General features: G+C 33.3%; 4 protein-coding genes and 1 long non-coding RNA gene across 5 annotated transcripts; 1 reads left to right on the forward strand and 4 right to left on the reverse strand.

Annotated features, from left to right (window-relative positions):
- Positions 1 to 6,734: 6,734 nt before the first annotated feature.
- Positions 6,735 to 8,953, reverse strand: LOC132634710 (uncharacterized). Its single transcript, XR_009580320.1, has 2 exons — positions 8,716 to 8,953; positions 6,735 to 8,511 (listed from the first exon to the last, which is right to left on the reverse strand). It is a non-coding gene; the product is annotated as an uncharacterized LOC132634710 (long non-coding RNA).
- A 13,065-nt stretch (positions 8,954 to 22,018) lies between these two features.
- Positions 22,019 to 23,633, forward strand: LOC132634711 (homeobox-leucine zipper protein ATHB-12-like). The gene is made up of 2 exons (XM_060350733.1): positions 22,019 to 22,714; positions 23,198 to 23,633. The coding sequence occupies exons 1-2, from the start codon at positions 22,364 to 22,366 to the stop codon at positions 23,492 to 23,494; spliced, it is 648 nt and encodes a 215-aa protein (XP_060206716.1). The 5' UTR covers positions 22,019 to 22,363; the 3' UTR covers positions 23,495 to 23,633.
- Positions 23,634 to 25,674: 2,041 nt separating this feature from the next.
- On the reverse strand, positions 25,675 to 28,167 carry LOC132634712 (ubiquitin-ribosomal protein eL40 fusion protein). The gene is made up of 5 exons (XM_060350734.1): positions 28,008 to 28,167; positions 27,833 to 27,919; positions 27,538 to 27,640; positions 25,943 to 26,009; positions 25,675 to 25,855 (listed from the first exon to the last, which is right to left on the reverse strand). Exons 1-5 carry the CDS (start codon positions 28,108 to 28,110, stop codon positions 25,829 to 25,831), a joined length of 387 nt encoding a protein of 128 aa, XP_060206717.1. The 5' UTR covers positions 28,111 to 28,167; the 3' UTR covers positions 25,675 to 25,828.
- A 5,480-nt stretch (positions 28,168 to 33,647) lies between these two features.
- On the reverse strand, positions 33,648 to 38,004 carry LOC132634713 (methionine gamma-lyase-like). Its single transcript, XM_060350735.1, has 3 exons — positions 37,486 to 38,004; positions 36,474 to 36,830; positions 33,648 to 34,571 (listed from the first exon to the last, which is right to left on the reverse strand). Exons 1-3 carry the CDS (start codon positions 37,922 to 37,924, stop codon positions 34,003 to 34,005), a joined length of 1,365 nt encoding a protein of 454 aa, XP_060206718.1. The 5' UTR covers positions 37,925 to 38,004; the 3' UTR covers positions 33,648 to 34,002.
- Positions 38,005 to 47,810: 9,806 nt separating this feature from the next.
- Positions 47,811 to 52,823, reverse strand: LOC132634714 (methionine gamma-lyase-like). Its single transcript, XM_060350737.1, has 3 exons — positions 52,322 to 52,823; positions 51,623 to 51,979; positions 47,811 to 48,648 (listed from the first exon to the last, which is right to left on the reverse strand). Exons 1-3 carry the CDS (start codon positions 52,734 to 52,736, stop codon positions 48,080 to 48,082), a joined length of 1,341 nt encoding a protein of 446 aa, XP_060206720.1. The 5' UTR covers positions 52,737 to 52,823; the 3' UTR covers positions 47,811 to 48,079.
- Positions 52,824 to 72,089: the final 19,266 nt, after the last annotated feature.

Below are 72,089 nucleotides of genomic sequence, written 5' to 3' on the forward strand. Positions count from 1 at the left end.
AGATACCTCTGAGTCCACCTTTCCTTGCATATGCTAAATGGAGGGGTCAAAACGTCAAAATGAGTTGGGTTATTGACTTGCTCAAAAGTTATTTAGGCTGAAATGAGCTAACAAACGGGTCTATAGCTTAACCCGCGCAATTCTTACTTAATTTTACTAATTTTTTTGTTTGTTGTAATTTGTTTAAGTATCTAATAAATTTTGGTTTCTTTATTATGACTATATATAATACATCAAACAAAAAAATATTTTGACAAAAAAATTCTCAAGGATCAATTTATCAACTCAATTTTTAAAGGAATAATTACTTGGCATAACTATCCCTAAGAGGTAATTATTGATAGTAAATACCTTTTAATTTATTTATATTTAATAGCTACAATGATTTTGTAAATTATCATTCATAGCTATACCAAATTCATTAGGCTTATATTTTGTATTTCTCCCTCACCCCTTTCTCCTCCAAAATTAGAAAAATCATATCACCTTAAAGAGATGGAAAATCATAAAGGACGGTAGCACTACCGGCGGCGCCGCCGTTGGTGGCGTTGAGTGGTTGTTCGTTTTGGAGTTCAGACTCGGCAACGGTGCATGGAGATTCACGCACGTCAGTGAAATTAGAATCCATGAGAATTAATATCTAAGTGTATTCGTCATTTTTTTTTGTGTATTTTTTTGTATTTGACTGGAGATTGGACCGGAATCCACAACTTCTTCTCCTCCTTATATGTCAGATTTGAGTATATTAGTCATTTTTTAAGTGTATTTTTTTGTATTTGACTGAAGATTTGACTGGTATTCATGGCTTCTTCTCCTTCTTGTATCTTCGAATCTGAGTTTGTTTGACCGTATTTTCATCATTTTTTGAGTGTAAAATAAGTTTAATTGTTAGCCTTAATTGTATTTTTGGGGAAACTAGGTGTATTTGACTGTATGTGTTGTTTGAATATATACAACCAAAATAAAAGGATACATCAATATATAAATACAATAAAATACACAATTCCGTCGTGTATTTAAATGTACTAGAATACAATCATTTTGAATACACGTGTATTCAGAGAAATTATATTGATGAATAACTTGTATTTATGGGAAAACTAGGTGTATTTGACTGTATAGGTTGTTTGAATGATTTATATACAATCAAATACAACCAAAACAAAAGGATACATCAATATATAAATATAATAAAATACACAGCCCCGTCGTGTATTTAAATGCACTTAAATACATCATTTTAAATAAACATGTATTCAGAAAAAATAAGGTTGCATGTATCCAAATACAGCCAAATACATGTGACATAAGATAAGGTTGGATACAACTAAATAGTGTATTCAAATACACCTTAATACATCAAATACAGTGAAAATGCCTAAATGTAGCTACGAATTGTAAATAGCAAAAAGATAGCTACAGATTGAAAGCAAACATTAAAGGGTAGTTATTTATGTAAGTTGCCCATTTTTGGTTGCGCCAAATTTAGGGGGTCAGATTTCATGGGCTAATTCGCTCCTATTTCCAAGTTCAGTGAGCCCAAAACAAATGATATTGCAGTGACTCTCATAGTCCACGGGCTTTAATTGGGCCTAAGGATTTTGAGCCCAGCCTGATGGATTCTATATGGGCCAACTTGCTTGAAGAAATTGCACGGGTTTATCCTTCAAATGGGCTGGTCTTTAATTTTTGCCGCTCAAATGGAAATAGCACGAAAAGTGCAAATTACCCAACTTGCTTTAGATGTTTAATTTATACACGCACAAACTCGAAAATAGTTTGGACTTGATCGAGATATTTAGATCTTTGGTATCATAATATTGTTGCCTTCTTCCACAGGCCACAATGTCTCTTTGGTCCAGGACGAATCCACTTATATTTTCATTTGTTTGAAAAATGTGTCGTTCTTCCAGTTTTAGTGAATTAATAATTGTGTCACGATGTATTTCACGATATAATCACAAGAAGCAAGTTAAGTACCACAAGTTTGTTACCTTTACATTTTGGTAAGCAAAACTCAAAAGATATAAAGCGAGTGAGTTTGGGCGTGCTAGCTGTAAACTAACTAGTGAATCAATTTGCTACGTACATAGGAAATCTTTATTTCAACTATTGAGCGGATAGTAACCAATGTCCAATTGTCCATTACCGAGCCTCTTTATGTTTGTTGTTGTGCTTCGCAAGTGACCCAGTTGTGCCCAACATATTTACTTTCGTAGCGTTTACATAGATATATTAGCATGTGTGGCTAAGCTTATAAAATCTGTTTATTTTGTAATATATTTTTAAAAAATATTAAGTTAATACACTCCAGTTTAGCTTTAACGATTAGTTAAATTGACTATCGTAAAGCAAAACATGACAAATATTTTGGGACGTAGGGGTAGTTTTTTTGTCTCAATTTATGTGGTGGTAATTGATTGGATACGAAATTTAAGACATGTCGGGGTTTGCCTGATATCATATGACTTTGTCTATTGATTTTTTTTTTCTTTATCGGAGTTTTTTTTTTTTTTTTTCCTTTGATGGAGTTCCCATAACTTGTACTCTCCGTGTGTACTTGTATAACATTATATTCTTTCAATTGAATAACGATCATTGGTGTCGGCTCAATCCGATAGGAATTACATGGAGCTTTGCAGAATTATTGTAAGCTATCTAACTAGACATTAATCCCTATTATGAGTTTAACTAGGCAGTGAATTTTTGTCTTGATTCAGGGCGAAAAATAAGGGGCTACTCTAGGGAAGGGGAAAAAAAGCAAGGCACAGACATGCAGGACTGAAGCTGACATATGTAGGTACTAGAAAGTTGGCAGTGATTTTTGAAAACAATGAGAAGAATTATTAAATTAGACAGAAATATCATTGTCTAATTAAGTAGAGTCAGAAAACTCAGGGGGTAAAGTGAAAATCCATCCATATAGAGTAAATTAATACTACTGCTTCAAATTCATAGATGCTATGGCTGAATATTGATGTTGACTCTACTAGAATAGGAATTGCGTGATGAAAGTGAAGGGCCTGATGCCTGACGAGTAAAGGCATTAAATGTTGCATTATATATATTTATGTACTCCCTCCGTTCACTTTTACTTATTTACTTTTAACTTTGCACATCTCTTAAGAATTAATAAATGAAGTATGTATTTTACAATAATATCCACATTAATTGATGTATACATTAACTTGAAGAATGATTTAGAATTGAGTAATTAATGTTAAAGGTAAAACAAAAAAAAAATTGTCTTTCGTTGATATGCTAAAGTGGACATGTAAAAGTGAAAATCTATTTTTAGTACAGTGGACAACAGTGGCGGATCCAGGATTTTCATTTAGGGGTTAAAAAAAAAAACTAAATATAAAAAATAGTGTTGTCCCTGGAAATCGAACCTAGGATGCTAAAACCAATTATGAATATCCTGGACCACTTAAGCTAACATTTTGCATTTGTTCAGGGTATTCAAAAGTTAATATATGTAGATAAACACAAAAAATCTACCTTATATATGTACACTGTAAATTTTTGCTGAGAGTGTTCGGGTGAACACCTTCGGCACCCTCTAAATCTGTCCTTGGTGGATAAGTAAAAGTGAATGGAGAGAGTATATGTGATGCCTCCTTTGGGAAAAATTGATGACACAATGAGAGAAGGCTTCACTATTTTCCAGGTTTGTCAGCCTTTTTATCGAGGGATATGACTTTCCCTGTAATTTTAAAACCAAATTTATCTCTTGCAACTTCTACCGGGAATTCTTCATTCTTTTTCCACTTTCTTTTAACGTCTTGCTTTGACAATTCAATCCAAAGAGTTAATTAAGGTCATCATAATTAATAAGTTGCATAGTAAAGTTGATGTAAATCAATAGAATCACTGATATGTTTATGAAGAAAAGTAGCAGGAGGTGTTAATTCAGCCTTGTGGTTCTTATGTATGGCCTTTTCTTCGTAGGCGTGTATGCTCATTTAATTTAGTTTTGTATGGGCATTTAGTTTTAGTGTTTATATTTATTGGACGTGGTTATTAACTAAAGCTTATTGAAAAATCCATCTTTAGGGATATCATGCTAGTGCTACTCAGCCAAAAGCCTTGAGCATTGTACAAATATGCGTTGCAACACTAACACCTTGCCTTTTGGGTGAAATTGCGCATTCTTCTAATTATCAAGAGAATTACTATGTAAAACAATGGGTAAAAGGATTTGAAAAGTACTATTATAACATTATGATTTTCGAGGTTTAGTGAAGGCTTAGCTCTCAAGACACCCTACTTCTTGTATTTGGTTTTGATATTGCTAACGCACATGATTTTGGACCTACTGAATCAGTCTTTGGAGCTCATAATAAATTAGAGAGTCCGCGACTTTTGTAGTACAAAAAAGAAAAAGTTGAACCAAAATAGCATTAAAAAAAAAAAAAAAAGCAAAAGTAGGTTTCACGCACGAATTTTATGCGTGAAAGGACCAAACTGTAAAGTTAAAACTTTGGTCCTTTCTGTGCGTGTAAGAGGCTACCTTTTTTTTCTTTTTTTCTTTTTTTAAGCTATCAAAATCACGTTTTTTTCATACTTTGGACAAAGATTAGTCATGTTTCAAAACCCCGAAATATCAATATTTTATATAAAATTTAATATTTTTTTTTGCGTACAATAACGTCGGCTCATTACATCAAGTATACCTAAACGTTTGAATCGTCATTTTAGGTGTTGTATAGTGCCCCGAAGTAAGTTTTGTTTGTTTGGAAACTTGCCATCTTTAGATGTAAGTGTCATATTTTATAGGGTTTTGATTTAAGTGTTTTATTATTTAGTCAAGTCGAATGTATAAATAAAAATATCATATTAAAAAATAATTCATTGCATTAAGTAATACATCATTTTTTACAATAACAAAATATTCAAAATAAAACTTCAAGACGAGAGGCTCTTTTACTCCAAGATGTTCTGCCACCACGAGACATACTTGCGCGTACCACCATGGTCTTGTTGCCCGCACGAGATGCCAAAAAATGAGAGGCCAAAAAACGTGTTGCCCATACATATGAGGTATATACATCTAAAATTATCCACATAGAGGGAGACAAATTTGCATTTTTATGATTGCTAATGGAAATAAACGTTGAATTGTGTTTACAATGGGACAAAAAAAATTGAGATATTCCCATGTTAAATGTTAAATTTGAGTAGCTCCAAACCCTTAACGTTGTGGCATGACCTTAATTAATTTATGTATCATAGAAGATTTGAAGTAATTAAAAAATAAGGACAGGAGCATAGGTAGAAAACTAGTTGTAAATTGTTAAAACTTTAAATGGTCATAACTTTGCGCTCGAATGTCTGATTTACGCGATTTTTTTTTTTTGACTCAGGGTATTTTTTTCGAGATCTACCCGGGTTGCCGCAAGGCGGTTTGGCCGAGCCGATTTTCCAAAAAACGCCCATTATCCCATTCAATTTGAATTTTCCCCCAAATTAGTGCACAATTTTCATTCTTGCTTGGTGAAAATCTGATGATAAAAAGTAGATTTCAAGATGGAAATCTCGTGGTGATGATGTTTTGAATGTCAGTTTCGAGGTTCGAAATTCAATTTATAAAAACGAGTTAGATAGCATTAGTCAAAATTATAAAAAATAAAAATTGTCTACTTTGTTGCTTTCACCAATTTGGCTTGGTGGTTTAGCCTCTCTTTTTTACTTGCTTCTTTTTTATGCCAACAACATGGGATCAAACCTTGGTGGGAGCATTGAATGAGATATATTATACCTTGGTTGAACCTTTCGTATTGAATGAATTATTTTTTAATATAATATTTTTATTTGTACATTCGACTTAACTAAATAATAAAACACTTAAATCAAAACCCTATAAAATATGACACATAGATCTAAAGATGACAAGTTTCTAAACAAACAAAACTTACTTCGGTGCACTTTACAACCCCTAAAATGACGATCCAAACGTTTAGGTATACTTGTTGTAATGAGCCGACGTTATTGTACGCAAAAAAAGATATTAAGTTCTATATAAAATGTTGATATTTTGGGGTTTTGAAACATGACTAATCTTTGCCTAAAGTATGGAAAAAACGTGATTTTGATAGCTTAAAAAAAAAAAAAAAAAAAAAAAAAAAAAAAAAAAAAAAGGTAGCCTCTTTCACGCACAGATTCTGTGCGTGAAACAACCAAAGTTTTAACTTTACAATTTGGTCCTTTCACGCACAAAATTCGTGCGTGAAACCTACTTTTTTTTTTTTTTTTTTAAAGGTGCTATTTTGGTTCAACATTTTTTTTTTTGGTACTACAAAAGTCGCGAACTCGCCAATAGTGAGAGCAGCTTCTAATTTAGGCCCAAAAAACCTAGCATTATACGAGAACTGTAAAAGTAACCAATTATGTTCTGGGTGAAATTGCCACAAAATGAGAATTCTTTTTAACAAGAGAATTACTGAGAAGAATATATAACGGCTAGGATGATTTGAATAGTATTATAGCATTATGATTTTCAAGGTCTAGCAAAGGCTCAACTTAGGCCTTAGGACCCCGCTACTCCTTGTATTTGGTTCGATGTTGTTACCGCACATGATTTTGAGAGTCTGTGATAAAATTACTGAGAAACATCTTTATTAGAATATTTTACTTGTCACTTCAATTAATTAGCAATAATATTTTTGTGAATTTTCAAGTTTTCAAGAATAATTTAAATACTTGAAAATATAGGATATAGAAAGTAGATGCTATGGACGATGCAAAAATTTGTGTGCTTGATATATATAATATGAAATCCATATATAAAAAAACCAAGCATTGAGAAGTCATCCTTTTTGCATCATGTGATACATAAACCCTAATGTTTTTTCCAACGTAACAATGATAAAGTACAAGCAGATTCATTGCTGAAGTGAAAGAAAAGGAACTCTCTAGAGGCCCTTTAACATCAAAGCAATATACATAGGTGCAGCAGTGGAATGGCTTCCAGCGAATTCATTCGGCACATCTATGTTTTTCAATAGTTACATGCATAGAAGTTATAAAGTCATTCTACACACCACAATATCTCAAAAAGAATTTAAGATGGCTGTTTTAATTGTTTGTAAACTCATTTTTCTGATTTGTTTAAAAAGGTGTTGTAATTGAACTGTTTTTGCAAAAGTTATTTCATTTCGCGAGCATTTCAAAACTCAAATTTTCAAATCTTTCAACAAAAAAAAAGAAGAAAGTTTTCCTTTTCTTTTTTTATACTGAATGTTTGAACATAGTACAAAGACATCCCATCAAACAATAGGAGCAGATCACAAGAATGTAATAGAGCCAAAGCGACGACAGGATTCAGCTTCAATTTCCAAAGTGCATATGCATTGTTGCATCCATGCCAGTTCATCCCCAGATCCATTATGTAATTTCTACCATCACAGCTCATTAGTTTCTTTGTTGATATTGACAGTACAATATTATTGACACCATTTTTAGAAAATCACTCTATTTGATGAACTTCACGGTTTGTAATGTATATGGTAAACAATGATTCCCTAACAAGTTGATTGAGAAATTATTAAGTTATATACATCGTAAGTTAAAAAGAACGTACTCTATCATTTCACCTTGACATGTTATAGTAACTTGTCATATTTTCAAGATTATCAATTTCACATTTTAGAGAATTTACTAATAGCAATTATCGTTTGAGTAACCTGATAGTGTTACAAAATTCTTTAGAATGAGGGTATACATAACTTAAACAATATGGTAAACAACAAGTGCTGCAAGTGAGTTGCTTCAAAATCAAACGTACTCCGTGGTCAAGAGTATAGATCTTTGAAAAATTAATCTCTGATCATTCTTCAGCAGAAAAGAAATTTTAAGCCAGCTTTACCAAAGCTTAGAATGAAAATATTCCTGCACACTTTCTATAGTTTTAACCCAAAAAGTGAAACAGAAATGAGGAATGACTTCTTCTTCATGTGAAGAAATTTTATTAGCATAGATCTATGTATGATGATCTCACAAGACCTTGTCCACAATATAAGTTACGATATTTTAGATTTAAAGATTATTAATTCCCATGCCTGATGCCTGTCACCAAGAAAAAAGCAGATATATAAGAGAGAAAAGGAAACAACAAATCACATGATGAGCCAAATATAGAAGTGTGATAAATCTCATTTGATAAACTGAAATGAATGTGTAAGCTTACATCACATGTGGGTAGGAGGAAGTAAAACCCTAAACTAAGAAATGATGAGTAATGATGATACTTACAAAGTCATTCAAAAAGAAGATGAGGAAACGGACAGAAGAGATTCAAGAAGTCATCATGAGTAAAATGAGGCTAATGATATAACACTAACTCAAAGCAGAGAGAAACTGACACAAGCATAAATTAAATGACAAAGTTAAAATAAAAGCAGCATCAGATTTTTACCGTGGCAGAAAAGTGGAAGGAGTCAAAAAACTTCATCATTACACCAATCTGCTCTTGTCCATCAACATTACCTTATAATGACCAAATCCCACAACCTACAAAAACTGCTCTCATATATATCAAGATCTCACATAAAAGATAAGCTTACCTTTTTCAAAATCTGTACATATAGCGAAGGCAAAATTTTCAACAAGAAGGTTCATTATTTACGGTATATACATAAATAAAAGAATGGTAGCCTTATCTATCTATATATAAGTACAATTCAAATAAATCTCTTTCGCTCCTCTAACTTCAACCTTGGAGGAAGCAACAATTGGGGGGAATGAAGCCTGGTCCGACAACACTAACACATGATCCATAACCCCTTTTTCATATTAAAATCAACTAATCTTTTTGAAAGGCATAAAATGGATGGGTCATGGATCTAGTTGGTGACCTCGAGCCAGACAACATTCCCCTCAACTGAGAGGACTTCCTCATATGAATATTGAGGATGGAGAAGAATTAAGAGAGGAGAAGGGAGGGGGTTTGTTATTGTTGTTGTTGAGAATGAATGAAGGAGTGGGGGGGATAGATGTGATAATAAATAAAGGATGGAGAAAGAAAGAGGGGTTGTGTATTGTATAGGTAAGGACAAACAAAGTCATAAAAGCAGAGCAACAGACACCATGGGCCTTGACCCTACACAACTGGTTAATTGGCTCCAGAAATGACCACGACCCACCCCTAATCCCCCCACCCAACCCCCAAGATAGGGGCGGAGCTAGAGTGTAGACTATGGGTTCGTCTGAATTCAACAACTTTGATTTGAATTCTGTATTTTGTCTTAAAAATTCATTAAATATATACAAATTATAAATTTAGTTCCTAATAATTTAAAAAAAAAAATTATAATCCAAAACTCATAAGTTTCAAATTTTGGCCTTACTTCATGTGTCACCGTCTCCTCTTGACTAATTTAGCCATCAATTGTATATGCTTCCCCTTGCAGTTTAGATGAATTTAGTTAATTAGACACAAAATTAAAGACAAAAAATAATTTTAAGTCTTGGTTTCAATTTGTAAATATGTTATAAGATTTATATGGTAATAGTTAGACTTATGAGGCTTGTGGCCAATCCTAAACATGTTACTTGTAACATTTTTAGGTTGTAAAGGCATCTCATAAAGGAAAAATGTAAAATCTTTAGTTTAATTATTTTCAAACACATAAAGGGTCGATCATTTTTTAACCACCAAAAGGATATAGGGTCACTTAAAATGTAACTGAGAGAGCACGCCTTTACTGATGTGTGTACTAAGGCCATTCAATTTATAGAGCGAATTAATGACATTATATAGAAGTACATTACCGTTAAAGAATTAGAGCATCTAACAAATTAAAATTTTCAACCCATTAGGTGAAGTAGTTTAGATCTTTTATTAATCTTGTTGAACATGTAACTTAAAATCTTAACCAATGGGTATAGTAGGTCGAGGCAATAGTATAATCCTCTTTGGATACTTTTATATATTACCATGTTCAAGACATATTTACTACTAACACCCTTGTGCGCAATTAAATCTAGCTACTTTTAGGATAATAAATTAATGGAGTAGTTCAAGATCTTTATAAACTCATTCGGAGCCCTTCGTACACTCAACATGGTAAAAGATGCATTTACATGCGAGAGAAGTTACAAAGTTTTGGTACCATACAAAAGAATCTGAGCATCTAGTTTAAGATTTGAGATTAACGGATCGGATGGAATTCCCTAGTATATTTACTTAATGTCAAATATTGTAGAACTTTAGCACCTATCAAAGCTTAACATATACTGTAAAGTTGACCATACAACAGTTGAATCACAGTTTCTTTTAGTATAATTGAAAGTTTCAAGTCAATTATTATGAATGCTTGTACCTAACATGTTATTTGACATTATTGGTTTAATCGATCTATCTAATAAGCGCTAATGAAAACTTACTTTTGGTAAAGGAGGGAGTAAAATAATGTTGATTTTGGTGCGTCGTAAACTTTTTGTGTGTAATATTGTCAAATAGAAAGGTAAGGGTGTGGGGTTTTTGGGGTTGGGCGGGGGGGGGGGGGGGGGGGGGGGAGGATAGGAAAAGAAAAGAAAAAGGGAGACAATTATTATCAATAGATGACCTAATATGCGCATCAAACTTTTCTCAAAATCATAACCAGAAAGTCAGTCAAAAAAGGGAAAAAGATGAAAAATAAAAAGAAAATGATCTGCACCAACAATAATAAATCATCTAACTCCAGGAACTAGGATAAGAAAATACTATCAGAAGAAGAGAATTAATGACAAAAATAATAAGCAAACGTATATCACGAGATGTAAGATATAGTAGTATATAATAACATGAATAGGGTAAGCTTGACGATGAAATAACATAACAGTATTTTGATTTCAGCAACAACAAAACTTGACAATCAGTAGGGGGGCCAATTGGGCGTCACACCAAAGGATTTTGTTCAAGTAAACTAGAAAAGGAATCTTTTACACGTAGTGCGACAAATAAGCATATATGTAGGTTACATGTTCTTGTTATAATGTACTATAGTCTATAAGAGTATACTAAATTAAACTACTCCACAATTTTAATCAGTTGAAATCGATGCTAATTTTTTGCATCAATTTTGTTGCTTCCTTCATTTTTTTATACATATGATTGATGTTTCTTTGGATTAAGGAGTTAAAAAATAATTGTTGGCACATACCAACAGTAATATTAGAACTTGTGACATAAACTATGACATGGCATTTATAGAGCCAGTCGTTAAGAACAAAATAAAAGATTTAAAAGTTAAAAAAAATCAAATTAAAAAAAGATAAAAAATAAAAAGAGATAAATAAAATAAAACAGAGAGAATAATACTTAAAAAATAATCTTTCTCTATTATTCGCGCACATTCATTCAGTTTAATACGTTTACAAAGTAACAGTACATACTTAAAGACATAATTTTAGTTATATGAACTAATAACAATGTAATAAATGTTTACATTGTAGCAACCTTCTAGGAAGGGTGCCACTTAACAAAACTACTCAAACTTACTAAGTTAAATATATTTATCCCGAAACTATTTTTATAAAATAGTTCTAATAACTAAATTCAGGAGTAAAACTAATTGATAATATTTTCACGAGTAGAAAAAAAAAGTAAATAAATAAAGAGTTCAAGTATACCCAAAAGTTTGTAAGAAACTAATTTAAAACATAGTATTTATAATTCATTAGCGGAAATAGGCTCATATGAATAAGGTTCAAAATACAACATCTCGACATAGTAGAATCTCATAAAAAAAACTTAAAATGTAAATATTCAATTATAACAAAAATGGGAAGCACCTATTTTGCCTTCCTTCAATACTGTGGAATTCATTAAACACTTGGTAAAGGAATATTTTTCATGCTACAACCTTCAAGACACATACCAAGCATGAAATTCAACTCTCAATCTCAAAAAAAAATTAGTTAAGTTCTCCAACTTCAATGCAAGCACTAAATTTAAAATATTACTCCCTCCGTTCACTTTTACTTGTCCACTTTTGACTTTGCACGCTATTTAAGAATTAAAAAATCAAGTATGTATTTTACTATAATACTCATATTAATTGGTGTATAATTGTATTGGAGTTGAAAAAATGATTTGGAGTGAGTAATAAATGTTAAAAGTAAAACAGAGAGAACAAATTATTTTTCTCTTGATATACGAAAATGGACAAGTAAAAATGAAAATCTATTTTTGAAATAATGGATAAGTAAAAGTGATGGAGGGAGTACAAGACTTGGGCTTCGACACTACCAAAATAGTCAAATCTTTGATCAAAATCAAGTTACAAAGTATTAGCGTCATGACCCAAATTTCATTCAAAAGTGTATATCTAAGTGTATCTCATGGATCATGTACAAGTCTCCAAAAGTGCACAAAATAAACATGCTTATGCAAATGTGATCTTCATCTAGAATTCCAATGAGTCTACTTCAAATGGTCATCCTCAAGTCTCTCTCTGGTACATCACCTACGATAGTAACATACATCATTAATTCAATTTAATTTGTTATAACGGGTTAATAACCTTTTATTATAGCCTTGTAGGCACCAATGAATGCTTATCAAATGGAGTTGATGTGTACATAACTTTTAACTCTTTTACATATTTAGTTATCTATATTGATAGTGTAGATACTTTTTTACACAATTTATGTAATTTAACTTCATATAATAGACTACTTACCATGTTCTTTATATAACTAATTTTATTTTGTATCAGCAATCATGAATTGACAGTTAAAGTTTTATTTACACTTTTTTTCTCATAAAACGATTTTTCGATTTTATTAAGTTCTATTTACACTGATGTACTAAGCTCTTTAGAGAAACAAAAACAATAAATGGGTTAACATGAAAAAGGGGACCCTCGTTCAGAGTGTAACTTCATTTTCTAAGCTTGTGGAGGGATAGTATCGAACACATCAATTTAAGACATGAGGACAGAGATAGCACAGACTTGGTCAGCCTTTTCCCTTCTGTTTTGTAAAAGACACTATTACCCTTCTTTATTTTACTGTTGCCACTTCTCTACACCAAATATACCCAACTAGGGTTTTCTAATAAAACAATCCAATTAGCCTTGATATATTTTAATAGCATTCGATTTCACCTTGTTATATCACGTAATCATAGTAAATTGATATAATTTGATGTATTTATTAGATGCAGTTAAATGTCTACCGTTAGTCTCTGTTGCTGTGTGTTGATATATATCTGTTACTATACTTGTTTTGTACATATGTTATTTTGTTGTCCCCTGTTCTTTCTTACATGTCCGTATTGGTTATATTTCTTTTGAGCCGAGAGTCTATCGGAAACAACTTCTCTTTCTCATAAAGGTAGAAGTAAACACTATAAGAAAGTATAGATATCGCAACAAAAAGTTTTATATTTGGCAATAACTTAGTTTTATTGTTGGCAAATGATTTTTTTGTTGCCAAAGAATTTAATTTTGTTGTCATAGTATTGATTATTGTTGCAAAAAGTGTTTTTGGCAATAAAAAAAAAAGGTTGTTGCACGTTGTTGCAATAACAGCCGTTGGGAAAAGTTCATGCAATAAAATATATTTTTTTTTATTTTCAAAAGTATTTTTTGCAACGATAATCAATTTATGACAAAAAAAAATGTTGTCACATACATTTTTTCTTGTAGTGAAGGTTTTCGTCCATCTTACCTTCCCCAGACTCCACTCGTGTGATTACACTGGGTATGTTGTCTCTGTTGCTAGATTTCATGTTTCCTCTCTCCTAATTATTTTATCCTTCTTTTGAGAAAACAAGGTCACAAAGCACTTGTAAACAAACGTAAATTACTTTTCGTTGTGCTAGCAAGGAACACTATAAATTGTAGTAGAAGTTTGTATCTCAAAAAAGAACTCATAACTTAAAAATAAATCTTAATCAAGTAAGTCTTAGCCATCTCGAAGAGCTGAGATTAGTGATAATCATTGAGCCGTTGGAATAGTGTTAATCTATTCATATGGTAGTGGGACATATGTAACTTTTCAAAAGAGTCAACTTGAAAAGTTAAAAAGGGGCAAAATCAATTAACTTTGAGAAAAATATAGTACAACATCTAGTGGTAGCCTTTTTCATGTTTCTGGTTTTAAACTGTTTCTGCTCCCTTGTTGAATTTTTTCTTTCTTTCTTTTGTTTGCGTGAAATAGAGTTATGAAGGAGACTTTTATTGTTCTAAAGCTTTCATAATGCAGAAATTAAACTCCTTTGGCTTTTTATTGACTTATGCGCCTTTTGCTTTTTTGTTCTCTGCATCTGTTCATGCTTTAGTACTACTAAATTCAAATTTACCACATTGGTAGTTCAACAAGATTGCCAGGTTTTCATTTTCCTAAAAAAATCAAATTGGTTCATGTTTAAAGTTTCATGTTTCATGTCCAAACAACTACCTATATATATATTATTGATTTCTTTCGTTCTATTTTGGCTGGTTATAATTTTCACAAACAAATAAAGACATTAAATCAATCAAATTAACCAACTATGCCTTAATACTTGAACTGTTAGGGGATTTTTTTTTTACATATTCATTAGTGATATAATCTCACTATAATGATATTATTATCAATTTGTTAGCAGGAAAACATTTTGGGTTCTGAAAAACAAAGTACTAATGTGAAAAACCAACACAATATAGAAAAAGTGACAAGTAATACTATATTTTTTGGGAAAAAAAACATTCTAGTGAAAAAGAAAGCTCGAAGGATTTTTTTTTTTTTTAAATTTAATACGCTAATAGGCGTGGAGCCTATAGGCTGATTTTATTAATAATCTCCAAAACATCAAATATGAAAGCTCAAAGGATTTACTTAAGAGATCTTACGGAAAATTAATCCAAATAAAATGCTATGTGAGGTGGAGAAAAAGTCACGTTGCATATAGTAAAATGTGCAAAAACATTTCTTTAAAAATAGAACAAATACTTGCAAAGCAGTTACTACGTACTATACTTAATTTTACAATTTCGAAAAGTGAAAAAATGTGTTTGACATTAATTAATAAAAATTATTCCGTCGTACATATGACTTGACTTGATACTGAAAATTTTCAAAGAAGCTGAAGAACTGATCAAGATAAGAGAGTCGCCATGACACAATTATTTTTTCAAAAAAGTAGGGTTTGTCCCTAGTAAAAGAAAAAAGCATGAATTTGCTTTTTCTTTTTTCACGGTTTGAATAGAATTTGTGTTTTTTTTGCCATTGACTCGAGGTGCTGCACTGATTTTCACTACTCTGTTGCAATTGATACTTGAATTTATTTTAGCAGTACTGGTAGTATATTAATTACTTATTGAGTTACTACTACCTGGAAATCATGAATTGCCAATGCTACTTTTTGACTTCTCCTTTATTTTTATTTCATTTCCTCATTGTGACATACCAACTCCTCTTATAATTTTATATGTCTAAAAGAGAACCATATTTGGAATATTTCAAATGCAAAGTAGCTATTGTTATGGGAAAAACGTAAATTAAGTTACAAAAGACATACTCATTCCATTTCATTTTATGTGATAGAGTTTTGACTCGAACAAAGTTTAAGAAAAAAATGGTAACTTTTGACACTTGTGGAGTTGTAGTCTTAGAAAAATAAAATCATTTTGAAATTTATGTTCTTAAACATGCAATTGTATGGCTAGAAAAGCTTTTTATTAGGAGTAAAATGAGAAGTTCAGTTTATTTATTTTCAAATTTAAAAATGTATCAATCTTTATTTTCGATGAATTAATAAGGAAATATTATTACATAAGAGTATAATAGTTTTATTGAACTAGAAAGATTTACGATATTAGATTAACTAAGATATTTTTTTTCATCACTTTTACTCAAGCAATTTTTTATGAAGGGAGGACCATATGTAACGGATACCTCGTGCATGTATGATATATCATCTAAAATATTATGTGAGTACATATATATTTGACAATATTGTAATTTTTTTTTCTCATCGAATAATTGAAGAGTTGTTTGAAGAAGTTCTCTAATAGTGGCTGGATTTCCCAGTTCTATTTGATGAGTGAGAAAGTTGTGTTAGTTAAAAATACGAAAATCAACATTTGAGTCATTTGTTTGGACGCTTTTAATCATTCAGGGAATAACCTAAGGAAAAAGGTGCATGGGAGTAGTTGGGAAAGTAGAGAAAAAGGTGGAGCCCTTTTTGGTGCATGCTTTTTCACTACCCGATATTTCACTTAAATTAATATAACAATTAAATTATTACAAAATGGGGGAGAGAAAGAGAAAAGATTCTTTTTCATTATGTAACAAAGGAGAAAAATCTAACATCAAAAGTTAAGTCCCAACGTTAGATGTCTTTGATTTGGTAAACACAACTCTACCACAACACATTGATTTGTGTTTTTCGTCCTTATATTAAACAAAATATTATGAAGTGGTATACAAAACAAAAGATCCTAGTAAAAGATAATGAATATATGTTTGGAATGTGATTCTTTTCCAAGAAGATACAAGAGTCAATTCCTTCCAACTCTTCAACCAAAAATGGACTAACAGTGTCACCCTTTCACTTGCATTAGCTTTTGGCTTCACTAGCATTTTCGTACTGATAAGATAATTCTGCATCCAGAGATAGTGATTCTCCTCGTTGGAAGACAATGACTTAAGGTGTGTTAGGTACGAAGGGAAAATGTTTTTCAATTTTCTCATGTTCGTTTGGACAAAATTTTTGGAAAACAAGTTCCTCAAAAATGAGAAAAATGACTTTCCTAATCAAAGCAGGAAAAACAAGTCAACAATTGGCATTTCATCAACCACCCTACCAAAAAAAATTTATTTTTAAAGAAAAAGTTTTTTCTTTTTAAATTTTGGTTTTATACTATCCCCCCGCCCCACCACCCCCTCCAATTTTTTTAAAGTTCTGGATTTTTTTTTTTATTCTGGTGGTTTTCTACTACCCCCCCCCCCCCCCCCCCCTTCCCCAAAAAAATAATTTATTTCAAAAAAGTTTTGAAAAAAAAGTCTTTTTTTTGTTTTCTACACTCACTCACCGACCCACCCCTTACCCCCTCCCAAATTTTCTACTTCATATTTAATTTTACCCTTATAAAAAATTTATAAAAATGAAAACTTTGCGTGGTTAAATTTAGTGTGGGGTGGATAAGAATTTTTTTTTCATTTTTTATAAAAGTTAAATAAAATATATGAAATAGAAAATTTGGGAGGGTTGGACAGAGCGGTGGTATGGGGTGAGTGGTGGTGTGGGCGAAAATGAAGTGGTTGAAGGGTGGTGGTTGGGTGGGTGGGATTTTGTTGGTGGGGGAGGGTGCGTGGTGGGGGTGGGGTGCGTGTGGGGGTTGGTGTAGTGTGAGGTGGTGGGGCATGGGTGGTATTTTCTGAAAAATATTTTCTACCAACCAACCGAACATCGGAAAATAAGTATGAAATTCACTTATTTTCCACTACCCAACCGAACACGAGAAAATAAGTAGAAATACACTTATTTTCCAAGAACACATTTTCCAGGAAAACATCTTCCTACATACCAAACACACCCTTAATTAGTTTTCTTTTTGTTTTATATATTTAATCTAGCTTTTGACAAAATGATATACTAATGAGACAATATTAATTCCAGGTTTGAGCGGGCTGTGTTGGCCATATTTCCATAGAGGGTCAATTTGGGTGCAATTGAAGTCAGTCTATTTAAAAGTTAGGGTAATTTGGAGCAAGTATGCATGTATTCTAAGATGACCAATACAGAAAAAAAAAAATACTCGGCTGGAGTTGGAAGGATTGGACTATGATTCATAATTTAACTCATCCTGATCAAGCTCATCTAAGACCAGTTAAATTTTGGACAAAATAATGAACTGTTTATTTATTTATTCAAATCATTTTAACCCGTTCAAATTCTATCCAATCCGTTTATTTGATACCTTTAAGTACTAAAAAGGACTAAAACCATTGATTGGTTGAATATGATTACCTTTTAACTCTAATACTTGACTAAGCCTTCCAATGATGATATGTCACAACTCAAGTTATACTTCTTTAGCAAGGTAATTATGGGCTGAAAGACGGAATATGACGACAAGAGGAAAATCCAAGTTGCAACTCTAGTAGGATCAGTTTAGTTAATCCAAAAAATTGCGCGGATTCCCTTCACATGGACTGGTCTTTAATTTTTGTCCCTCAAATCGGAGTCTTGAATTTTTGTCCCTATTTCTCATTTAATGGAAATTTATGGGCCAAAGTATCCTTATTCGCTGGTTTATGAAATCAGAGATTCGGGTTCGAACCCAGCAGAGGCCAAAAATAATAATTGCAATACAGAATTTCGTATCAAATTATGTCTATTCGGACAAAAGTTATGCCTTAAGGCCTAACTTCTGTAGAATTCTACAAAACTATGCCGGAGAAGGGATAAAGTTAACTTTTATATAGAAACTATGCCTTAAGGCATAAATTTACCCCGAATAGGCAAAGTTTGATAGGAAGCCTTGTCTTACGATTTTTTTTATTCTGCTGGGTTTCCATGAAGTTATGCCACCTCTACCCGAATAGGCATAATTTGGTACGAAATTTTTCCCTGTGATTTTTGTTTTTAATGCTCTGCTGGGGTTCGAACCCCGAATCTCAGTGGTATTTTCAGCCATTTAAAGTGCCAAAGGAAAAAAAAATTAAAGACCAGCAATTTGAGGGGGGAAAATCAAAGACCACCCCGAAATAGGGCATTTGTGCGAATGGGGCAATTTGCACGATTGCCATTATTCAGGGGTGGTCTTTAATTTTTGTTCCTTAAATTGCTAGTCTTTAATTTTTGCCCTTCGCCTAAAAATTCATGGGTTCTGGGTTCGAATCCTCGCTCAGTCAAAAATAAAAAAATAAAAAAAATTGCAAGGCGAATTTTGGATTTCGCAAGGCAGAATTTGCCTGCAAAACTCTACCTTAAGACAGAGTTTGCCTTCAGGCATAAGGCAAACTCTACCTTAAGATTTTTTTTTAAAAAAAATTAACTGAGCGATATTCAAACCCGGAATTCATGAATTTTTAAGCGAAAGGCAAAAATTAAAGATCAATGCCTTTGAAGAACAATCCGCGCAAAAAAATGGTGCGAAGTTAATCTCCCACAGAGACCCCGACACGACCAACCCAGCCCAGTAATATAGCATGCAGTTGGCCCAGAATGATACTTGATGGGCTTTACCCAATCTTACGTACTTTGATACAAATCGTCCACTTGGTCTTGGATGCGCCATGTTCAATTTCGTTTTTTAATCAATCACCTGCTCCCCACTCCCAAACAAGTTCAGTCCAATTATTTAAGTATTATGTATAATCACTATACAGTATGTTGAGAATATTTTGTAGTTAAAATAATTTTATTGGCGGACAAAATTATTCGTACATGTGTTAGTAAGAATTCATAAATGCCCGATATAATAATCTAGATGCGTTAAAACTAACCCAAACCTCATGTATCGTATTGATTGTCATCCTATTATAATCTTTCTCCTTTATCTATTATAACAAAGCTGAATTAAAATTTGGTCCCTAATTTGTAGGTGTGTGGTTACACATGAAAAGCACGTGATATTTTTGGAAATGAGAGGGGAAGACGGAGAGAGAGAAAATAGGAGAGGAATGGTAAAACGAACAACAAAAATATGGAAAAACAATGACCTTAAACTTCAGAAATGTGGTTCTTCATATGCCCATTAGCCAAGTGAAGGGAATTAGATCATCGTTCATTACTGAAGAATTCTTTAAAACAACATCAAAGAGTGGGGACTAAATAAAAAATGTTATGTAGAAAGAGGACAAAACTTCAACATATTTGGCAACTTCCCCTCCAAAAAAATCTGTCTAATTATGCAAGCTGCACCATTCCCGCTGAAAAGAAAAAAAAATGTCCGAATCTTACTTGATTTATTTATTTTGAGCCGAGGATCTTTCGGAAATAGTCTCCTACCTTCTAAGGTGGGGATAAGTTCTGCGTACACTTAACCCTCCCCATACCCCACACTGTGGGATTCAACTGGGTATGTTGTTGTTGTTGTTGTTGTCGTCGTCTCATGAAGTGAAGCCCAATGTTGGCAAATACTCCCTCCGGATAAAAAAAAATGTCCACTTATCCAATCAAGAAAGAATTAATCTTGTTTTTTCAGATTTGCCCCTATTAAGTGTTGGGTGTACAAATAGCTAAGTGAACTCTTTTTTTTATGCGGAGGGAGTACTAAATTTTGAGCTCACAATTGTGAAGATGTAATTATGGATGGTAAATACGTACATAAATGTTAAACTCATTAAATTTAAAATAGTAATTTACCCCTAGATTTTCGGTCAATTGTATGTGTCTCAACGCATTTCAGAAAGAACCAACTAGCTCTGAATTTGAGTGTCATCACAACTCACCTATTAATTTTTCAACAAAGAAAATTCGGAAAAACCTCTTGCCTCCCTAACTTGAGTACCCGTGTTCAAAGGTCTGTGTCACTAAAATACTCTCTCATTCACTTTTACTTGTCCAGTATTCTAAAAATAAATTTTCACTTTTATTTGTCACTTTTAGCATATCAAGATTAGATAATTTCTTTTTTCCCGTTTCACCCATAATATTAATTACTCACTTCAAATCATTTTTTAAATCCAATAAAAATATGCATCAATTAATATGGGTAAATTGATAAATTATGCACTTTATTTATTATTTCTTAAGGAGCGTGTAAAGTCAAAAGTGAACAAGTAAAAGTGAACGGATGGAGTAATTTAAAAACGAGTAGAGCACTAACATCCAATCCATGTCATCCAACAAAACGAGTATTCTCGACGGAACAACAAATGCCACCACGAAGTAATAACAGTGTAGAAAACAACAAATTGTCCATTCTAATGTGAACATCTGTCTCTTCCTCAATTGACAACTGATGTCCAAACACAAATTATATCATACTAATAACTAAAGCAACACTCTCCCTCAAACCCCACACCAAAGGGATTCACACTAGAGTCTCTAATTAGATCTATCTGAAAGATCAGTTCACCACATTCCCCCAAAGAAAATGGAGATTATGAAAAGCAGAATTGGAATATTAAAACAAAGGATAAGACCACGTAAGTAGGTTTACGTGGTGATACAATCGGAAAGTGGCTTTACGCCATTGGTTATTGTCTCCTGTGGGACAGAATATCTTTGCTTACGTTCCACGCAATTATCTACAGCTCTTCCATTTTCCAATCACTTTATACAAAGTGTCAAATATGGTCATTCCCCTAGTCTTTCCATGTTGAAGAAGAAGTAGACTACTCGTGGAAGCCTTTATTTTTTTTTTTCCCCTTAACTATAGTATTCGGACCATTTTACGCGTATTTTATCCACCAAAAATTGGACAAATAAGATGAATTCATTAAGTGTTTTTATTTTTACGAATTTGAACCTTAGACCTCATGATTCTCAACCTACCGCTATGCCACACTAGTGAATTTGACTCCTCTTTGAAAATCATGTATGATTCATCCGATTAGAAGTGCGAACAAAGTCTCACATTAAAAATTGATAGGAAGGAAAAGCTAGACATAAGATGTAGTTATATACTTAATATGGTATGAAGTTTTTCCGAGAATATCTGCAGACGTGATCCAAAGCGGATAGTGTGGCATCATATTAAGTGTATCATTGGATTGACTTAGTCTAATAACAACAGGGAGATGACTCAGTTCCTATTATCCCTAGTACTAGTACAGTGATATTCCAAAAAAAAAAACACTAGGACTAGTCACTATACTCCCACACGAAAAATATGTTGTTCAAACTGTTTAAAACTAGAAAAACTGTGAAAAAGTTAAAAGCGATGTGGTATCTTAAAAGGGTTGAAATTACCATCTTTGTTTAACTTGCGATTCATAGTATGGCCTTATCCGTTCTATAAATATCCATACCAGATGTTTATATCTTATAATGTCAACATATAATCAAAAGAGAGTCAAATATTGGTCAAGCTACTAAAAAAAATCATGATGATACACTGAATCTCTCCAAAACTGAACTTGTACACCCTGGAGATTCAGTTTACCTTATAAATCCTATTAAAGGAATTACAGACTCACTCTGCAAAAGAACAAAAAATCCATATCCCTTTCTCTTTTTATTCTCCGTGTCAGTATGTTAAGAGGATAAAAGAAAGAGATCAACAACAAGTGTACCATATAGGCAATAGCGGGCCAGTAAGATACTACGGAGTACAATATTAACACACCAGAGCTGGACACCTAGTCTTTATTTTGGCATTACTAGAAAACACTTAACGGCCCACCAAATAGAGACAATCGTGTATATATTTTAGTAGACGTCTTAATATGAATCGTGCAACCTTGAAAACCACAATAGAAAACAGAGGAAAACATGTCTATGAGAGAAATGCCTCCAACAAACTCAGACATTTGTGCTCAATCTATGTCAAGCAGTCTTAAGAAGTGCAAGGACAACATGCGAAGAAGGTTCAATGATGAGCAAATTAAGTCATTGGAAAACATGTTTGAGACAGAATCAAGGCCTGAACTGAGAACAAAACAGCAATTGGCGAAAAGACTAGACCTGCAGCCACGACAAGTTGCTATATGGTTTCAGAACAAGAGAGCTAGATCAAAATCCAAGCAACTTGAATTGGAGTATAGAATGCTTCAAATCAGTTATGAAAAATTAGGTTCCAAGTATGAATTACTGAAGAAAGAGCATGAATCCCTGCTCACCCAGGTAACTTTTATTACTTTTTTCTCCGTTTTTGGGTATGTGTTGTGGGCCAAGAAGTTCAATTGAATTTCCTTCCTGGAAGAATTATACTGTGCAGATAAAGCAAAAATGAACTTCTGGACATGAGGGAAGATTCTGTTTAATTAAATTCTCAACAAACACAACTCAAAGATACTTTTAACACGGTGTGATATTGTCCGTTTTAAACCAAATTTGTATAGTTTTTCCCAAAAGCCTCGTACCATTAAGAGTATCACTATACCTTATATGTAGTTTCTTTTTCTTTTCAACTATCATTGTAAATTTTATTCGCACGCCCTACAGATAGTGGCAAAAGGGATTCAAAAGTTGTTTTATTACTAGTTTAAATCTTATGTGTAACATTCTAATATTTTTTCGAATCTCTTTGTATGAATAACCGGCTCCGCCACTATTAATGGTAAAAGAGCTAGAAAAGCTAACAGAATTGTCTCATTATCTTTACAGTTGCAGAGACTTAGAAAGTTAACTGAAGAGGGTGGCAATGAAGAGATTCAGAATGAAGGCAACAAATTAGAAACCGAGGTGAAGCCAGAACAGTTTGTACCAGAAACTTGTAGCCCTGAATTTGGCTTACCTTTGTGTGAAGACAGCAGGGGAATTGACTATTTGGGACCAGAATCTGATACTTTAAACATGGCACAAATAGCTGATGGTTTATCAGAGATCGAAAACGAATGCAGATTCGAGTCAAGAACGTTTCTTGATGATTCTGCTTGTAGATCACCATTGTGGGAATTTTAGTGTTACAATTTTCCTGCTGTTACAGAACCATTTTGTCAGTAGAACTAAATGACTCTAAACAAATGAGTGGTGGAATAATGAATCAGTAAACAATCATATAGTAAGTAAATGCTTCTAGTTTTCACTGTTTAAAGGATAAGCTTCTTGAAGCAAACTATTTCTTCAGTCTTAATGACAAAACTAAGAAAAAACAGAGGGGTTGCAACTCTGAGTTAATTCCAGCTGCACTCAAAGGTAGGGCATTCCCATTTTTATAGAAACTTCTGTACTCAGTTTTATCTCAGAATCAAGTGACGATACAAATTGATATTCAAAATGCACAGAGGCCATAACATATTCTATAAGGTAAAACAGAGAGGTGAAAGAAGCTCTGCATTAAAAAAGAAGCTGTTTAATGAGATCAATACTTCCAACTAACTTTTGCCAATTTGGGAAAATTTTCCGCAACACGATGACCTTAACTATGTTTTCGCGTCATTTCATTACATATTATCTCATCAACCAAATCTATACCTTTGTTTCCCTTTAGTTTTCATATCATCTCATCAACCAACATTATCACATTACTCAAATCCATGGAAGCAAAGCTCAAGATAGGTTTATATCACAAGTAACGCGTGCTCGAAGATGGGTTATTACATTATCCAAACTTTAAAATTTTGGTCCTAGGATTTATAATCACATATATGTAAAAGCTTAGACAAGTATGAATACTTATTTGCAATTTTCCAAGTTGCTTCCACACTCAAGAGTGATTCCTATGTACGATACTGGTTCATAGGACAGAGAGGAAGCTAGTCGGTCAATTCTGCCCATGATGATTTGTAGAATGATGACAGTGTTAAAATTGACGAGCTTGTAAATTGCCAAACTTCTTAGGTAAAGAGGTACAGAAATAAAACATCCCAAATTGAAGAGAGGAAACATCAAATATAACATCCCACCCTAGAGTGAACCTCTCACAAAAAAGTGAACTTACTCTTGGATCCACAAGTTTAGCCTCACACTTCCTTGTGCGAGTCGCAGAAAAAAAAATCCAATTTTCATATTTTGATTTTGATAGTGACTACGGTTAGGATGTAAATAGAATATATATTGCATGTTTCAACATAAAGTTGAGCTGTTTAACTGGAGTAGATCTTGGCACAATATTATACTATTATATAAGTGCCAAAGTAATGATTTTGTGGTCCTTAGTCACATTCCAACCATCTGGTTGTGAAGTTTGCTAACCAAAGTGATTTGTTTTTCCACATATGCCCTTACATTTGCTATTTCTTACTTTGCAGACCAAAGTGTCTTTCCAGTAAATTGAAATGCTTCCAAACCCTTTTTACATAGCCCTTTAGATCAACTTTTTGCAGGTTAAGTAGGACTATACTTTTTTATATGTTTTATTTTTATCCCTATTTTATTTCTTTATTACTTAAAGTTGTCACATTTAATTTGGTAATATAGTAAACTTTGAGCCTCTTTAAAATGCTTCAAAAGTTATGAATAGTGATGATGCCATATAACATAAACACCAATGCACAAAGATAATAAAAATTACTATTATATATAAGAGCAAATGTGGGACCAATTTTTTTGTTTTTTATTTTTAAGGTCTACTTTTCAAAAGCTATCGAACCTGGAGACTTTTATAGTCCTCACAATAATTTTTAAATTTTTTTAATTAATTACTTTTAAGTCCTAATCTTATTTATTTAAGTCAATTTTTTTATTTTTTGTTTTTAAGATCTATTTTTGAAAAGCTATCTAACCTCCTACCTCATTTTTCATGTTCTTTGATTTTCTGATTGGTGCTCGATGTCCGTATTTGAGCCCAACTAATCCAGATAATTCGCACTGTATCGCGCTTATTCGAAGGGAGCGCTTCCTCCAAAGATTTTTTCCATATCCATGTTCGAACCCCTAATCCCTAATTAAGAGAGAAACAGCTTTATCCACTGCACAAGTTAAATTATGTATTTGTCTTAAAAGTTCATTAACTATGTATAGATTATTATATTTCATTAGTTAAAATATCTACTTTTATATCTTGAGCTTGGACCCGGACTTAGCACGGGCCTCACAAAACTAGTAGAAAAGAAAACAGAGGAAAAGAATAGCCAAAATGGCTTGAATAAAAGCATATATAAAACTATGTGACCAACAACAAAATCTAGCGCATTAAGGAATATGAAAAGTAGCTCAAAAACTTTGATATAGCGCAAACACAAATCCATCAATGTTTAGGGTAATTTGAACGGGCAACACAATAATATATCTAATCAGTTTCACAAGGATCTCAAAATTAGCAACTAAAAGTTGACAGGAATTCAAAATCACCATCTACTTGATCTTCTTCTTAGGCCTCAACTGCAAAGCAAATAAATGATAGATGTTAAGTCTGCAGCCACTGATCAGAGTAACATAATGTGTCTCAAAGAGTTTTATGAAATGCACCTGGTTACTGTGCCCACACTTCTTCTTGCGGCAGTTAACAGCGCGTGGATGCAAACGAGCATAGCACCTATAAAAAAATAAAGGAAAACAATATATCAAACAAGAGTTGTTAGTAAAAATACAAAACTTTGGTTGTCCAGCTTTATCCTACGATCCTTTAAAATAAAGTAAAAGTAAAATGGCTAAGATATTTCATAGTTATTAGCGACCACACTAGGGCAGAGCACAATGCTTCAATGTTTGATCACCGTCAGCTAGGATCCCATAACAAAAACTCATAAACAAACCAAAACCTAAATATTATGATACAAGAGTAAACCACATATATAAATATCCAGCAAGTTTACAGGGTCTACGTGTTATTTTATTTGAAGAGGCTTTTATATACGTTCAAACCACCTTCAGCATGAAACTTTACCAAATGTACGAAATTTGACTAAAGTGAAGGGGTTATGAACCAAAGCTAAAGGGCGAACACAGAAGTTACTGGAAGTTACAAGAGCAGCCAAGTGCTAAGGGAAGATGACTAAGGCCTGCCTTTAACACTATAATTACAATGTGGCTTACAGAATTTACATGTTGCTTCATTGAGGTGTTATTGATAGCACAAATTTTGAGTTTTTTTAAGGAGGACCATGGTCGGTGGAGACCATTATGATCTATTATTAAACTACTAGGTAACATTCTGGAGATTCAACTAAGTCACTACTCCTGCTGCTTATGACCATCATGGCGGGAGATTCAACTGAGTCACTACTCCTGCTGATTATGAAAGCAGGATCAAATGATTAACAAGGAGTTCCCTCACTAATGACTGCTTAGTGCTAAATAACATATACGATCTGGGGACTGAAGAGGTCAACTTTCAGGCCAGCTCTAAATCATTTTTTGGCTACTCCACTCAAAGATTTATGTAGGGTAAAGCATGCAGGTTTAGAGAGTGGATGATAGAGAAATTAAACGGGAGAGGAGGTATGGCAGTAAATCATGTGACATGGAGCCCAGTGGAACACTGGTAAATGAGATTAATAACCATCCCCATTGTACCTCAACCATGGGGAGAAACCAGGGAGAGAGTGCCACTTGTATTCGTGCTAGGTATTTTTTCCTCCTCAACTAATTAATCTATCAAACTGATAATTTCACTTCATATTCATGTGTTGAATTGAATCATTATTTCTTTTCAAAGGACACATTTTGTTAAATCCCATAGATGAAAAGTTAGTGGACACTGATCAACCTTGCTAAAGAGTAAATATTCATTTATCAAGATAAATTTATCCTAGCCAACAGAGAAAAAAATTTCTGTTTGACGGAGAAATTTCTATTTGACAGAGAAAACCATAACAGCAGGAGAGACTCAACAACGTTTCTTTCGATTCTCCAGAGCAAGAAATTTAAACTTTACATGAAGTTCCGGACGCATTGGAATTGCGAGCAACTCTAATCTGATAACGTTTCATTTCAGAACAAAATAAAACTCTAATCGAGCTTAACTAGGTAGTGCACTATTATTGGAAAAACAAGTGCTACTATAATCAATACATCACCGAAAGAGGAGACTATATATAAAGGGATCCATCAGAAAGACTTACTTGCGGCAAATCATCTTGTCCTGATTGTACTTCCTAGCCAAAGCCATCAAAGAAGGCTCAATGATTCCACCACGAAGCCTCAGCACCAAATGCAGAGTAGACTCTGTAGCAATAAAGCATACTTCTCAATAGAAATACTGGCGATAGCCCATAAAAAGGCATCAACTTTCAGCTAAATTAGCAAGCAAACTATGAACCAAGAGAAAGACCGAACATTTTAACAATGGAGCCACTGCAACCACATAAAGACTAATAAGCTCACAAAATTTAAGAAAGAAAGAGTTGGGGTTGATACCTTTCTGGATGTTGTAATCAGCAAGAGTGCGGCCATCTTCAAGCTGCTTACCAGCAAAAATCAACCTTTGCTGGTCAGGTGGAATTCCTATATCACAATACACAAAATCATAATAAGCTTATATATTCACTTATGATAGAAAAAAGACAAGTCCAGTAGAGAGTAGAAAACAAACCTTCCTTGTCTTGAATCTTAGCCTTGACATTGTCAATAGTATCACTGGATTCAACCTCAAGGGTTATCGTTTTACCAGTCAGAGTTTTCACGAAGATCTGCATTTTCGACGCCCCTTACTTCCTTCACGCTGCACTTCTTTCTTATATGTAGGGTTTATAGTCGGATGAAAGCAAACCCGTTGGGCTTGGCCCATTTGTGACTATGCAAATGGAAACCCTATCTTGTGCTCGTCTTTCATTTTTTTTTTTCCCTTCAATGTAAAGCGCAAACAACTTTTTCTACTCAACCTAAATTTATATTTTCACATTATAATATAAGACAACTACGTATATATATATATTTTAAGGAGAAATACTTACGAAACGTGATGATAGTTTTATATTTACAAAGCATAACATTACAAACCCTATAAAAAAATGCTTTTTAAAAAAAAAAATACTATATATTTTTTTCGCTCAAAAATTTATGTATGAAATGTGTATATCTCGCTCAAGGCATAAAAAGTTCGCTCAAATTTTAGTGTATGAAAACAGTATGAAATGTGTATATCTCGTTCAAGGCTTACAAAATCCGCTCAAAATTGTGTGTGTGAAAACAATATGAAATTTGTATCACGTTCAAGTCTTAAAATTTTGCTCCCATTTCCGTACATAAAGTTCATGTTAGATTTCTGTAAAATCAATACAACTATAATAACATTGTATACAATTTTAATACAATATTCAAGACTTAAAATAATCGTTCAAATTTTTTGGTATGAAATGTGTATATTTTGCTTAAGGCTTAAAAAGTTCACTCAAATTTTATGTATGAAATGTGTATATCTCGATCAAGACTTAAACATTACGCTCAAAATTTTATGTATGAGAATGGTATGAAATGTGTATATCTCGCTCAAGAATTAGAATTTCATTCACATTTTTCGTATATAAAATTCATATTAGGTTTCTGAAAAATTAATACAACTACAGCAACATTGTAACAACTTTCATACAATATTCAACGCTTAAAGTTTTCACTCACAATTTTGTGTATGAAAATTATATTAAAAATTTCTCTCACACATACACATTTCATACAGCTTTCACACACAAAAAATTGAGGTAATTTTTTAAGGCTTTGAACCAAAACAAAAATTTAAAATATATATATAATTTATTTTTAAAAAAATTAATGTTTTTTTTATTTTTTTTAAATATATATTTTATGGGAAAAAATAAAAAAATGAAAAATATATGAAAATCCATCATATTTCTTAATATATCGTTATGTTTTGTAGATAAGGAAAACTATTTATATATTTTATAATAAAAAGTCTTAAGTAGGTACCCTATGTAATTTTCCCTTATAATACTCCACAAGTTATGTCCAGCGCTTTTAAACAACTTATGCGTTGCTAGATATAAGCTTAATTTTGAAGGGAAAAAATTAAATAACAGCCCATTTGAAGGGCAAAAATTAAAGACCGGCTCATTTGCAGGTCAAACCGTGTAATTTATTCAAAAAAAAAAAAGTAAATTATTTTCTCTTCTCTAGAAACAGAACATTTATCTACTTTTGATTTTATGCTTAAATGGTTCTCGCTTTTATGCAAGAAAAAAAAGGATTTAAATGAATTTGAGTTCGAGTGAAAGTCCAACTTTTAACCACCTATATATGCTTCCTCAACAACACACTTTTTTTAGGGTTATTTCCTTTCTCTCTTTTTGTTGTTGATTATTAGTTTCAGTTATCCAGTTTTAGACGGAAGAGTTATTATTATCAGTGGTGAAAGGGGATTTTTTTTTTATATGGCTCTATTCACTATCTTAAGAGCACTTATCAAATGAAACCTTATTTCTTTTTATGTCTAACTCTGTTTGTTCTTATCTTCTCCATGATACTAACATATATATATATATATACTATTGTTGAAATGTTGGTCTTCAATTGGTTCATGAATGCTCAAGTTCAAGTATATGTATGAAAGGCAATGGCAGAGGAAATGCACATCAAAGAGGTGATGAATCAACAAACTTCAAGTTGAAAACGTCTCTCTTCTATTCCTTTTTATTTGAAATGGCTTTGGAATATCATGGAAATGCCAAAATATCCCCCCCCCCCCCCCCATCCATGTATTGTTTGTGTCCTAGTACTTACAAGGTGTAGAACTTTTTATTTTTTTTAATCATAATTGAGCTTGGATTTTTGGTGGTGTTTTCAAATGAAAAAAGTAATCTTTTTTTATTTGTGGTTAGTTATTATTTTTTTTAACTAACCGTGATAATTTCCTAAGCTTATACATTCTTCAATGTTAAAAGTAAGTTGAATGGTTACTTTTCTTTTCTTATAGCTTGAAAACTTGTACTAAATTATGATCGAGTGTGCAAAAAAAAAAAAATGCGGATAGATAATGAAGTAATTTTTTTAGTCATAAGAGGTGCGTGTTTCAAAGCTACTCGAAAATATTGCAGCTATATAATGAATAAATGTGCATTGCTTCTTATAATGCATTAAGAAGACATTTTAGCAATACAAAATTCCATTGTTGGCAATTGTTTTTGACCTAATAGAAAATTATGTGACATGATTACCCAATTCAAATCGGAATTCTTCATTCACATTTTTTTTAATCACCAAGGAGCCTGCAAGGTGAGGTGTTCTTTTCTTACTCTATTATCTTAATTTATTAGTAATTTTTAAAGTTTGCTTTATACTCATATAGTTACTGCTTATCCTTTTTATTTTTAACCAAACTTCTTTATTTTTTAGCTCCTGTTTTTTTTTTTTTTTTTATACTTTTTAGATTTTCAAGAATCTATTGGATAAAAATAGTTTAGAAAATGTTCTCGGTATCTAATTACTTGAGGTCGATCCTTAGAGTTTAAGCATTGATCTTTTATCATATTTATCGCTCTTCGCAAGTTTAGCACTAAAATCACCTTCTTAAGAAGAAAGAAGAAGACAATAAAGAAGAGTTTGAAGAATAATTAAATTCTAGGTTTTATCAAGTATTGGGACAAGAAATAACAACAATTTAATGATGAATACGTATAATATTGTATCCATTATCTTTTTTCTCATTGGGGGTTCATGGTTCATCTTTGATTTTTGTCTAAGGAAATGGACCATCATTATTTGAACTCCAAAAAAAAAAGGTAATGATAGAGCAAGTTTGTTATTTTGGTGAATATATATGATAATGGACTTCAACATAATTTATGTCTCACAATCACATAAATAAATTTACAAAACTGAATTAGTTTATCTTATCTAAGTAATTTTTTTTTTTTTTTTTGTTTAAAGGGTTAGAAAGAATGTAGGTTCATTTATCTCTAATTACAACCTCTAATCAATTAACTTAAAGATACTTCTTTTCTATTTATGGAATATAGTTTTTTTTTCTACTTTTCTATGTCAAGAAATATATGATAAACATATTGACTAACTATAAGGAAATCTAATAATGCATACATATAACGTAAAATGATATTTCGCTAAGCGATTAATTATTAAAAATTACATGACAAGTTTTGGACGATATTAATGAACACTAAAATAACATGAGTGTAGTTAATTTTTGAATTGATTTTTTTCAATAACTGGAATTTAATTTGAAATATAAACTTTCTAAACTGTATGTAGTTTGTATTTTTCTTTAAATGAAAGATAAAAACGATTATTTTTACTATAAAGAGGAATTAAGTTAGGAGTAATTGGAAAGCCTTAACTATTAGTATAGATTCTTTTCAGAGAATATGAATATGGATTGGAACGGGTAAAAATTAAATTCAAAGTAGCTATAAAAGTTAGATTTCAAACTTCTTTTTCTACCTAAAAGTTTGTTAAAGAATCACTTTAACAACCTTTAATTATCCTTTACATGCAAGAGGAATATTACTTGACCAGAAAAATAAAGGAGGACCATTAAAAATTAACTAGATAAAATAATGGTCTCCACAAAAATATCAGTCTAAATATTGAAGGAAGCACATACATATTCTAAATAAGATTTGAGTAATAATTTATGATTAATTCCATTTGACATTGACCGCGCATCGCGCGGATATGAATACTAGTGATACTAAAAAATTGATGTGAATTGAAGCACGTTTATTTTGCTAATAAATAAATCAAATCGTATTCATTTTTTATAAGAATTATTACAATTATATTTATTAAAATCATGCACCTTACTTTAAGGATGTTTTGACATATTATCTGCACTCTCGTCCAAGTATTAATTACATATTAACCTCTTGCGTATCACCAAAACTTTTCCTTTAAATGATGAATACGTATAATATTGTATCCATTATCTTTTTTTCTCACGACAGGTTCTTGGTTCATCTTTGATTTTTCTCTAAGGAAATGGACCATCATTATTTGAACTCCAAAAAAAAAAAAAAAGTAATGATAGAGCAAGTTTGTTATTTTGGTGAATATATATGATAATGGACTTCAACATAATTTATGTCTTACAACCACATAAATAAATTTACAAAACTCAATTAGTTTATCTTATCTAAGTAATTTGTTTTTTATTTTTTGTTTAAGGGTTAGAAAGAATGTAGGTTCATTTCTCTCTAATTACAACCTCTAATCAATTAGCTTAAAGATACTTCTCTTCTATTAATGGAATATAGTTTTTTTTTTCTACTTTTCTATGTCAAGAAATATATGATAAACATTTTGACTAACTATAAGGAAATCTAATAAGGTATACATATACTGTACAGTGATATTTCGCTATGCAGTGAATTATTAAAAATTACATGACAAGTTTTGGACGATATTAATGAACACTAAAATAACATGAGTGTAGTTAATTTTTTAATTGATTTTTTTAATACCTGGAATTTAATTTGAAATATAAACTTTCTAAATCGTATGTAGTTTGTATTTTTCTTTAAATGAAAGATAAAAACGATTATTTTTACTATAAAGAGGAATTAAGTTAGGAGCAATTGGAAAGCCTTAACTATTAGTATAGATTCTTTTCAGAGAATATGAATATGGATTGGAACGGGTAAAAATTAAATTCAATAGTTGTGAAAGAAAGTAGCTATAAAAGTTAGATTTCAAACTTCTTTTTCTACCCTAAAAGTTTGTTAAAGAATCACTTTAACAACCTTTAATTATCCTTTACATGCAAGAGGAATATTAATTGACCAGAAATATAAAGGAGGAGTATTAAAAATTGACTAAATAAAATAATGGTCTCCACAAAAATGTCAATCTAAATATTGAAGGAAGTACAAACATATTGTAAATAAGATTTGAGTAATAATTCTCGATTAATTCCATTTGACATTGACCGTGCATCGCACGCGTACGAATACTAATGATATTTTTACCATTCATATTCATTTTTATAAGAATTATTACCATTATATTTATTAAAATCACGCACCTTACTTTAAGGATGTTTTGGTTATATTATCTGCACTCTCATCCAAGTATTAACTACATATTAACCTCTTGCGTATCACCAAAAATTTTCCTTTTCGTTTTTTGGCAAAGGAGGTGTATCAACACATCTGCTCTCACACATTTCTGCTCAACTTATACAAGTACTCTTTACTTAACAGAAGTTCTATGAGACTATGACTAGACTAAACTAAAACTATTACAAGTTATGCCAAGTATGCTAGTCACATTTTTATACAAGATAACAAACTTTATATTAATAATTCATAATTGTATATTGGAGTACTTTTTTCATAAATACAAACCAAAAGATCCCTATATACAAATTCGTTTATGGATCACACTTTTTCTATTCCTGCCTCATATGTTAACCACGTTACTGAAAGCCCATTGGTAGTAATGCAGAAGTGCATTTTGAAATAGATTGGGCTTCAAACTAGTTTTACTGCAAGCACCACACTTGTAACACAAATATGGGCCGAAGGCGCATAGTACATAAGAAGTAGGATCCATCCCTTCAGAAAGCAAAAATAAACACCTTTAAGTACTTAACAACTTAAACAAGCTCAAATTTTGTTCAGATTCTAAAAGGCCATTTTCTCTTGCATTTTGGATAATGCCTTCTCGAGTTGGCTCCATTTTTGTTCCAACGATCCGTTGTAGCCGATCGACATTCGCACTAATCCCGGTGAAATCCCGGCCAACTCCTTCTCTTCGTTGTTTAGTTCGCTACTCGTGCTAGAGCCCGAGCACGACATGAGTGTCTCGTAATAACCCAAACTTACAGCCATGAACCCGAATTGTGTATAGTTTTGCAAGACATTCATCAAACGGTTAGCGCGTTCCTCGGTTTGCATGTCCACACAGAGAATTCCTCCATAACCATAGTCTTTATTAGCCATGGACTTGAGAAGGGCATGATCTGGATGGGCTTCAAGGCCCGGATAGATAACTTTGAGCCCAAGTTTGGTCATTCTTGTAGCATATTCCAAGGCCCGTTTACAGTGTTCTTTCATTCTCAGGCCCAAGTGAGGAAGTCTTTCTGCAAGTTCAAAGGCCACCTTGGGGTTCATAGTTGGGCCCAATAGCATAAGAGACCCTTGATGAAGATCCATCATAGAGTTCACTAGACTTGCTGGCCCACAGACAGCACCTGTGTAATTTTACCAAATTAAACATGATCCTCATGACCTTATCTAACCAATTCTTTAATCAATTTACTTTACTCCAAATAGAAATCCTATTGTAGATTGTCAGCAAAATATTAGGATCCATGTAATCACAGAACAAGATCAGATCTGTCGTGTAAAAATGTTTATCCTCGTTCTGATAACCGATTGTTATGTTAAAAGAGATTATGCAGACAAAATTGCCCCAAAAAATCTTGAACAAACAAAAAGAATGTTATGCTCCATCTTTCTTAATTGTGTCTTTCGTAATTCGTATGGTTTAGTCGGTAATCTATATAATAATGGTCTTTTCAGTTCAATGTTTGTAGAAGATGCCAGACAATGTTTCAAGATAGCTACACAATCAATAAAAATAAAATAAGACCTCTATTGAAATAATTTGAAGATGTGGTAGGATTATAGTATAACAATTTTAATTCCGCATTACCAAACTTAAAAGTATTAGGTTCAGATCACATCAAAGGCTCTATTCCTACTTATTTCTCTTTCTCGTTATTTAACCAAAGAAAACAAACATATTTTTTGGTAATTTGAATATGAACTACTCCATACATAATTAAAAAGAAAATGCATAGTATAACGTACTATCAAGATCAACTGAATCTAAGATGTCTTATATATTGCTCTATAGATACGAAGGAATATTCCTGTGCGGATAGAGCTAAAATATAACAAGACAAAGCTAAAACAGTTAGGAAGACTCCATTTCTGGAGAGTTCACTTCGCTATATGCAGAAGCCACGAGTTTGTTATTTAAAGTACATTTTTTTGCGCGGATTGTCCTTCATTTGGGGTGGTCTTTAATTTTTGCCCTTCAAATTAAGGTTGTAGGTTCGAACTCTAGCTCAATTAAAAAATAATAAAAAATCGCAAGACAGATGTTTAGATTCGCAAGGCAGAACTCTGCAAAATTTTGCCTTAAGGCAGAGTTTTGAAGGCAAGACTCTACCTTGCGAATCCAAACTCTACCTTGTAATTTTTAATTTTTGACCAAGCGGAATTTCGAACCAAAAGCTAAAGAATTTTTAGCGAAGGGCAAAAGTTAAAGACCACTAATTTGAGGGGCAAATATTAAAGACCACCCCAGCGAGGGGCAATCCTGCAAATTGCCCTTTAAAGTAACCAAGCCAAAAGGATGACAAATACTTATACTGATAAGCAGGGCAGGATCTAGACATCTGATTGCGGATTCACGTGTACTCAATAACTTTTACTTAGACATGATAGTTATTAAAAAATTTATTAAATATTTATAAATATTTGATTGTAGACTTATTTATAATATTATTGTATTAACTTGAAGTCGTCGTAAAATTCATGAACTTAGTTTAATAAACCTGATAAGGACATTTAACAATAAATAATTTCGAACACATGTGATCACCTTCAACTTCAAGTAGGTACATGTCAATTATATCACATGTACATGCACTACTATAGAGCTTTAAATTTTGGTTTTAGTTATTAAATTTGTAATTAAATTTCTATGTATATATAATAATTTTTTTTCTAAAATCTAAGTAAAAGCTACAAGCTTGAACCGTCTCAATTAATATAGAGCTTGTGTGGATGGGTTTATAAGCATAATCCTAATTTATGGCTTTAATCACAAATGTTTAAAAATACTTTTTTACCTTACTCAAATAATACAAAATAGTAGTTAAAAGCTATTCTGGCAGCCCTAAATAAGCCAATCCAAACAGGCTCATAGTTATGGGCTTATGGCCTAAGTTAAATGTTTGTCACATATAAATTGAATAAATAAATAAAGGAAGTGGAGTATTAATGACTTCAGTGAAAACCACACGTGTGATGTCACTAAACACTAAGGGCGACAAAAACTATAAAAAATAAATAAATCAAACCTGCAATGATGTCAGCTCCACCGCTAATATACTTTGTAATACTATGAACAACAACATCAGCACCTAACTTCGCAGGTGACAGCACCATCGGAGCAAAAGTATTGTCCACCACCACCGTTACACCTTTATCATGCGCTATCCTACTCAGCTCCGGTATGTTAGCAACCGTCAACGTAGGATTCGATACTGACTCAAAATACAGCACGTTTGTTTTTCCTTCAACTATTGCTTCCTTCACCATTTCTAAATCCTTTATGTCCACAAACGACGTCGTTATGTTACATGCCCTTGGCAAAAAGTGTGTGAGCAACGCGTGGGTCCCACCGTAGAGAGTACGAGAAGCCACCACGTGTCCACCTGCAGCGGATGATGTAGCTTATTAGCTGCAGTTCTACTGAATTCAATATTTACAATTCCACTGATTTCAATAATTTCGACTCTAAATGTATTTATCTATGTTTGACTGATACCTCCTAAAAAGCAATAAATAATTAAAAATAATTAACTTAATAACAAAACTAGGTAAACAGGTCTACAAAAGCGCGTTGCCCATATGGTAAACGCAAACACCTTTCACGATTATGAGTTTAGAGTTACCAAGAGAGCAAAAACAAAGCTCCTAATGGACGATTATTTCTTAATTTTTTAAACTAAATAAATAAGTGAATTTTATTTTAGTACAGTGGACAACTAAAAATAAACTGATAGAGTAATATATACTCCTATATTTGAAAAATACTAAGTAAGTGTTTGGCGACAAAATATGTTATTTGATCAATTAATATTTAGAATTAAGTTAAAAATATATTTAAAAAGTGAAATTCGTATTTGCACATATATTTAATTTGAAAAAAAAGTGAAATTTTTTGTGAGTGAAATAACAAATACGACTTGAAAATTTCATCTAAATTCTTTTTCAAAAAATGTTAGGCAAATATTACTTTGGAAAAGGGCAAAAAAATTAAGAACAAATGGCTCCTAAAAGGAATTGGTGAAGCGACCACGTGTCCACCTGAACTGCACAGCTGTAGCATCACAGAAGATATCGCCGACATGCCGGAAGCCGTACAGTAAGCAGCTTCGGTCCCTTCAAGCGCCGCCATAAGGCGTCCTAGGTTAAGCACGGTCGGATTAAAATGACGACTATATATAAAGAAATCACGGTCAGGACCAAGTTCGCCGGAAAACATACGACGCATCGTTTCAGGTTCCATAACTGTGAACGTGGCAGATGCTTCGATGGACATGTTAACGCCGCCATGTTCGCCGAATTCGTGACGAGCATTGGCTAACGCTGCAGATGGATCGTCGTATGTTAGTGATGATGATTTTGTTTGTTTTTTATTCATGAAGAATTTGTCGTCGTGATGGTCCCAGTGATCATCGGAACCTGATGATCGCTTCTTGTTGGAAATCTTAACCATGTTGGTTTGGTTCAATGTATCTGCCATATCTAAGTAGAGATTTTGGTGGAGATAAAAATAATATAAAGTAGATTTGGGAGATTTGTGTGTGTGTGAGAAAATTTAAGGGGAGAGGGGAGTCTTTATATAATGGAGGAGATGTGTAAAGATAATTAAAGCAAACAAATTAAGGGGAAATTAGGATTAAAAAAGGTTGACTAATTATTTTATTATGTAACTAACAGGTTATGTAATGTACAATTTACATTGACCAAACGAAGAATATTTATACTCCATGTTCTAAGATACTCCCTCCTTATAGCACCGTTTGACTTGCTCAAAATTTAAGGAAGAAAGTTTTTTTTTTTTTTTTTTTAATTTATGGTCTAAAATGAATATTTGGTATTTGTGTGGTTATAAATCATTTCATTAAATTGAAAGGAAAATTTTAAAGTTATGTTGTTTTTAATTATAAAAATGTGGCATTCTTTTTTGACAGACTAATAAGAAAATGGTGTCACATAAATTGAGACTGAACGAGTATGTATTACTTTTAATTTCGCAAGTATTAATCTCTGAAACTAATTTGGATTAGATTATTCAATATTTAAAATTTAATAATTCAAAAATTATATAAAAAATATTACTTAAATTGTTATTCTTCTCATAGTAATATTATGCAAACTACATTTTAAATATTTGGTATAGGTTATACAGTTTGAATCTAAAGAGAGTTACAGATATTTTAGGAAAAGGGGGTATATTGTGTATTGATTGGTTAATAACATGCTAAACATCCAAACTTTAAGGAACACTAGGGCATATATTATAGTAGCAAAATTGAATTGGTAGAACGAATCTACCCGTCCTTCCGACCACGTTGGATAAAGTACGTACTTGGTAAATAATACTTGGAAGTATTACATTCAAAAAATTTCACATTTGACTATATTTAGGATTCTGGTATAAGAATCTTAAGCCGTCTAAAAAAAGACTTTATGACCAATTTAAAGTTATTTTGAAGATCAATAATGACATTTTCATACTACTCCTTGAAATTCTGATTTATTTTCTTTTGTTCACTGCTACGTCTCGACGTTACATATTGGATAATGATTAATCCAAGGTGTGAACCAAATTAACACATTGGATAATGATTAATCCAAGGTGTGAACCAAATTAATACTTCCTAGTTACTTGGTATACTTGTTTATTATTCTAGGAAGATTGTGAAAATAGAGAACTAGGAAAATTTTGACCACTCATTATAGAAGCGTGTTCTAGAATATTTACGTGTACGGCCAAAAATGGATAATGAAAGACTAGGAAGTGTATACTCTAAAAATATGAATCATAGTTGGGAGCCCTTGATTTTAATATCTAAATTTATAACGTAAAATGTGAATGGTGAACGTTAGGAAATTAAAGAGTAATTTTTATACATTGATAATATAAAGAATTAACTTTTAGATTATCAGATTACATTTACTTGTTGTAATATATAATTTGTCTTATTTTAAAAATTACAAATTTCATTTTAAGAAGGATTGCCTTAGATATTTTTTAAATTACGTGATAGTATAAAATTTCCTGACACCATCTGTATATATAAGCTAACCTCTTTATGGGGGCATAGATAGCCATATAACTCATTAGAGTTACATGACTACAAATTCAAAGTCGCTTTCATCTCTCCACGTTATCTGAAAAGGAGGAAGCACGATAAAAACAACTTTGATGTAGTTATGCACATATACAGATTCATTTTCTATTTTTTTTTTCAGAAGAATTAAGTCTATGTAATACCTCATATTTGTGTTAGGGCATATTGGTCATTTGACTTAAAGAAAAAAAAAAACTACAAAACATATACTATAGGCTAAAAGTCCATTGTAACTAAATTTCATTAAAGAGTTAAAATAGATTAGGGGAGGGGTACGTAACGAAGCTATAAGCTTCTGCTGCAACCAAGAAACATGGAAAAAAAAAAAAAGAAGGGAGAGGGGTCCCAACATCAATAATTGAACTACTGTATTTGAAGAGATTCACTGGCATCGAACCGTGAAGGATAAAAGGAGGACCAAATAACCTATTTTTCTACAACCTGGTAAACTTTCTTACTTACAATATGGTTAAGTTTATCCTTCGTGTTTATGTAATTCAATTGGGTATTAAAGGAAGTATTGTCGACAGTGATCCTATATGGTTTAGGTTTATGCACATATTTGGTATAATCTGGATAAAGAATTGGGCAAGTAAGTTGTATGAATAGGTCGGAACTGATAGATTATGGATTAATTGAGTTATGCATAACTTGGGCAGAGATAATTTGTAACATGATTTTTAATTGGTTGGATTTCTTCTTTTGGATCTACAAGTATGTGAGTTCTTTAGTGAGTTTAATGACATGAAAAATGTATATAGGTTCATAAATAATGTCCTTTAGAATCTCTTCCTTATCCTTTTTCTTTTTTTATTGCATTGAGAGAGATGAAGTTAAAGAGGTAGGTTATCATTTATTGTCTAAGGCCCCACAATTATGGGGGGGGGCCCATATTATTTCGTATGTACTGTTTTTTTAAAATATCTAGTAATTTAGAAAAAAGATTACCACGTATTGGGTTGTTGCATAAAAAGGGAATCAGAAAAAAAAAAAAAAAAAAAACAAAAAAACAAAAGGAAGAAAAGTGACAGTTTGGGATTGAGATTGGGAGCGAATAAGAAAAATTGGTGAGAGAAAGATGGAAAATATCATTCATAAAGACAGACAATATTTCGGGGACACATGATTTCATGCTAAGAATGTAGCTCATACATCTTTTCTTTAATAAATTATTGTACTTTATATTTAACTATTTTGCTTTTTGTAAACACTTTTTAACTTTTACTCAATACTCATCACTTATCAAATACAAATGTTCTCTTTATTTTTTATTCTTCAATCGCCAACTAAACTCTTCGGTCTTTATTCTCCATATGCTCAAAATCAATTAATCAAACACTATTTGAGAGGAAAAAGAGCTGAAGATATACTTTGGATTTCTTTTTCAAGTTTCAAGGGTTGTGGATTTTGGAAGAGCGGAAATATTTTTAAATCAAGTTATCCATCTCTTGAATCAAGTTCTATCATTTTATTTTTTATTAGTTTACATACTTTTTATTGATATTAATATTACATCCGTATAAAGTGTCTTTTAAATTTTTGGTACAATGTCTCAAGAAAGATTGAACGGATTAGCTATATAGTCAATTGAAAAAGAACTATTAGAAGATAATGATTATAAAAAAATTATTAGTAATTTTATATATAAGTTTTTTAAAGTTAAGGCCCCTTATTAGAGTTTGGCTTTAGGCCCCCGATATGGTTGAGTCGCCCCTGCTGATGCTTTGAAATTGCATGTGGGACAAGTCCTTTACTTGATATGGTACCGAACAATTTACTTGAGATGTGTACCGGTTATTTTAAATGTTTTCACCATTACGAGATATTTTTTACTATTACTTGAGATGTTTACTGTTATTTAAAATGTTCTCACTGTTACTAGACATGTTTTACTATTACTTGAGATATGATTACCGGTACCGAAATGAAAGTACATGATTTGATAAGAACTAAAATGCCCTGTACTATATTGAAAATACGTTCATACGAGTATTTACTGTTTACAAAGAAAAGTATAAATGGGAGGATACTTTGAAGGATCTTGTAGCTAACGGTGGGTTCGTTAGACCTGGTGCACATTGTATTTACAGATTACAGTTACATTCCTTGCTAGTGGAGAGGTAGAACTAGCATACATGTACCGTTTTCCCTCGAGTAGGGACCTACAATTATATTTGACTCCTTTTACGAAGGGATCCACATGATACAGATTACATGATCCTTTATTGGAAACCTCCCAAACGTAAGATTTGATATGACAGAGTTTATTACCGAAATGTAAATTGATGTATGCTTACATGAAAACAGGCAAGACTGATTATTGTTACCGTTTCTGAAATGACATTTATTTCATGATATTTACTTATTATTATATAAGCATGTTTTATGACTTGTCCCACTAAAAATTGTTGTGGTTAAGTGTTATTACTCATTGAGCAAGCGTCTCACTCCTCGCTATTTTTTTTTTACAGAGACCGTAGGTGATATTGGTGAGGATTTCATTAACTAAAGTGCACGAATTGAAAGTTTCTAGTGAGCCCCGCAGTTGTTCGCGTAGGCGAAGAGTCTATTTATTTGTTATGGTCTTTCCTTTCGAACTCGTAGAGTTGCTCCACAGTCATTTGAATTGTTCCATGAGTATTCTTTTATTATTATAGACTTGTGACTAGCATTAGACGTTCTTCCCGTATTTTGGAGATGGTTTTAGTACTGTTACGTTGAAAACAGTTGATTGAGGATGAATGCGGTTTGTTTGGTTGATATTGGTTATTTCTGTTGTTGATTTTGAGACAGATTTTTTTTTTGAATAGTCATAAAAATAGGGGAAACTTTGCCCGAATTTCAGTAAATTCCCGTTAAGGCTTCCTTTGGGATCCTACCCTTAGCACCGGTCATGGCCCTAAATTGGGTTGTAACAGTCTACTAAGAGCAAAAGCCAAAATATTCACTAAAATTTGCTTGAGGTACGTGGCTAGAATATAGTGGCAAGAGGCCCAGAGTATTAAAATTACTTTTCTGAGTTATGACAAAGAATGCGAACAAATGGAGCATGCAAGGAGAACGAAACTGTAACTTCACAAGGTTAAATATCCATGGCATTATTATAAGCTTAACATGAATGAAAACAAAATTTGGTTTGTGTCATTATTTTCCTTCTACGTACGATATTTTGTTTCTTTCTCTTTCCTTCTAACAAATGGAGCATGCAAAGCGATTTTGAAGTAAATTTTCACTTCATGAGGGGACCAAGTAAAGATGCTGATACATCAATTGTAGATTAAGTAGTTTCATGAACACATGCAGGCCGTCTTTTTTCGTAGATCCTAGATCTCTTTCACTTTAGTGGAGATACAAGAACAAATTGGTAGGAGTACAATATTTGATTATTTTGACAAAGATCTTTATCAAGATCAAATGATGGGATATGAATGAGTTCTCTCCATCTTTAATTAAAGATTTCGATTTCCAGCTCTTTTATACAAAGAAATGTTCCTCTTTAGTGAGCCCTACACGATGTAAATCGAGTTTCATGTACCGCCTTGATTAACATACCAAAAGAAAAGAAAATAAAACAGAGAAATGAAAGGAAGAAAGATGAGATGACAAGAAAAAGAGAGGGAAAATGAGGATTTAAGAAAAATAAAAAAGCACAGCCGTTTAATCATATATCTATAAAAGCAGGACAAAGGCCCGCTGATGTGGCAGTCTCATCAGGAATTCTATTTTCTCATAATTTTGCTCTTTTTTCCTTTATTAATTTATTTTACTACATTTAATTATTCTTGTATCTTTCTCTGAACAGTTGCAATGCCAACTCCAAAAGTCACCTCTTTGCAACTTCTTTTCTCGCACCTTTCCAAAGTTAATCTTTACATAATCACCAAATTTATTCCCCTCATCTCCTCTATGTTCCTTCTTTAGCGTGATTTTTTTTTTTTTTTTGGGTAGGATTAGTATGAATATTCAGCCAGTGCTTTAAAAATATCCAGAGTCAGCCTCTGTTTTCTCTTCTTTCTCAAGTGATAATTGGCTTCAAGTATGAGTATTCTTCCTCATTGTTGATGGATTTAGAGTTTTTGATTTATGCTTAATTGAAAAAGATGAAAGGTATAATATCAATTCTTATTATTCATTTCTGTATTATTATCTTTTCTATTTTCATTGATTTTAATTGGAAATATTGCGCTTTTGAATTGTGCTTGAAGCCATTCATTTTGCTTTACTTGTGAGAAATTGAAATATCTTTTTTTTTTGTTTTGTTTTTTTAGAAATTGAAATATCAATTATGCTTACTGTGTTACTTTTTGATCTTTTCTCTCTCTCTTTTTTCCCGGGTTTGATTGATTTTTTTTTTTTTTTTTTTTTTTTTTTTTTTTTTACAGGTTGAGTGATTGTGTAGTTGCATTATTTGAATTCTTTTATTTTCTATGGGTATTGTTAAGTAGTATTTTAATTGACATTTCCCACTTTTATACAATGAGGGATAAATAGTTAATTTTACTATGATCTTATTAGGTTATCGGTTCAGCAATTAATAAAAATTTACAAATCAGAAACCCAACCGATAGTCCAATCGTTAACTCAATAACTAGATACTGCTAAATCAATAGCAATTTTTTTATTCGGTTTATTTAAATTAGATTTTTTTTTTTAAATTCAGTTTATTGGTTAAATCGGATTTTGCACACCCCTACTTCTCCCTTTCTTCCTTGATTTTCAAATAGTGGGTGAAATTTGTCTCTACAAAATATCGAGTAAGGCGTGGTTTAGGAATATTTTTCCTTTTTAAAGAATTCTGGTTAATTTCCTTGTGTCTTGTGCAGGGTTCGGATCTACTTGGGTGGCAGGGTGTTCACCCGAACACCCTGCCACCCAAGTAGATCCGAACACCCTCGACCAAAAATTATAGTGTATATATAAGGTAAATTTTCTGTGTTTATGTACATATATTAACTTTTGAACACCCTAAACAAATGCAAAAGGTTAGCTCTATTGGTCCAGGGTATTCAAAATTGTCTCTAGCGTCCTAGGCTCGATCCTCGTTGACAACAATATTTTTAATATTTAGCTTTTATTATTTTTTTCGACCCTCCTGAGTGAAAATCCTGAATCTGCCATTGGTCTTGTGGAGAAATTTTTATGTTCCTTTTTGTTATTAAAAAAAATCGGCGGAGAGTGTTATATGAAGAATCTAAAGCATGTTTATCATTCATTTTCTGACCTATCTTACTCTTGGGGTTTTCTTCCCTTTTTTTGTTATTAAAAGTAGGCGAAAAGTGGTATGTGAAGACTCAAACGTATGTTTAATTATTGTATGCATTTTCCAACCTCCTATGTCTTATTATTATTATGGGTTTTCGCTATTTGTATATTTATCTAACAATATTTTTGTTGCATCAGTATTATGTAATTTTTAAAATAACTTGTGATTGTAAAATAAAAGTAAGAGAGGTGATTATTGGCGAAAATTTGTGGGAGCAAAGATGTCTAGTATATACATGAAGGGTGGGTAAATGGTAAGAGAAATTATTTAAAGGTAAAAATGTTAATTTTTTTTTATTTTGCGAAAGATTAACGGCAGGGAAAGAAGAATACATTCAATTATTTTTAGAAGGGATAATAAATAGCTGGAGGGAAAGAAGAATAAATTCAATTGTTTTAGAAGGAATAGCAAATAGCGGGAGGAAAGCAGAATAAACTCAAGTATTTTTGAAGGGATAATAAATCCTAACTATTTTGAGTGAAATAACAACTAAAGGTCTAAAAACAAGGCAAAGAAAATGAAGAAACGAATAAGAAAATAAAAGGGAAAGGAAAAGAAGAATTGTCTTTTCTTGCATATTTTTTCTTGAATTTTATTATTTTCCCTTTTTATTAAGTGAAATATGTGTTTGGACTCACTAAATCTCTTCCAAGCACTTTTGATCATAGATAATACTAGAAGTATAAATGGTGATATGCTGATATTGTATGATGAAAAATTGAGTTTTATTCAAATTTTTGGAATATGCCATGCAAAAAAGTATATAGGCAACAAATTTGATTTGTTCTCAGTATCGTACTTGACATAAACTAATTCATAATGCATTGGACTTTTCAATACATAACCGTGCTAAGCGCGATCAATTCACTAGTAATGAATAAAAGGAAGAAAAGCCATTAAATAATAAATAAAAGGAAAAAAATGAATAAACGGAAGAAAAGTTATTTATAGAAAAAATTTCAATTCTAACCACTTCACATTTAAAATAATAAAACAAAATACAAAGTCTCACTATATACCTTGTTTGTTTTAATAGTTAGTGTATTTCATTTTTCTACATTTGATTACAACGAAGAATTTTTTTTGTCAGATTTGAAAAATAAAAATAAGAATAAAAATGAACATGAGGAGAATTATGTCGAATTAAATAGCATTCTCGTGATAAAGCATACACTAATTATGGTTAATTAACTAAGACAACCCGGCCCCGGCCATGTGGATTTCTTCTTTCATTAAGTGAAACGCCAAGTGGGATAAGCACATTATATTTGGAAGCGACAAAATACATATGGTTAATGTGTCATATTTCTTTTGGTGGCATGCAATAGAGGAAAAATTTAAGGTCGTTAACATTTCTGTTACCAATGGGATAAAGGTTAAACTCTAAGGTAAAAAGTTAATATGCCATTGTTTCAGTTTGTCATCACGATGACTATCTGTTATTTTATTCTGAGTTATACATAGCTATTTTTATTTGGCTTCATATTTTGTATCGAGTTCGGAATGCCTTGTGAATTACTTGATGTTCCTTTTTATGTATCTACACCTATCGATGATTTTATTATGGTGGATCAAGACTATCGATCTTATATGGATTCTACTCGATCTTTTCTTTTGGTCGGAACACGAAATAGAGAATACTTTTAAGGTCTATATTTTATTTATTAGTTACATCAAGTTGAATATGTGGGATGAAGAAATTATAATTCAGCTCCGATCAACATCAGCATTTGTAAGTTTACTATTTCGTGCAACCACATTTTGACTGTAACAGACTGCCATATCAACTGTAGGTTGTTACCCCTTCTACATTGACAGCAGCTTTACAAATCTAAATATTTTAATACCATGCTTAAGATAATTAAAATGCTAATTACGACAATCAAACGCTAAAAGTCATGTAATAAGTGGATGATTTTCTTTCATTCGGTGAATCAAAATAAAGAAAGATCATGTGAATAACATGAAGAAATCAAAAGTGACGCCACATTACTATTGGAAGAGACAAGAGGCAGCGATTGTGTCGTTAATTTCTTTAGCATGAAAAACGTGGATAAAGCCGAGAGATGGATCCATAATTTGAAGTTTAGGAATTATGACAGCGATAAAAAGAAAAAAATCAGATCCCTGATTTGAAGATATTGCTCTTGGTAAAATGAAAATACTACAATAATCTTAAGTTAATGTACAATAATAAATAAATCGGATCCACAATTTGAAGATATTGCTCTTGGTAAAAATGAAAATACTAAATTGGAAATTAAAACTATTTAGCTAGACAAAAGTGCTAAAATTGGAAACAATATAATGAATTAATGCAATGAGTTTTCATTCATTCTCTCTTCGATTTTCTCTCTTGTTTTGTCATTCCATAACAAAAAGTCCAACAACTTTGATTGAAAGTTTGGGATCTCGACCAGATCTCTCAAACAAATTAATGTTAAATTGACTAATAAAAAGAAAGAAAGGGAAAAAAAAGTTGTATACCAGTTTTAGAAGGAAGTTAAAGAGACGTCCCTAACTAAAAATTTCTTTTCATGAATAGTAGTTTATTTTCTTGGAGATTCCTTATTTCTAGAATATATCATACATTCATTCTATATGTGAGCTATTAAAATGTAAGCCGTTGAAGATTTATTACTAAAAGTGAGGGATAACTGAATTTAAAAAGAGAAGAAGACAATATTATTCCACAAGCCAATGCCACGCCCCTATTCTTAATATGCTGTTCAAGAGTTAAGACTAATGATACATCCAAGGATGTAAAATTGAACTTCATACATCGTGTACAATTTTTTTGATGCTCCACGAAACCAGCAGTGATGATTTGTACTGTCAATCCGACTTATTTTGGACTATGGTGTAATTATTGTTTCTCGTTATCCTATATATGTTTGTGTAGACACACATCATTAATATATTTTTTTACGCTTTGCATCAAAGAACACGAGTAAATGAGCTCACATATATTCACGATCGCTCTACTTGTGGGGAAAAAGAATAGAAAATTTTAAAGAAAATGGGATAAGTTCTACTGAATTAGCTGGAGGATTACAATAGGATGAGTGTTTCCTTATCATTGGCTAAGTCACCTACTTTCTAGAAGGACATACTTCCAAATCAGAAGGAAAGAAAGGAATTATGGAACACGTTATCCATGTTGCTTGGAACAAGAAAAAAAGACAAAACAAATGAGATATTAGTACAAAGAAGATTAACCTGAGCCACATAAAAAGCACCTTAGCAACTTAACATGTTCACATTTAATTTCCAGCTTCTAAAAGGCCATTTTCTCTTGCATTTTGGATAATGCCTTCTCGAGTTGGCTCCATTTTTGTTCCAACGATCCGTTATAGCCGATCGACATTCGCACTAATCCCGGTGAAATCCCAGCCAACTCCTTCTCTTCGTTGTTTAGTTCACTGCTCGTGCTAGAGCCTGAGCACGACATGAGTGTCTCGTAATAGCCCAAACTCACAGCCATGAACCCGAATTGGGTAAAGTTTTGCAAGGCATTCATCAAACGATTAGCGCGTTCCTCGGTTACCATGTCCACACAGAGAATTCCCCCATAACCATAGTCTTTATTTGCCATGGACTTGAGAAGGGCGTGATCTGGATGGGCTTCAAGTCCTGGGTAGATCACTTTGAGCCCAAGTTTGGTCATCCTTGTAGCATATTTCAAAGCCCGTTTGCAGTGTTCCTTCATTCTCAGGCCCAAGTGGGGAAGTCTTTCTGCAAGTTCAAAGGCCACTTTTGGGTTCATAGTTGGACCCAATAGCATAAGAGACCCTTGATGAAGATCCATCATGGAGTTCACAAGACTTGCTGGCCCACAAACAGCACCTGTGTAATGTTTACCATATTAAAAATTATTCTTAAGACCTTATCTTACCGGTTCTTTAATCAATTTACTTAAATCCTACAAAAAAGTGCTATTTATTAAAAGTGGACATGCAAAAAGAAGTCCATTTGAGCAATAAAGAATACTACCAGATCTGTTTGGTAAAAGTTTATCCTCATGCTGATCAGGTTATTATATTAAGAGAGACTTAACATGCAAGATTATAGGGACAACATAACACCAAAGAATCTGGAATAAGCAAAAAGATTGTTTGGTCCCACCTTTCTTTATTGTGTCTTTGAGTTCAATGTATATAGAAGATCTAGACAATGTTTCAGGATACAAATAAAATAATTTGAAGATAGAGGAAAGGAATATAATAAAATATTTTTAATTTCACATTATGCAACTTAAGTATTAGGTTTAGGTCACATCAAAGGCTCTATTCTTACTTATTTTTCTTTCTCCTTATTCATCCAAAGAAAATGTTTTTTAATGTAATTTGAAGATGAACCTTTGATAAGAATCTGAATCCAGTCATAATATATATATTTTTTAAAAGGGAAAAGGGTCAAAAATACCCTTCTACTTTGGAAAAAGGGCTAAAAATATCCTCTGAATTTATTTTGGGTCAAAAATACCCCTCTACTTTGGAAAAGGGGCTAAAAATATCCTCTGAACTTATTTTGGGTCAAAAATACCCCCAATATGTAGGTTTGAAGTTTGAGGGAATTGGGGGAATAAGGGGATCTTATGGGTTATTATTTAGTTGTGTCAGGTTTAAATGATGAAGCGGGTTTAAAAAAAAATTGGATTATTTTGGGGGATAATTTCCGTCAAGACAGGGGTAGATTTGAAAATTTTAAGGATGAGAGGGGTATTTTTAACCCAAAATAAATTCGGAGGATATTTTTAGCCTCCAAAGTAAATGGGTATTTTTGACCCTTTTCCCTTTTTAAAATGCATAGTAGAACGTACTATCAGATCAACCGAATCAAAGGTGGTCTATTATATTATCTTGCTCTATAGATAAGGAATATTATTTCTCTGTGGAATAGAGCTAAAATATAACAAGACAAAGTTTGCTATTTGCAGAAGCCACGTGCTTATAATTTAAAGTAACCAAGCCAAAAAGATGACAAGTACTGATACTGATAAGTAGGAGCGGATTTACGTGAACTCATTAACTTTTATCTATATTTTGTATGTATATTTGAAAACCTAATAAATATATATGTATAAAGGACGGCGAATTTGGTTATTATTGTAATATTAAATTTGAAATTAATAAAATTTAAATTTTGCATCTATCTTTTCTGATAAGGGCTTTGAGCAATAAATAATTTGGAATACATGTGATCTCCTTCAACTTCAAGTAGGTACATGTCAGTTATATCACATGTGCGTGCACAACTTTTACGAACTATTCCAGACTAATTTGACATCGTTAACTTCCTAAGTTATTTTTCCACCACAGATATATATAAGGTTTGCCAAAAAGGAAATAAAGAGAAGAAAAAAAATTAAGCTAGCAATTCCAATTTAAAAAACACGTAATTAAATCTTATCTCTAAAGTCGCTTTAAGGGTACAAACATCCAATAGTGTAAAAGCAACAACAAACACGTGATGAAACATTTCCCTAAATCTTTCCAATCTCTCAATATTGTCAAAGAAGTTTATCAATAAAATTTGTCTTTATTTACGAGTCGATGAGCAATAGCGGACTCTATCAACTATCCATAATCATGACTAGTTACATTCTCATGTCAATAATTTCATTTTTGTTTTCAAAATGTGCAGATTCAACATGTGCGTAAAAAGAATATTATAAGAAAGAGAAAATTTTAGAATTACCTTAAATCTTAGTAATTAATACTGACTATCTTCTTTGAAAGATTAAGAAAAGTAAATAAATTTTATAAAGAAACTTAGGGCTAATTATTTTTTCTAAATTCTTATTTTCTATTGAGAAGCTGGCACCCAAGCTCGCGAACTAGAGTTATCAATGCCACTGTTACTAGAATGAGTTGCCTATGAGGAATTTTACTCTGTGAGTCAAGCCATGGTACTATATTATGTATTCTCATAAAAAGTTCGGTGAAGAAACGAACTTTACAACTACAATTGGAAAAAATGGTTTTACCAATAATTAACTTTAGATTATCAACTGTCCTTTTCCTATTTTTTTCTGCGGGCCAAGTCTTTACAAAATCGCCTAATACACTTTCATTCTTACTCTGTCCAAAAACAAAAAAATGAACTGACTTATATGTAAACATAATTTAACGTTAAATTTATTATTTTACTTAATGAAATGATTTAAAAGCACACCGATGTTTATCGTTTATTTTTTACCATAAGTATCATTAAAAGTCTTTTTCTCTTTCTTAATTTCACGTCTAGTTAAGCATAAAGGCGGGATGAGCTTAGAATTTGAAGTTGATGAATTTAAAACTTGTGATTTAATCCAGTTCGTTTTAGTTATTGAGTTTGTGAGTAAATATATATTTACTAATATTGTATATATTTTTTTCTAAAGTCCAAGGAAAAGCTACAATTTCGTCTGAACCCTCGTACTCTCTCTGTCCCAATTAGTCCCAATTTATTTAACACACTTTTTTTAGTTAGTCTCAAAAAAAATAACATATTTTTTTAGTTGATAATAATTTAATTTTGAACTTTACTTTTTTTACCCTTAACGAGATAATTGATAAACACACAAATATTTTTAATTTGTTTTAGATTACAAAATTTTAAAAATTTCTTTTATTTTTCAAATTTAATGTCCAGTCAATACATCATATAAATTGGGAGGGAGAGAGTACTAAATATTGTAGTTCTGGCCCGACTTACACATCCCATAAATTGAGCGGAAGAGGGTATTAATGACTTCAATCTAAGGAAAGGCACACGTGTGATGTCACAGCAAAACTAAGGACGACAAAAAAACTAGTTAGGCAGAAGAAAATCAAACCTGCAATGATGTCAGCTCCACCGCTAATATACTTTGTAATACTATGAACAACAACATCAGCACCTAACTTCGCAGGTGACAGCACCATCGGAGCAAAAGTATTGTCCACCACCACCGTTACACCTTTATCATGCGCTATCCTACTCAGCTCCGGTATGTTAGCAACCGTCAACGTAGGATTCGATACTGACTCAAAATACAGCACGTTTGTTTTTCCTTCAACTATTGCTTCCTTCACCATTTCTAAATCCTTTATGTCCACAAACGACGTCGTTATGTTACATGCCCTCGGTAAGAAATGCGTAAGCAAGGCGTGGGTCCCACCGTAGAGAGTACGAGAAGCCACCACGTGTCCACCTGCAAATTACACGTTTTTAACCCCAAAAGCTCGGCCATGTTATTATAATTCTAACACTACAATAGTAACATATGTACATTTGAAAAATATTAAGTAGGAATTTCAACAATAAAAGATACTTTATAATTACTTTTACAAAAATATTAAATTTAAATAGAGGAAAAATATTTGAAAATTTAAGTTGTGTGAGTGAAAAGACAATCACTTGAAGAACTCATCTTGAAAAGATTTCAACACGTTTTATTAAATTATTTTTTTAAAAGGGCCCGGGGGATATAGTTATGGGCAAACAGCTCCCCTAAAGAGAATTGGTGAAGCCACCAATCCACGTGTCTAGCTACCTGAACTACACAACTGTAGCATCACTGACGATATCGCCGACATGCCGGAAGCCGTACAGTAAGCAGCTTCAGTACCCTCAAGCGCCGCCATAAGTCGTCCTAGGTTTAACACCGTCGGATTAAAATGTCGGCTGTAAATAAAGAAATCACGGTCAGGACCAAGTTCACCGGTAAACATACGACGCATCGTCTCAGGTTCCATAACAGTGAACGTAGCGGATGCTTCGATGGACATGTTAACGCCGCCATGTTCGCCGAACACGTGGCGAGCATTAGCTAACGATGCAGCTGGATCATCCCATGTTAGTGATGATGATTTTGTTTGTTTTTTGGTTACGAAGAAATTATCATCCTGATGGTCATACTGATCATCGGAACCTAATCTCTTCTTGTTTTGGCTCAATGTATCTGCCATATCTAAGTCGAGAGCAAAATGATAGTACAACTTTTTTTTGATAAGTAGATTTGGGAAATTTTGTGTGTGGTTTGAGCAAATCTAAGGGGAGAGAGCAGTCTTTATATAATGGTGAAGGTGACAAGATAACTAAATCATTCAAATGAAGGGGCTAAATTAGAATTAAATTATGTTCGACTATTTTTTTCTATTCTTTTCACTTGTGTGTTTTTACTAGTTGGTATCACTCTCTCCGTCTCAAATTATTTATCGTGATTACTAAAAATAATTATCTCAAATTATTCGTCGTTTTAAGATTTCAATGGATAATTTTTTTTCCATTTTATCCTTAGTAGAATTTTGTCATTACAGGAGATGACACGTAGCCCTTTTAATAGAGATAAATTATAACTTAGATATAAATAAGGGTAAAATTAATCAAATAGCCCTTTTAATTAATATTTTTTAAAGAGCGTGAAAAAAGAAGCGATAAATAATTTGAGACGGAGAAAATATAATTCTTTAATTACTTTGTGACGTAACTAGCAGGTTTGAATGGAGTAAGATCACTAATAAAGGAAATGCCACTTACAATTGTGTAATGTACAATTTCACGTTGACCAAACAAAGAATATTTCCATTACTCTTCGTTCTAAAATGGGGTATGTGTTATTTTTCGATCTCGAGATGAAAAGCTAAATCAGACTAGATTTATTTAATATTTTAAAATTAAAATTTAAATATTAAAATATTTATAAAAAAATATTTCTTTCGTCTCAATTTATGTGATATTTTTCGCTTTTCGAGAGTCAATTTTAATTAAAATTTGAAGCTAATTGGATTAGATTAACTCAATATTTTAAGATTAAAATTTATATATTTGAAAACTATATGAAAAATATTATTAATTGCAATTTTTCTCAAATCAATTTGAAAAGATACAACTTAAAATGTTGATCAAAGTTCGTACAGTTTAAATCTCGAAAAGTAAAAAGTATCATATAAATTAAAAAAAGTGAGTACTATAAGTTACAATCTTAAAATATTTATCAAATTTCATATTGTTTGAATCACGAGAAAGTAATACATATTTTAGGAGAAAGAGGGGTATATTGTCTATGTATTGATTGGTTATAACATAAACATCCAAACTTGAAGGAACATTACGACAAATGTTATAGTCCTTCGTTCCAATTTATGTGACGCAATTTTTTTTTTAAAAAAATTTGTTTCAAAAAGAATGTTACTTTTCGTTATTTAACAATAATTTAACTTTATGAGATTGCTTTACAACCACATAATTATCTAAGGCTTATTTTAGACCATAAGTTTCAAAAATCTTTTTTTTTTTTTAAATTTCGTGCCAAATCAAATGGTTCCACATAAATTGAGACGGAAGAAGTACTAGCAAAATTGAATTGGTAGAAGGAATTTTTACTTACTGTCGCTACCTATAAGCTTTATTTATGAATAATAACTACATTTTAATTTAATTACTTTTCATAGCTATAATGAATTTTCTATCTACCCGTCTACCGTCAGATCCAAATCTGAAATCACGAAGTTGCCACAAATGGCAGTGTGTGCTTTAGTTTTTATTTCTCTTAAAATACCAACTGGATTGCTGATTGTCTTTCTAGTTGTTGTTAGATCTGGTATAAATGTTTGTCTCAATGCAAATTTCTATGTCATTCTCATCTATTTATGGGCTTAATTTCATTTGGTGATGTCAAAGATCTTCAGTGAAACGTCGTATGTATAATGAAACGAGATCTAATGTGTATGAATACATTGTATTTCAATTTTTTTTGATTAAATATAATGTATTTTTAAAAGGATTTGAATCTATTCTTCATTTATTTGAGAGCAAATACATTCAAATACAGCTGAATAAAAGAATTTCTACGTGTAATTACATTCAAAATGATTATTCTTCATTAATTAAAAGGATTTCTGAGTGTAAATACATTCAACTTCGCGACGCCCGTGGCGTGACCTTGCTGATCGGAGCTCGAATACATTCAAATACAACCAAAATAAAATGATATATCAATATATAAATACACTAAAATACACAGCTCTGTCGTGTATTTAAATGCACCGGAATATAAATCTTTTTGAATATTCATGTATTCAGAGAAATTAAGGTTGCATGTATTCAAATACGTAAAATACACGTGACACCAAATAAAGTTGGATACAATTGAACAATGTGTTCAAATACACGCAAATTGCCTAAATGTAGCTACGAACAGTAAATAAGTAAAAGGTAGCTATTATAAATTCGTTAAGAGCTCTTAAAATGTAGTTATTTGTGCAAGTTGCCCCATGTAGAACAAATCTACCCGTCCTTCCAACCATGTTGGATAAAGTACGTACTTGGGATATAATACTGGAAGTATTACATTCCAAATTTTCACATGTGACTATATTTAGGATTCTGGTATAGGAAGCTTAAGCCGTCCAAAAAAAGATTTTGTTACTAATTTAACGTTATTTTGAAGCTCAACAATGACATTATTTTGGAGTGAGATCATTAAAGGAGATGTCACTTACAATCATGTAATGTAAAATTTTACATTGACGAACCAAAAAATCCTTATATCGTCGGGTTAATGTATTAAGGTGGCGATGATATGTTCAACATCTGATTATTGAGAAACACAATTCGGCGTATATTATAGTAGTATAATTTTACGTTGATAAAATAAATAATCTTTATATCGCCAAATCAATGTATTAAATGGGTGATAACATGGTCAACATCCTATTATTTAGGAATACTACTAGACATTTATTATTGTAGTGAAATTTTACATGGACAAAACAAAGAATCTTTATATGGCCAAGATCGGGACACTGTATTAGATTGATGATAACATGGTCAACATCCTATTATGAAGGAACACTACTCGACATTTATGGAAATATATTAATAGTAAAATTTGACTTTATTGTTTACCCCGAAATTAGGTGACAATTGAATTTATACGTGAGGTATAGGATATGTGGATAAATTTTAATCTACTTTTGCTTGATATGAAGTAAACCCGTCAACCGATTCGGTTAAACTGGTAACCGGACCGGTAGAACCGGTTAACCGATTCCGGGTAACCGCTTAATTATTACCGGTTCGGTTCTGATTTTTTTGAAACCGGAATCGGTAAAACCGGAACCGGTAAAACCGGAATCGAACCGATTAAACCGGTGAAATAATAATAAAAATTTTATATCCGTTGGCCTTGGGCCTTTGTCCGTTAATGGACCGTTGGCAACGGTCCATTTGCAAAAATGGCCGTTGCCAAACGGTCATAAATTTAATTTTTGGCCCCCCAACCCCCCAAACTTTTTTTTAAACACTTTAACCCATCCCCCACCCCTATATAAACCCTTCTTCATTTTCATTTTAATTCACACCAATTCACTCTTCTTCTCTTTCTCTCAAATCTCAATCTCTCAATTATAGTTACTTTGCAATAATTAGCCACAAAGTCTTATTATAGTTTCAACTTTCAATTATTAATTTTGCAATTATAATATTGTTGGTGGAGTTGGTGATTTTGCAACAATCCGAAGTAGCTTTGGTGGATTTGCAATTCTAGCCGCCTTCATTTTGTTGGAAATTAATCCGGCAATTTGGTACCTTCGTTCCAACTCTATCTTTATTTTTCGCAATTTAATTCTAGCAATTTATTTTTTACAATTTAATTTACGCAATTTAATTTGTTGTAATTTATTTTCTTGTGATTTAAATTAATTCTATTTAATAATGTCAAAGAGATTAAGACGTGATGCCGGTAGTAGTAGTCGTATTGTTAGGGGTGGGCTTAATGAGGAAACATTTGTGGAAGAAACACCTAATTTAGGTATTGATGTTGGCGGAAATAATCCACTTTTAGGTCATGAGGCAATGCAACAACATTTTACCGACACTTTTAATGAAGATGATGATGAAACAAAACCCCCCGAAAATCCCATAGGAGATACATGTCCTGCACAATCACATACACAAGACAAACCGCCTAGAACTCGAAAGCCAACAGCTAAAGTTTGGAAATTTATGACTAAGAATAGGGAAAACCAATCAGCTACATGTACCCTATGTGGACAAGTATTTAGTTAAGCAAGGAACTGGTAAGGATGGTGGAACGGGTACACTAAATGGTCATATGAGAACCAAACATATGGATGTTTGGGGAGAGCAAACAGGTTCAAATGTGGGGGTATTCAAATGACGATAGACCCACAAACCGGTAGAAATTTTAAGTATGACAAGAAAAAAGAGCATGTGGAAATAGCTAAAATGGTAGCTTATGATTGTTTACCATTTTCCTTTCCCTCGGGTTTGGGGTTTGTTACTTACATTCAACGTTGTTATAATCCGTTATTTGAGGGTATTCCTAGAAGTACTTGTAGAGCCGATGTTATAGATTTTATTTGCGCCATGTATTTAATTCTTTAAATTGTAATGTTTGTCTTACCGCTGATTTGGATCTTAGTCTTAACAAGTTAGATTTTTTTGCTATTACATGTCATTGGGTTGATGACAACTGGGTTATGCAAAAAAGAATTATAGCTTTTTTATATGATGAAGGAAAAGGTCGTCACGATGAAATTTTTTTAGCGGATTCAATGTCTACTATTATGAGATTTTTTAACATTTATAGAAAAACACTTTGTATTGCTTTAGATAATGCTTCTAATAATACAAAGGCGATAGGTCTTATAAAAAGAGAACTAAACCCTCCGCTAAGAAATATTTTTCATGTAAGATGTAGTTGTCACATTTTAAACTTAATTGTTAAAGATGGTCTTGTGCATTTTGAAGATTCTGTTCAAAAAGTTAGAGATGCGGTTGCGTTTCTTTTTTGTAATGCTAATAGGGGAAGAATTAGAGATTTTAAGAATGCTTGTGTGGAAAATAACCTTAGATCTAAGAAAATTCAAGTAGAAATTGAGATTAGGTGGAACTACACTTACATTATGCTACAACAAGCATATGAGTATAGGATTCCATACAACAAGTTCACAACAAATATAATATTAATAGTGAGGATTGGTTAACTTTTATGCATTGAGAAGATGTTAAAGAATGTGTTGACCTCTTAGAAATTTTTTATAATGCAACTCTTGCTTTTTCTAGACAATTCTATCCCACGGTAATCGGAATTTTAGCCTACTTAGCGGAAATAGCTAGAGTTTTACAAGAGTATAAATATAAACCCGGTTATCAAGTGGCTATTTTTGAAATGATAATCAAATTTAAGAAGTATTTTTTTTCCCATACCAACTTTATTTATATTGAGTTCTCTTTTAAATCCTTGTTTAAAAGTGTCTTATACTAAAAAAAAATTTGGTTAGTCAAATTTATACATTTTTAGAAATTGAAGAGGGAGTTCAACCATCTGTAGCTGAAGCCGAACTCGCTATTGATGATGAGTTTAGAAAAGTTTTTACTCATTATTCTAGTTTGGAAGAACATGCTACACCCGTTGCTCCACGCCCTACTACTTCTCAGAGTAGCAAAAAGGGCTTGTCGGGTTTAAAAGTTTTACATTCACAGCCAACTTCTTCTTCTACTGCAAACTTTGATGAATATAACTTTTATTTGATGCAGCCAAATGTGGATATCAAGGAACTTGATGACTTGGACGTCTTAGCATGGTGGAAGAAGTACACGGCAAGTTATCCGGTACTTTTAAGAATGACTCGAGATATCCTTACGGTTCAAGTATCAACTGAGGCTTCGGAGAGCGCATTTAGCCAAGGAAGACAACAAATTGGAGACCACAGACATTCATTATCCGACTTTAGCTTGCAAGTACTAGTGTGCATTCGCGATTGGATTAGATCGGAGCGACGCAACCAAAACTTAGAAGCGGAGGAAGGCGAAGAGGAAGAAATTGAAGATTTGATAGCTAGTGGACCGGACCAAATGTAAGACATAGAAAATATTTCTATGACCGAATATGATGTGGGGGAAATTAACGAAATGGTTCAAAATTGGTGATTTTATTATTCTACTATTTCTGTACAACTCATGTATTATTTGCAAGTTAAAAAAAACTACAACTTGCAAATAAATGTTATTCAAGAATGAATAAAATATATGGCTCATTGAGCTTTCTTCTATTTACTTGTGTTCATATTTTTACTTTTATTAAGTTAGGAATTATATATATATATATATGTGTGTGTGTGTGTGTGTAAGTTATAATGTTATATATAACTTAAAAACACACACACACACACACACACATATATATATATATATATATATATATATATATATATATTAAGTTATACATATATATAATCTATATATAACTTAAACATATTTATATATATTAAGTTATATAACCTAAGTATATTGATACATATATTGATATATATATATATATAAGTATATTCTTACTATATTTTAGGTATATATATATATATATATATATATATATATATGTATGTATGTATACGTATATACGAATTTATAAACTTAGAAAAAAATTAAGCTATAAATAACATAAGTTATAATATATAAGTTAGTAAATATTTAAACTTTACTTATAAACTTGTATAACATATGTAAATATACCTACAATATACTAATAAATACTATAATATATATATATATATATATATATATATATATATATATATATATATATATATATATATATAATACAAAAAACAAAAAACAAAAAGGTTTTGGAGACTTTGAACCGGACCGGTTCCGGTTTGAGGTTTCAAACCGGTAAACCGGAACCGGTTAAACGGTTCCGGTTTTTTAATCGGAAACCGGCCGGTTCCCTAACCGATTACCCGTCCGGTTCCGGTTAAACCGGTTGATAGGTTTAATATGAAGTATGTATGGGTCTGTGTGCTATAATGTGTGAGTATAGATATTTATATGTGAACGCCTTTAATAAGTATGTGTCAATATTGGTGATTAAGCTAAAATATATATATGTATATGTATATATGGTAATATATCGTATTGAGTGGATGAACAAAGCCAAAGAACACAAGCCAAAGAACATTGTAGGTCCGGACTAAAATCCGAGAGAGAGAGAGAGCTTCAATATAAATTTCTATTACAATGTTCTAGATTTCAAAAAACCAACCCCTCAAAGTAGGGAAATGTCCTTTATTTATAGTTTTGCCTCATGGGCCTTACATACAACACTAAGCCTTTTTAGAATAAAGAAACCCTAAAAAGATAAGGTAGGACCGTACGGTCTGACACCCGTACGATTGTCAGTACAAAATGACAGAACGGTCTTGACGCGCGGCGATTCCGCAACTGGTTACCCGAACCAACAACCACGATCAATTCGGACATGAAGAAACCGGACTAACGACCACGAGAACTTGACTTAGAGAAAACGAACTAACGACAACGTAGAGTTTGGTCCGGATTCACCGGACTAACAGATTTACTTCTCTTTCCTCGGATCAGCCACACCCGGTGCGGTCCCTCCGGTCTGAAGAAAAGACCGATCATACTCGTGCTTATTTAGTCATACCCTCGTACCCCGGTCTCACCGATCTTACATAAATACGTTTTTTACCGTATACAGTTAGTCCCCACACTTTTCAGACCGTAGTTTTACCGGAGTAACGGGAAGTGGATAAGTCACAAACCGGTGGTTTCATGAGCTCATTCTTATCTTTCAATTTTGGCAGGAACAGTTATGTCACGTCCCTCTGACATCGACCACGTGTCTCGCCCCGAATGGCCGACCTCGGGAACCGCCGTAACGCACGTCGCCTCATATCACGTCTCATAAATGGTGGGACACGTGGCGTCCCCCCCCCCCCCCCCGGTTGGCTAACCTCTGTAACCGCTACAGTTACTACGCCTTTTAAGGCCCTTAACCCCTTCATTTTAGCATTTTCACTTCTTCACTTCTATTCTTCTGATCGTTTTCATCTCCCCCTTTCTTACTTGTTTTGATCATAAGAAAAGCCAACTTTTCCATTTGCCGTTCTTTGATCGAAAGTGCTACTTTGTTTTCTCTTTCACTCGTCATTTTGAATTCTTTAACTGCCCTTTCAATCTTTTCTTATATTAGATGTTTCGTTTCCTACTTCAAATTCACAAATCTTCCTTTTCACATCTCTCAAATGTCTGCCAACACCAAAACCACCTCCCAGGAGGTTCCCTCGGTTTTCTTCTCAGGGAGCCGAACCAACCTTACAACCTAAGGGAAAAACCTTCGTTGAGCCTACCGATTTGGACATAGTGCCATCCAAACACAACTACAACAAAGAATTTGAAGTCGAGAAGCCTTCTCCGGTTGCGGATAGAGGTTTCGATGTAAGGCGATATCCTTCGTCTATTACCGAGGATAAACTTGACCAGGTTCGAGCCGACTGTGGATGGGATAATCGTCTGGTGCAAGTGTTCGCCCCCGGGCCCGACGAATCTATCGCCGATCATAGAGAAGGCTTCTTGTATGTTTACACCTATCCATTTGCTCTCAAGCTCGTCCCTACAATTGACCCTGTTATTTTGGAGATGTGCCGGACGTACAATGTGACCCTGGACCAAATTGGTCCGATTATATGGAGGACCGTGGCCTGCCTCCGGTTATTAGCCAACAATGTCCATAGGGAATTCACGATAACGCATTTCATCCGGTTATATTCCCCGAGGCTATTTCGAGGGGGTGTGATAAAGCTCGCCAAGCGAGGTCGGAACCCAATCTTTTCCAAGATGGACGAAGACAGAGATCGAGGTTGGTTAGAACGCTATGTCCGGGTGAGGACTGCGGTCATTATTCTGGCTGATTACATGCCTTTTCCGAAGAAGTGGAACGATAGACATAAGTTTCTCAGTTCTCCTTTTAATAATTATTCTTCCATACTTTGTCAACACTTGCTCCCTTGTATTCACACAATTTCTCCCCTTCTCTCGTTTTATCAGCCGTGGCATGGATACCTCCGGCCGTCCGGAACATGACTGAATGGGTTGGAGCAATCATCGGTCAACACACTCATGAAAAATGGACATGGGGGGACCTGTCGCGTGGCCGATGGGTTTCCCAAAATCACAGTAATACTCTGTTTGATTTGGTATATATTGCATCTTTTTTTTTTTCTTTTTTTTTTCATAACCCCTTCGGTATTCAAGTTTACCCAGGGGCTCGGTGGAGCCGAGATCGGAACCAACAGCCGATCCTGCTGCACCGTTCCTGAATTTGATTCAGCAGGAACATCTCGGCTCATTGCTGCTGCTAATAAGAGGCGGAGAAAGCCCTCGGACAAAAGGCAGAAACCAAAGAAAAGGGCAAGGAGCGTGGTTTGGACTCTGAGGGAAGAATCAGAGCCCGACTTTCTTATTTGAAGGGTCGGTGTGTCCCTCTCCATTGCCTCTGTTCCGGAGGAGGAAGCCACCATTCCTCCCTTTCTAACAGCTGAGGAAGGACCTTTCGCTCCGGCACTGCACATAGGTGGGGAAGAAGTTCTTTATCCAACTCCTTTAAGGTCAATTGAATTTGTTGACATTATAGGTGACACTTCATCTGAAGAGACTCCCCTGTAAAGGACTAGAAGATCCGGGCTAGCTTCGACTGTTGAAGCCGAACCAAGTGCAGAGTCGGTCCCTGATACCGAGGCTCCAATGGATACCAGCCCACTCCCGGTGGCGACCCAGCTGCTACATCCGATGCACCTGCTTCTACCGAGACAGTTGGGGCTATCCAACATCTCTTGCGCCGAGGTTGGATAACCTCGATAACATATTCTCGGATACACCACCTGCAACCGGGGAAGCTGCCGGTTTCGGACATCTCCCTATCCCTCGGGTCATGAGGGCAGCTAGCCGGGCCACCGAAACTGGTTCAAGGGATAGCCTAGTACGTGTCTTCCCGGCCCAGAGCGTGGAACCGAGAAGGACAAGGTAGGCCATGGTTACCGTCCCCGAGGATTGCAGTTTCTTATCCCGTCCTGTGGGAGTAGCAAGCTATCTGAGGCCTCCCGTTTGGGACTCAGACAAGAGAAAAATGGCCGGAGTCCCCTGGCAGAGTCGCATTAACGAGCGCATGCACGCGGGCAACCGGGTAAGCTTATCATCCAACCTTTCTATAGTTCGATGTGATCCTCCACTCTAGCTTTATCCAAATTTAACTTCTTGTTTCTTTTACAGAGTGTTGTGCTTGTCAACGAGGCCTTCATCCGTGCTCAGCAAGAGGTTGACAACTTAAAGGGCCAGCCGGATTCCCAGGGTCGTGAAACGCAGAAGTTTCAGCATCTTCTGCAAGAAAAGGAAGATCAATTAAACCGGGCTCGCCGCGGCGAAGGCCGACAATCTCCGTTTGAAAGCCGAGTTGGCCGGAATGGTTGAAAATATCCGGCTCCTGGAAGCGGATAAGGTCGGCTTTAGCCAAGACAATACCCGTTTTTCTTCGAGGCTCGGTGAACTCTAGGCCACTCTCTCTCAACTTTGAAGCGAGCTTAACTCGGTCAAGGCTGACGCCGTCAAGATGGCCTAAAGGCATAGGGTGCTTGAATCTGAGAATGCTTCGGACAAGGAGAAGTTGAGGGTAATGGAACAGAAAGCCGAAGATAGGGCCCGGATTTTCGAGGAGCTCAAAAGCAAATTCGAGAAGGCAGCCGAGGTCAATGGCATTCTTAAGGCCGAGCTCGAGTCGGTTACTCAAGTTTAAAGAATTTTCGACGAAGAGAGGTCGAAATTAGTGGCTAAATTGGCCAAAGCTGAGGCGGACTTAGAAGAGACTCTTAAGGACGTGGAGGTTGCTGAGGCTCGTGCCACGATTGCAGTTGAATATGAACGTGGAAGTCCCGGGCTCGTAAAGGGATTTGAGGACCTCCCGACTTTGATACTTGAAGCTAGAACAATCGAGGAGGAGGCTAAGATAGCAATTGACACCGAGTCTGAGGATTCTGAGAGAACAGTTTCTGAGCACTCCGGCTCCAGTCGCATCGGGTAGACCAGGGCCTGCACTAGTCTTTATTTTGTTTTTGCCTTTTTGGCTTGTTTTTGTTTTTTAACTTTGTAGAAATTCAGATGTAAAACCCTTCGTATATGGAATGTGCATTGTCCTTATGATTGTCTCTTCATTCTTTTATCCGAATGTTTGTTACGACTTTTTCCCTAATTGTTTATCCCGTTAAAGAACAATCAAAGGCTCGGAGTCATTTTTTCCGGACTGTGCCTAAATGTTGGCGTTTCTTTTCATCCGGTACATTTGTGTCCGGGGATTTGATCAAATGGTTTGCCCGTCGGACTTATTTATGCTTTGTGAATTCAGACGTCTCTGAATCACGTCAGGCATCATAGATTAGGTTCGGACACCTGAATCCCTGCCTTGTTAAATTTTGATATGGCAGTCCTCATTCGAGGGTGTTAACAGATTTTGACTTGGTTCAACGCGACCTTGTTGCCTTTGTCGAATTTCGATGATAGTCCTCGGTGTAGGGTATTTCGATAAAATGATGCTGAATTTTGGCGGTAATCCCCGGTCTAGGGTGTTTAACAAGAAGACACATCCGAAATGAATTTTTTATAATCTTTATATTGCAAGTATTTGCACGTACATGGTATGAAGACTCCATCCGTTTCCTTCTATTTTTGTCGTAGCAAATACTATTCGTTCTGATCATTTGGTCCTTACATCAAAACCTAATACAGAAGGTCCGGGTTTGGACAAATGTGAGAAGTATAAAATTTCGAGGACTTCTCCGGGGTAGCACCTAACGGCGTTCATCTGCTTTGCTGAGCTGCTCGTTTTCTATATGCCGGGGTAAGCCTCGATATGGGTATAGTAGTCCCCTCGTGTTTATCCGAGCTGTATGATCAGGTAAGCACTATCAAGTCCCCACTCGAAGGATATACCCCCGAGTTCCCGAAAACTTAGCCTCGCTTTCATCAAGTAACACGTTGTACTTATTGCCTCATTTAAAACCTTGTCGGAAAACCCACTTCGGGACAAAATCGTACTAAGGAAAAGAGTGCAACACGTGTTTTCAGACCTAACTTCATCCGATACTCGACTTCCTGCAAAAAGAAAGATTAACAAAAAATAATCACAAAGGTAGGCATCCATACCCTAGAAGTAGTATCTCTTCAAATGAGCCACATTCCAGTTATTGCGTAACCGTTGTACGTCCATGGATTCCAGCTGGTACGACCCTTTGCCTGTTATTCCTGTTATGTTGTACGGCCCTTCCCAGTTCGGACTCAACTTTTCGTCATTGGGATTCTCGGTGTTCAAAGTAACTTTCCGAAGCACCAAGTCCCCAACTCATAACTGTCAAAAATTGTCCCTTCGGTTGTAGTCCCTTTCCATTCTCTGTTTCTGGGCTGCAATACGGACCAACGCGTTTTCGCGAAGTTCGTCCGTAAGGTCTAGTTTTATGGCCATGGCCTCCTCGTTTGACCCACCGGTGGCGTATCTGAATCGGAGGCTCGGTTTACCAACTTCTACTGGGATGAGGGCTTCAGCCCCGTAGACCAACGAGAAAGGCGTTTCGCCTGTGCTTGATTTTGATGTGGTTCTGTAAACCCATAATACCTCCGGTAGAACTTCCCTCCAGTGATGTTTCGATGTTTCAAGTCTTTTCCTTAGATTTTTAATTATTGTTTTGTTCGTGGATTCCACCTGTCCGTTTGCACTTGGGTGATACGGAGTTGATCCAATTTTCTTGATCTTCAACCCTTCGAGGAAATTATTGACCTTGCTGCCAACGAACTGATGACCGTTATCACAAGTTATCTCGGCCGGGATCTTCAACCTCCTTTTCTCTAATCTTTTCGAAAGCCTGCGCTTCAACCCATTTGGAGAAATAGTCAGTCATAGACAAAATAAAACGGGTCTTACCTGGTGCCCATGGCAAAGGACCAACAATGTCCATTCCCCACTTCATGAAAGGCCAAGGTGATATCACCGGGTGTAGCAACTCCCCGGGCTGATGAATCATCGGGGCATGTCTTTGATACCCATCACATTCTCGGACAAAATTCTTCGAGTCCCTCTCCATCCGGTTCCAGTAATAACCGGCTCTGATAATTTGTCGAACTAAGGCTTCTGCACCGGAGTGATTACCGCTAGTCCCCTCGTGGACTTCTCTCATCACATAATCGATTTCTCCAGGACCCAAACACTTGGCCAGGGGTCCGAAGAAAGACCGCCGATACAATTGACCGTTTATTAAACAGAACCATGCTGCTTTTGTCCTTAGTGACCGTGATTCTTTTGGGTCACTCGGGAGATTTCCATCTCGCAAGTAGTCGATGTATTTGTTGCGCCAATCCCAAGTTAGACGCATCGTGTTTATTTCAGCATGCCCGTTTTCTACCGTCGAATTCATCCTCGAAAGCAAGTAAAATGATCAATGGCCACAAGTTTGGTTACAAAGGAAATTACACTCAAGTAACGATCCAATGTATTTCATGATTTTACAACTAAGAGCGGGTTTATGTTAATAGATAATGATTTCTAAAATCTCATTGAAAGTGTTCCAACCAAATCAATGAATTTCACTCTAAGCTTTTCCAAGCCTTAGAGTGTGATATTAGGCACAATCAATTTAACCTCAAGTAACTATCCTCTTCCGAGCTCAAGTTATTAGATGGGTTTAATGACCCAAATTCTTGTTAATCAATCTTTCCCAACCTAGATTTCCTCTTCCGAGCTCAATCAAAGTAAATGGGTGAGTCCTAGGGTTAGCTAATCCCTTTGGAAACATTCAAGAACGAGATCAATTAAAGAAACAATAATCCACTTCATTAGGAATAAAAATCATTCAATACATAAGCAAAACAAGAGTTTCAATCCAAACTTTAACAATGTATACTTCCATAAACAAGGTTCAAGTATAGAAATGAAATACTACACACTTAAATATTCAATACAAAACAAGGATTTGAAGAAAGGTTTAAGAATTATCTCATTAAAGTGCTCCAATCTTCTCCTCCAATGGTGTAGGTGAAACCCTAACCTCCAAACTTGTATGAAAACTGCCAAATATGATCATGTTTTGCCCTAAGCCTCTCTTTTATAGCTCCTCCAATTTCCCAAGTCAAAATATGACAAAATAAACCCCAAAGTTTCAGTTTTGCAAATCTGTCCCGTTTTTGCAAAACTGTCCAGTTTTGACAGTTTTGCAAAAATGTCCAGTTTGGCCTCTTTTTGACTTTGTTTTCACTTGGTTTCTTCCGATCACTTATAAATCACATAAAACTGGATAGAGCACCAATATCTCATAAATCAGCCGAGGTGCAGCATCTGCGACACAGGATGCGACTCGCAGGTTCCACATGCGAGTCGCATGTGGTGTCGCATATGTTGCATCATTGTCTTATTTTATTTGGCTATTCTCTGTCAACAGATGCTGCACCACCTGCGACTCGCATGCAGTACCTGCGATTCGCAGGTGGTGCTCTGGTTCATTTCAGCTATCTTGACTTGTTTTGTTCTATTTTGTTCCATTTTGGTCCATTTTGCTCTGTTATGCTCTTCGGGCATCTTATCCTACAAAACAACATAAAAACACAAAAAGTAACAACAAAAGTGCTTAAAGAGTCACAAAAACTTAAGGAATTAGCATCGAATATCACGTAATTTCACGACTCATCAGGTAACACATAAATCAAATTGCTTAGCATAAAGGAGAAGGAGATGTTATCCATTACAGCACATCTATAGCATTTTCGTTCTCTTTACATAAAGGAGAAAGAGATGTTGTTATTCATTACAACACATTGATACCTTCTTGTTTATTGCATAAATCTAATTCCTTTGCATTGATATCCATTATAGTGCATCGATACCTTATTCTTTCTCTTTACTTTCGCTTTCATCTTTTAACTCTCACTTATATTTTAATTATTTGATGCGTGATTTAATGTTCAATTTTCATGAATTGTGCTTTATATAGCATCTTGTTTTTCTTTTCTCTACTTTTCCATATTATCAGCTTTTATTTTTTGTTTTAATTTTGTATAATTTGTTAGTCTTTAGGGTAATGCCTATTAACTTAATTCTTTGTGAATTTTGTTTTAGGTGAACACTGCAATCATCATCTTCTACTGATGGAGGTTGGCCTCGATCATATAATTGCGATGTCGATTACGTAAAAAATCAATGTAGTGGAAGAACTATCGATTTTAATTTTCTATCATCGCAAATTTCAGGTTGTTATTTCCTACCCTACTCTACTCTTTTTTGTTATTAGTAATTTATTACAGGTAGTCTTCCTTTGGAACTGGTGACTTTTAATTTTTTTACAAGTATTGGAAGTATTATTTTATTGGATTCACATTAATATTCTTGGTTTTACTGATAATTAAAGCATTGCAAATTGGATAATTTCTATTTCGTGGATCGTAATGGGTTCTTCATCATCTTCGAATCAAGTTCATGCTGGTGATGCGCTTGTGTTTTATTGGCTTCTAATAACCCTGATTCGAGTTAACACATAAATCTAATTGCATTGCATTAAGGAGAAGTAGGTGATGTTATCCATTACAGCACATCGATACCTTAATCTTTCTCTTTACTTTCACTTTCATCTTTTAACTCCCGCTTATATTTTAATTATTGGATGTGTGATTTAATGTTCAATTTTCATGAATTGTGCTTTACATAACATCTTATTTTTGTTTTCTCTACTATTTCATGTTATCAGCTTTTATTTTTTGTTTTAATTTTGTATAATTTGTTAGTCTTTAGGGTAATGCCTATTAACTTAATTCTTTGTGAATTTTGTTTTAGGTGAACAATACAATTATCATCTTCTACTGATGGAGGTCGGCCTCGATCAAATAATTGCAATGTTGATTACGTAAAAAATTGAATTGTGGCAAAACTATCGATTTTAATTTTCTATCATCGCAAATTTCAGGTTGTTATTTTCTACACTACCTTACTCTTTTTTGTTATTAGTAATTTGTTACACGTAGTCTTCCTTTGGAATTGGTGAGTTTTAATGTTTTACAAGTATTGGAAGTATTATTTTGTTGGATTCACATTAATATTCTTGGTTTTAGTGATAATTAAAGCATTGCAAATCGGATAATTTCTATTTCGTGGATCGTAATGGGTTCGCCATCATCTTCGAATCAAGTTCATGCTGATGATGCGCCTGTGTTTTATTGGCTTCTAATAGCCCTAGGTAACACATAAATCTAATTTCTTTGCATTAAGGAGAAGTAGCTGTTGTTATCCATTACAGCACATCGATACCTTATTCCTTCTCTTTACTTTCGCTTTCATCTTTTAACTCCCACTTATATTTTAATTATTTGATGCATGATTTAATGTTCAATTTTCATGAATTGTGCTTTACATAACATCTTATTTTTCTTTTCTCTACTTTTCCATATTATCAACTTTTATTTTTTGTTTTAATTTTGTATAATTTGTTAGTCTTTTGGGTAATGCCTATTAACTTAAGGGAAACTTACACAAATAGCTACCTTTTAATAGCTTCTAACTAGTTATTGCTACAAGTTGAAGATTTACAATTCGTAGCTGGTTTTGACTATATTTTAATTGTATCTCGCATTTTTAAAATACAGTGAAATATAGCGAAATACAGTAAAATACAGAGAAATACAAAACAAGTTAGAGCAAATTTAAGCTCTATTTTTGAAAGATATTTTTTTTAAAAAAAATCTGAGAGAAAAAATAGGCTATATTTTTGGAACATAATATTCTTTTCCTTTTTAAATAGTAAGTCAAATTAAATTAACCATATTTAACACAAATCACTGAAGAGTAAAATCAAGCCCTATTTATGGGACAGTTTTTTTTAAAAAAAAATTATGGGATTCAATTTAAACCTTCCCATAAATCACGCATAACGGTTGTTCTTCCATAAAAACTTACGAATCTATCTCAACTTTTATCACTGAAAATATACATTGAAATATAATGAAATATGGTTAATTGTCTAAGAAATATAAAGTTGCAGTATGCGTACATACAATGGAATACAATGAAATATATCAAAAACTGTTTCATAAATTAGAAATACAAAATGCAGAAATACATTGAAATACAAAAGTCGTGAAAACAAAGTGTCGTAAAAATCGGCTCTATATTTGGATCGTGAAAACAAAGTGTAGTAAAAATCGGCTCTATATTTGGAACATTCACTATATTTATACTAAAAAAAATACATTGAAATATAGTGAAATAATATACTGAAATATACCGAAAATTAAATATATTGTTTGTTAATACACAGAAATACACTGAAATATACTGAAACATTTTATCAAACACTTGGTGGGCATGAAGCTCCACAACTCTCATCAATGGTGTTTTCATGGGAAAGAAGCGAGTCGTCTCAGATTGCTACAAAAACGACGTTATCCGGAGATAAAGACTTTCAATTGGACTAGTTAGAGGCGTCGGATGACTTGAGTGGATGTAAATTCTGATATCTCATATCTACTATGTCCATCAACTGTTTTGAACTCAAATTTACCTCAAACTTTTCCCAACAATCTCTAGATCTTTCTATCTCTGATAGAAGTCCAGCAACCAGAACAACAAAGAGAGGAAGGCCTTGACACTTTTCTGCAATTATGTATCCAATTTCAATTAGTTCTTCCAAAGGACAACTTTCTTTTGGGAATGTTTTCAACTGGAGCAATTCCCAACATTCTTCTTTTGAGAGGAATCGAAAGAGATGAACGACATCGCGATTAACTTGTGAAGCCACGTCTTGGAGTCTACTTGTGAAGAGAATTCTACTTCCATAATCTCTGAGTGCGCCAACAGAGAGAGAAAGAGGGGTGAGGGAGAAAATAAATTTGGTAGGTGAGAGAAAATCAATTTAAAAGACTAGGAGATGGAACAGAGAGAGAAAGAGGGGTGAGGGAGAAAATAGATTTGATAGGTGAGAAAAATATTTGAAAAAAATAGATTGTGGGTAAGTAGGAGAGAGGTACTTATTTTTAGGGAAATACACTGCAGTTACAAAAACAAGTTATAGATGGTAATTTGATAAATAATTAAGCTACCAAATACAATTTTAAAAAAGGTAGTTATTACTAATAAATAAGTCTTAGAGGTAGTTATGGGCCGTAAAAATTCCTTAACATAATTCTTTGTGAATTTTGTTTTAGGTGAACACTACAATCATCATCTTCTACTGATAGAGGTTGGCCTCGATCATATAATTGCGATGTTGATTACGTAAAAAATCGATTTAGTGGCAAAACTATCTATTTTAATTTTCTATCATCGCAAATTTCAGGTTGTTATTTTCTACCCTACTCTAACTCTTTTTTTGTTATTAGTAATTTGTTACAGGTAGTCTTCCTTTGGAACTGGTGACTTTTAATTTTTTTTACAAGTATTGGAAGTATTATTTTGTTGGATTCACATTAATATTCTTGGTTTTACTGATAATTAAAGCATTGCAAATTGGATAATTTCTATTTCGTGGATCGTAATGGGTTCATCATCATCGTCGAATCAAGTTCATGCTGATGATCCGTCTGTGTTTTATTGGCATCTAATAACCCTGATTCGAGGTAACACATAAATCTAATTACTTTGCATTAAGGAGAAGTAGATGTTGTTATCCATTACAGCACATCGATACCTTATTCTTTCTCTTTACTTTCACTTTCATCTTTTAACTCCAACTTATATTTTAATTATTTGATGCGTGATTTAATGTTCAATTTTCATGAATTTTGCTTTACATAACATCTTATTTTTCTCTCCTCTACTTTTTCATAGTATCAACTTTATTTTTTTTTAATTTTGTACAATTTGTTAGTCTTTAGGGTAATGCCTAATAACTTAATTATGCTTTGTGAATTTTGTTTTAGGTGAACACTATAATCATCATCTTCTACTGATAGAGGTTGGCCTCGATCAAATAATTGCGATGTTGATTACGTAAAAAATCGAATTAGTGGCAAAACTATTGATTTCAATTTTCTACAGTCACAAATATCAGGTTGTTATTTTCTACCCTACCATACTCCTTTTTGTTATTAGTAATTTGTTATAGGTAGTCTTCCTTTTGAACTGGTGACTTTTAATTTTTTTCTACAAGTACTGGAATCATTATTTTGTTGGATTCACATTTAATATTCTTGGTTTTGCTAATAATCAATGCATTGCAAATTGAATAATTTCTACTTTGTGGATCATAATGGGTTCGTCATCATCTTCTAATCAAGTTCAGGCTGATGATGCGCCTGTTAGTGGTGGTGCCCTCTTGGCTTATAGATTTATTATTTTTGACAAAGTAATATTTTTTTATTCAGAATTTTGAGTTTATGGATTCTAAATTCTTGAAAAGGCGGCTTATTTCAAAATCAATTAAACTAGGAGTCCTTATATTTTTCATGGTATCCTTTGCTAAAATACTTTTTGTTTATTC

The sequence above is a fragment of the Lycium barbarum genome, chromosome 4 (genome assembly GCF_019175385.1).
Source record: "Lycium barbarum isolate Lr01 chromosome 4, ASM1917538v2, whole genome shotgun sequence".
Lineage (NCBI taxonomy): Eukaryota > Viridiplantae > Streptophyta > Magnoliopsida > Solanales > Solanaceae > Lycium > Lycium barbarum.

Excerpts from the sequence above, each read along its gene's own strand:
- LOC132634711 (XM_060350733.1), top strand. The coding sequence starts at position 22,364 with ATGTCTATGAGAGAAATGCCTCCAACAAACTCAGACATTTGTGCTCAA. Across the intron at positions 22,715-23,197 it reads ATGAATCCCTGCTCACCCAG|TTGCAGAGACTTAGAAAGTT; the intron begins GTAACTTTTATT and ends TTATCTTTACAG.
- LOC132634712 (XM_060350734.1), bottom strand. The coding sequence starts at position 28,110 with ATGCAGATCTTCGTGAAAACTCTGACTGGTAAAACGATAACCCTTGAG. Across the intron at positions 27,920-28,007 it reads TAAGATTCAAGACAAGGAAG|GAATTCCACCTGACCAGCAA; the intron begins GTTTGTTTTCTA and ends ATTGTGATATAG. Across the intron at positions 27,641-27,832 it reads TGATTACAACATCCAGAAAG|AGTCTACTCTGCATTTGGTG; the intron begins GTATCAACCCCA and ends TTATTGCTACAG.
- LOC132634713 (XM_060350735.1), bottom strand. The coding sequence starts at position 37,924 with ATGGCAGATACATTGAACCAAACCAACATGGTTAAGATTTCCAACAAG. Across the intron at positions 36,831-37,485 it reads GCTACAGCTGTGCAGTTCAG|GTGGACACGTGGTGGCTTCT; the intron begins GTGGACACGTGG and ends CATCCGCTGCAG. Across the intron at positions 34,572-36,473 it reads TGGAGCTGACATCATTGCAG|GTGCTGTCTGTGGGCCAGCA; the intron begins GTTTGATTTATT and ends AAAATTACACAG.
- LOC132634714 (XM_060350737.1), bottom strand. The coding sequence starts at position 52,736 with ATGGCAGATACATTGAGCCAAAACAAGAAGAGATTAGGTTCCGATGAT. Across the intron at positions 51,980-52,321 it reads GCTACAGTTGTGTAGTTCAG|GTGGACACGTGGTGGCTTCT; the intron begins GTAGCTAGACAC and ends TGTAATTTGCAG. Across the intron at positions 48,649-51,622 it reads TGGAGCTGACATCATTGCAG|GTGCTGTTTGTGGGCCAGCA; the intron begins GTTTGATTTTCT and ends AACATTACACAG.